Source organism: Eschscholzia californica, unplaced genomic scaffold (assembly GCF_041429995.1).
Source record: "Eschscholzia californica isolate CP2 unplaced genomic scaffold, dmEscCali1.0.p SCAF_4, whole genome shotgun sequence".
Lineage (NCBI taxonomy): Eukaryota > Viridiplantae > Streptophyta > Magnoliopsida > Ranunculales > Papaveraceae > Eschscholzia > Eschscholzia californica.
Window position 1 is genome coordinate 42,749,728 of NW_028238461.1, and position 70,815 is coordinate 42,820,542.

General features: G+C 35.2%; 5 protein-coding genes and 1 long non-coding RNA gene across 12 annotated transcripts in view; 4 read left to right on the forward strand and 2 right to left on the reverse strand.

Annotated features, from left to right (window-relative positions):
* Positions 1-6,636, forward strand: part of LOC147544858 (S-adenosyl-L-methionine-dependent methyltransferases superfamily protein) — a 9,191-nt gene extending 2,555 nt beyond the window's left edge. Inside the window, exons 6-16 of the mRNA XM_086635230.1 lie at positions 120-203; positions 308-355; positions 523-587; positions 2,200-2,248; positions 2,967-3,225; positions 3,641-3,762; positions 3,980-4,060; positions 4,138-4,212; positions 5,255-5,454; positions 5,554-5,704; positions 6,265-6,636. Of these exons, the coding sequence (XP_086491356.1) occupies positions 120-203; positions 308-355; positions 523-587; positions 2,200-2,248; positions 2,967-3,225; positions 3,641-3,762; positions 3,980-4,060; positions 4,138-4,212; positions 5,255-5,454; positions 5,554-5,704; positions 6,265-6,462 (1,332 nt within the window). The 3' untranslated portion in view covers positions 6,463-6,636. The remainder of the gene's footprint in view (positions 1-119; positions 204-307; positions 356-522; positions 588-2,199; positions 2,249-2,966; positions 3,226-3,640; positions 3,763-3,979; positions 4,061-4,137; positions 4,213-5,254; positions 5,455-5,553; positions 5,705-6,264) is intronic.
* A 5,128-nt stretch (positions 6,637-11,764) lies between these two features.
* Positions 11,765-16,512, forward strand: LOC147544859 (PP2A regulatory subunit TAP46-like). The gene is made up of 9 exons (XM_086636161.1): positions 11,765-12,204; positions 12,294-12,416; positions 12,671-12,757; positions 12,876-12,980; positions 13,241-13,402; positions 14,061-14,096; positions 14,208-14,279; positions 15,291-15,571; positions 16,043-16,512. The coding sequence occupies exons 1-9, from the start codon at positions 12,109-12,111 to the stop codon at positions 16,302-16,304; spliced, it is 1,224 nt and encodes a 407-aa protein (XP_086492287.1). The 5' UTR covers positions 11,765-12,108; the 3' UTR covers positions 16,305-16,512.
* Positions 16,513-19,967: 3,455 nt separating this feature from the next.
* Positions 19,968-25,234, reverse strand: LOC147544860 (auxin response factor 9-like). Its single transcript, XM_086635231.1, has 14 exons — positions 24,291-25,234; positions 24,011-24,117; positions 23,823-23,918; positions 23,666-23,722; positions 23,407-23,559; positions 23,246-23,330; positions 22,584-22,674; positions 22,327-22,491; positions 22,111-22,224; positions 21,939-22,011; positions 21,685-21,841; positions 20,967-21,592; positions 20,487-20,674; positions 19,968-20,391 (listed from the first exon to the last, which is right to left on the reverse strand). The coding sequence occupies exons 1-14, from the start codon at positions 24,367-24,369 to the stop codon at positions 20,247-20,249; spliced, it is 2,136 nt and encodes a 711-aa protein (XP_086491357.1). The 5' UTR covers positions 24,370-25,234; the 3' UTR covers positions 19,968-20,246.
* Positions 25,235-40,020: 14,786 nt separating this feature from the next.
* On the forward strand, positions 40,021-40,736 carry LOC147544861 (uncharacterized). The gene is made up of 4 exons (XR_015239779.1): positions 40,021-40,091; positions 40,265-40,345; positions 40,506-40,586; positions 40,705-40,736. It is a non-coding gene; the product is annotated as an uncharacterized LOC147544861 (long non-coding RNA).
* A 7,338-nt stretch (positions 40,737-48,074) lies between these two features.
* Positions 48,075-56,131, forward strand: DUO3 (Homeodomain-like superfamily protein). Of its 6 annotated transcripts, none has more exons than XM_086632575.1 (10): positions 48,075-48,962; positions 49,016-49,134; positions 49,241-50,796; positions 50,913-51,276; positions 51,703-51,787; positions 52,791-52,847; positions 53,219-53,278; positions 53,370-53,591; positions 53,728-54,981; positions 55,501-56,131. In XM_086632575.1, exons 3-10 carry the CDS (start codon positions 49,269-49,271, stop codon positions 55,927-55,929), a joined length of 3,999 nt encoding a protein of 1,332 aa, XP_086488701.1. In that variant the 5' UTR covers positions 48,075-48,962; positions 49,016-49,134; positions 49,241-49,268; the 3' UTR covers positions 55,930-56,131. The 6 variants fall into 6 exon arrangements, with proteins under 6 accessions (XP_086488701.1, XP_086488702.1, XP_086488699.1 ...); XM_086632573.1 differs by having other exon boundaries at positions 48,381-48,962; positions 49,221-50,796; XM_086632577.1 differs by having other exon boundaries at positions 48,526-48,962; positions 49,266-50,796.
* A 205-nt stretch (positions 56,132-56,336) lies between these two features.
* Positions 56,337-60,106, reverse strand: LOC147544863 (protein IQ-DOMAIN 21-like). 2 transcript variants are annotated; one of them, XM_086632578.1, is made up of 5 exons: positions 59,752-60,106; positions 59,539-59,625; positions 58,252-58,560; positions 57,653-57,988; positions 56,337-57,131 (listed from the first exon to the last, which is right to left on the reverse strand). In XM_086632578.1, exons 2-5 carry the CDS (start codon positions 59,614-59,616, stop codon positions 56,487-56,489), a joined length of 1,368 nt encoding a protein of 455 aa, XP_086488704.1. In that variant the 5' UTR covers positions 59,617-59,625; positions 59,752-60,106; the 3' UTR covers positions 56,337-56,486. The 2 variants fall into 2 exon arrangements, with proteins under 2 accessions (XP_086488704.1, XP_086488705.1); XM_086632579.1 differs by lacking the exon at positions 59,752-60,106 and having other exon boundaries at positions 59,539-59,650.
* Between the last annotated feature and the right edge of the window lie 10,709 nt (positions 60,107-70,815).

Here is a 70,815-nt window from a genome sequence, read left to right on the forward strand (position 1 = left end):
GAAATATCCAAGAAGGTTCTCTTGTACTATATCTACTAATTGCTATACATCTTATGCGTACTTAAAATTGGCTACGTTCTGTTAATTTATTTGAGATGTGCGATGCATTAAATTTTCAGATCAGAACTCATGAGTGGCTCTTCTCTTCAGAAGAAGGACAATGGTTGGTACTTGAAAGCTCAAAAGCAGCACGTTTAATCATGGTATCTCCCATCTAATTACATCTATAAGAGTATAAGATATTTTGGACAAAACATGTTGAACTTTTGTTTGATTAATTTAAGTAAATTTGTGTTTTTGAATTAAGGTTTTCCTAGATGCCAGACACACACATGCTAGTATGGATGATATCCAGGTAATGTTACTATAGCCTTATAGATGTAAATGGGGGTACTGTTTGTCAATTAGGATTAGATATATAGGCAGATATATAGGCAATGGGTCGTCAATCTATGTTCTCGAAGTACATCTCATTGGTTTTCATAATAGATTCCTATTCATTCTGTACGATTTCTCTTTCAGAAGGATCTCTCTCCGCTGGTCAAATGCTTGGCACCTGAAGATCATGACAATGGAACTCAAATCCCGTAAGTTACTCTTTATTCTTCTTACTGTATACCAGAGAGAGACGTTCTTTAAGAATTTTTTGTCGTGGAAGCTGTTAATGTCGATTTAATACATTGTCTTATACAATGGTATTTTATGGAAGATGGAAGACCAGCTTAGTTTCAAAGGAAGATAAACCTTAATTTTATCTGTACATTTGTCTGATTAGTGGTTGTAATTTTGCTTGGTGCTGGAAGGGGTAGAGAGTCCTCAAATCGAGAGTGGAAGTGTAAGGCATCATTACTCATGATGGATTGTACCTGGCAGGTCAAGTCTTTGAAGCAACTATTCTAAGACTTCCCCTATTTCACGAGGAAGAATTTGCTCTTCTCTGCGTGATGAAGATAAAATTGGAGACAGGTCACGGGAATCCCCCAATAAAGCACCTATTTCCGTGGCAAAATTGGGTTTTGACTTTTGATAGTATTCAATAAAAGAAGCTATATTGCTAGGACGTATGAAAGGAGATGATCCACAAAGAAGGCTAAGTTCTTACAGGCTTTTAACTCAAACGGGGAAAGGAGGATAAAATTAGAATTTGGAAGGATATGTGGTGCAAGAAAGGTTCTCTTTGACAGAGAGGCTTCTTACTTGCTTCAGGGCTTCTGTTTGAACCTGGTTGCATAGTCACTTTGCAGAAAGACTGGTAAAGGGTTGGAACAAGACCACGGTGTAATGAGGGAGAGATGTGCATAGGATAAGTGATGTGGCATCAAAATGCCACATTTCTATCTCTCAACTTAGATGAGTTAGTCTGATTTTGTGTCTATTTTTATAACTTATGCATGTTTTCATGATAGATGGCATACATGAAGCTAGGCATGAGTTTTGGAATAAAACGGGGCAAAACATCACCTTTTCCTCTCACGTGAACATAAAGGGTAAGAACCAGTAGTAAAACAAGATCAAGAACACGACCTTAAGGAATCAAATGAGAGCAAAAGGAGAGAATATCAGCCTATTGGCAAAATCGGAAGAAAAGAACACCCAGAGCATTTTCACGCCACATTACTAAGTTACTTCTTTGTATCGTTTTAATAGCAGAAGCATTATGTGTATAGACCTGACAAAATATGTGCACATACACACTCCTGTGGGTGGTGTAGGGCCCTTGGGTGCTAAGGTCATTGAGAATCTTGTGATAGTTTAACACAAACCTCAACTATTCTACAAAATCCAACAGTCTTTGTTAGGTTGTAAAATCATGTACAGACCATGAGGTCTGTAGATGTGGAATATTTGTTTTTAAGTTAATAGCCTTATGAGTTATGACATCAAAAGAAGAAGATATAACAGTGTTATAGACATAGATGAAACTAGAAGAACTAGTGCTGTACCTGATCGTTGTTCATTGAAGCTGTAATAAATGATCAGAAGATCTTACGACTTCTCTGCTCTATAAAACCCTTTTAGATTCTTCTGTGTTCTTTTGAAGCAGTGGTCATTGGTTGATATTATAATGGTAACTTATCTGAGGCTGTTCATCTTACTTTACGAAACAAGCTACCATCCAGTAATATGATGTGAATCACTTTCTTATATTTATCAGTTTGCAAAACAACATTTTTATCTCAATTTCGTATACATTTGCAGGTTTATGATGGCTGGTGATGGTGTTAAGCAACGTCATATTGTACACCAGGTTATATGCTCCCTTTTCTAAGTAAAATTGAGTTGTTCTGCTGAGAAAATAGAAGCCGGAAGTAAACAATATTAGCCTCTGATTTCCTTGATTTTATAGAAAGCAGATCTTTTGTAACATATATACAAGGCTAAGTGTACTTCATCTAATGTTTTATACTTGGGACTTCTCCAAGTGATAGTTCTATTTCCTCCTATATCGTGTATTAGATCCACAGAATCAGGTAGTGTTATTTTTTTGCGTAATTAATTTCAAGTTTAAATGAACTGAGTCGAAGTATTCCTTGCAATAAAATAGATTTATACTCAGTTTGACCACATTTGTTTTGGTTTATGGGATCTTAACTAAGTAACCAACATGAATGGGCGCCTCATATTCATTATTCGAAAATTATTACTGGAGGAAATGTTTTGGTCAAGTATCAAAAAATATATTCTCACTTCCCAGCTTGCTAAGATGACATACTTTTTGCAGTTCAATATCTTCATGCAAACACAGGCTTATCCTTGCACTTTTACATAGAAATCTATTATCTTCCGATAATAGATTGCAGTGAAATTTCTACATATAAATCCATACCTCATCGTCTATAGTGAGAATTTGGGAAATGTGGAGTTCTAACATCATGCCTATTTTGGGTACTTTAACAAGTGTTTCTCATACTTACTGGTGTTCTTAATGATGGTTTGACTCATGATTTAACTATAGTGTATTGTAGGTTACATCTACGATGACTGGACCCATAATTGTGGAGGATGTGGTCTACGAAAATGATGATGGCGATGTCAGTGGCCTCATTCCTTCCAAAGATTTGACATTCCGTCGTCTTACTTTCGAAAGAAGCTCGGGTCTAGTGCAGTCAGAAGCTTTGGTAGCTACAGATGGATGTTCAAAAGACACTGAAGCGGAGACGGAGATGAGAAAAGCCAAATCCTCATCCAAATCGAAGAAAAAAGGAAGTCAGAAAAGAATTACTGGTGATTACTTACCTCTCTTCTCTACACTATTAAAAGAGTTCATTTAAATTGCTGAACTAGTGTTCAAGGTCAGCATTTTCTTTTCTTTTGTTTCTTTTCTCTTTCCATGTTACATTAAGATCAGATCAGATTGGTTATTTAACAAATCAACAAAATTGCTGGAGCTCTATTTACTCAATTTACTCCATCAAATTAAGATTTTTTTCAACTCAGAAGTCTCAAAACCAAATTCCTTACATAGTTTACTTTCTCCATGGGTTGAAATGTAATTTGACATGTAAAATTGGATAAAACTGCTCTCTCCGACTCTTCATATTTTGTCTGCCACTATGGTGACTTTGGTTTCTGAAAAATCATTATATATCAGCAAATTCTGAACTTTTAATTTGTGCATCTTTTCTTTCTCATGCTTTAGATTCCAGAAACATTCTTAATGTTGACCACAGTTACCTGGTCAGTTCTTATCACATTGGCATCATATCTGGATTTATGTTGGTTGCTTCCAAGCTGGAAAGCATGGCATCATCGGGAAGAACAGTAAGAATATTCTTGTTAGCAGTTTCTTTTATTGATGATTATTTGCCGATAAGTAGCTTATGTGTGTGTATGTCTATACATATATATATATCCCACTTGTGCATTTCTTTTCTAGGATTAGGTCAGTTGGCAGATTTGCACATGCCTTATTTTGCTTTTATCCTTTAAGCTTCTAAAGACGATATTCTAATCAATTCCAGCACTTCATATTTTGCAGATCAAGGCAGTTGTAATCGGTCTGGGAGCAGGGCTTCTTCCTATGTCTCTCCGTGGGTGCATGCCTTGTTTGGATATCGAGGTATCTTAATGAGATCGTGTAGTTCATACTTAATAGAATGGGGGGAAATTATTAAGCTTGTGATCTCATTTCTGCAGGTGGTGGAATTAGATCCTGTGGTTTTGAATCTAGCAAGAGATTATTTTAGCTTCACTGAGGATACACAGTTGAAGGTGATTTTCTCTTTGCCTTGTCATTTATATCTGTTTTAGCTAAGAAAACCAATTTGGGGTAAGAGTGATCCAAAATGCTCATTCTACCTAATTATAGGTTGTCAGCCTGTCAGGGGCGAAAAGCGCAACGGACCTCGTGGGCCTCCGGAATATAATTATATATAAGTTATTGTAGAACTTAGTTATTTAAATCATTGTACACCGCAAATTAGTCAACTAAATCACAATTACAACAAAGTTCATTAGAAAATAAGTTCAATTGGTGTCTTAGGAAGGAAAAAGAACGGAGGCACAGGCAGCATAAATGTATCCTTTTAGAGTTGTAGCTTGCCGCCTTGCCGTTGAGAATATTTGTTGTAATCAATCATACCTATCCTCTTCCCCAGATGTATCTTATAAACTCAAATATATATGGTTGTTCGCTGACTTATATCTGGGAGGCTTAACGTAGCAAGCTCATCGACCCACTTGGTGAAGTTGTTCTCAGAGCCTTCATACTAAACACCTCTGATTTTTCTTAGGGTGATCAATAAATGAGTCTAATTTGTATCATACTTAGATTCTGTCCAAGTACTAGTGAGTACAAGGTAGGTATGCAATGTTTATGGATTTGTAGATAAAACCTTTTTTCTCTTTAAAACTTGTCGAATTTACCTTTGTGAGAAGTCCTGTAATGTTCATATTTGAATATTCATGTTCATGGTATACTCGTAAACACATACAAGTTACCTCTCATGTAATCCTGTAGTAAAATCTTGCTTCCAGTCACAATTGTTTTTTTTTTTTTTCTAATTAATTTTCATGCTCAACTTGATGAAGTGTTGATATTTCTTTTCACAGTTAATAGTAAACTAGGCAGCTAGCAGGACATTCATCATTTCCATGCAAAAATAGTTTTAGAACAAAGCATGATGTGGTCCTTATTTTAACATCTTTGATGTGGGAGTTCATAGCAACAAAGATTCTCGAAACCATCCGATGATTTTACGTCTATTTCGCATTTTGTTACAATCATCATCTTTTGATTTCTCTGATGACATAGGTCCATATAGCTGACGGGATCAAGTTTGTTAGGGACATCGCGAATGATACATCATCTTCTAATTCAAGTATTGAGCTTGAAACGAAGCAATCTCTTTCTAAATTGTCTTCAAATGGAAATGCCAACAGTTCTTCTGCAGGAAGCAAGAAAAACACGAAAATTGACATACTTATAATTGATGCAGACTCCTCCGACTCAAGGTAAATGAATTTTGATAACGACTTCATTATCCAACTTCAAACAATTGGGAGTTACAGGTTAACTCTGTGTGCTGATGGATTCATTTTTCTTCTCTGCAGCTCGGGAATGACTTGCCCCCCTGCGAACTTTTTGGAGGAGTCGTTTCTGTTGTCAGTGAAAGAATCTCTCTCTGAAGGAGGTCTCTTTGTTATCAATCTGGTCTCAAGATCCCAGACCATTAGAGAGATGGTTGTCTCAAGAATGAAAACGGTAAGAACGAAACAACTTTTATAGTCTTAACTAACAGTAAATTGAAGGTAGATTTGGTACAACTTTAATAGTCAGGGATTCATATGGCTTCATGCTGAGTTTTACCGTAGCTAGTTATGATTAAAACAAGTTTTCGGTAGCTAGGATATAATCCACCATCTGGAGTGCATGCTCACCATCTTTAATATCTGAAAACATGATATGAATCACATAGATATGAACAAACGCCGCTTTTCTCTAACTAGTTGAGAACAGGATCAAGCTTGACTGAAGCTTAAAACCTCTCTATCTATCTACACACGCCCAGATATATATATATATATATATATATATATATATATGATTCCCAAGTCAATGTGGTGCCTTTGTCTGTTTTTGCCTTTCTTCTTCTTCAACGTTCGCAGCTATACGATAAATAGGTTATTGCAACCATATAAAACTTCCTCGTCTTCTCTTCTGGTTACAGACTTGTATTGGCAGACTTCTTTACTGTTATTACTTGTTATCATACACGACGTGTAATTGGAACACCGGCATGCTAATAAATTTTGAATTTGCAGGTCTTTAGCAGCCTCTATTACTTAAAGCTCGACGAAGATGTCAACGAGGTTATTTTTGCAGTACCCGTCGACGAATGCTTGAAGGAGGATAGGTTTACTGAAGCTGCTGTTCAACTTCAGAAGCTGCTGAAGTTTACAAACACGGAGAGAGGCCAAAGCATTTTAGATACGACTAAGAGGATTAAGCGTGTCAAGTAAATTATTCAGCTCAAACAAAATGTGCTCGTCACCTGTAACACTTCATGAATTTTGTTTTCGTTCTTGTTAGGAATTTTATAGGTCAACTTATTATATCTATGTATTTACACTCGCAAAAGTGTTATCTGTGCAAACATCCGAAAACAACTATTTTTCTTTAGAAAGTTTATTAAATTATTTCTTCCAGCCGATAAGATAATACACATTGATGAGACACCAACACATTTTTTTTTCGAAAAGAAAAGGTTAATTAAAAAGTGAGATCATGCTTAGTATTGTTATATGGGTAAAGTACGAAATTTATCATTTGAACTTTTGGGTCCTAAGGTCAAAGAGGGAGATAATCGACCATACATTTACCCATAGACTAATATGGATCTAAGTCCAAAATAAACTTCGAAATGAGAATGTTTAAAAGTGCACTTTGTAGTGAGTCTAGAGACTAACTACTTTCTTCTTCCGCATTTGGCCTTTATATAACCTCATTCGGCTTTGTATAGGTGGCCAATACGTGGACAACTGTTTTTTTTATATTGACAACTATTTTCGGGTTCGGTGCGAGTCAATTATGCTTGACTTAGTTGACTTTGATTTAATAAGGGGACAACTCCATAAAGTCTTAAATACTAACAGTTACTAACTTGTGGACCATTAACAAAATAATAGTTCAAAATTGAAAACCTAAGTTGTCTTCTTCTTCATCATCTTCTTCTTCTTCCTTCTTCTTCGTCTTTTTCTTATTCTTGTACAGTTACTAAGTAAACTATAGTTTCTACCACTTCTTTTTGTTTTTTATTAAACCCTAGTTGAATAAAGAAGATAAAACTCATCAATCTCCACTTCCCTTATTTTTTAGTAAACTATAGTTTCTACCACTTTTTGTGTTTTAGTGAATTATAGTTTCTACTACTTCCCTGTGTTTTTATCAAACCCTAGATTGGTTTTAATCAAACCCTACATTGATGAGGTAAAACTCTAACTTTTTTTAATTTTATTTTGTATTTTCGTTTGGGTAGTATGAAAGAATACAAAATGATTTCAAGGCAAAAAATCGAAGTGAAGAAGAAATCCCCAGAATTTCGTGCGAAATCCACGAAAATATGCTAGATTTTCGTGGCAAGTTTCCTTCTGTGTTACCAAATTTTCGTAGGAAATCTACGAAATTGGCAAGTTAGATTTTTTTTTTACAAAAACTCAGAAATTAAGATCTCTCGTGTTTTGTCGATTTTCCACGAAGCACGAGCACCTCTACTTGTTTGTAAATAACTCTAGGGTTTTGAAATTTTTGATTTCTAGGTTTTAAAAGTTTAACGGGTTTTAGGGTTTTTAGATCTGATCTTTCTGGTTAGAAATATCCTTCAATAATTCCGTTCCCTTTGTTTGATGTCATAATCTTCTCCAAAAAAATTCTCTCTCTAGAATATTGGGTTGATGATGAAGATGAAGTAGTAAAAGAAGACCAAACTTACTTAGGGTTTATGGGAAAAGTGGGAGGTGAATAGTACATCTAATTCTAAGAGGACTTGAGTGAAAATAGTAGAGAGTTGTCCCTTTAGAAACTGGTGTCCATATAAAAAAATTAATTATTTTGGTTGTCCACATAAGATAGTTGTCTATATAAGAAAAACGGTTGTCCATGTATTGACCACCTTTATATAACCTAGCGTTAGGTTTGGGTTTAATTTAGAAAATCAAAACTATTTTGCTCCATTTGAGCCCCTTTCTTTCTCTCCAGTCTGAAACCGAAACTATTGTTGATTCATGCATGTTCCATCCAATTTGAAACCATTCAAACCGAAGTTCAGAGGAAGTTTCCTCTTAGGTTGTGTTTGTTATCAGGGAAATAATTCCATAGAAATAAAAGAGTTCCATCCAATTACGAACTCTGTTATTTGGTTGACAACTAATTTCTACGATTATAATATTCAATTAAGAATTTTTATTCACTCTTTATGTAGTCAAAATGAAATTTTTTACATTGATGTTGCCAAAATTACATTTTCATCCTTATGCTTTCAAAATTACAGTTTTACCCTTATGTTTTCGAAATGACAACGTGTGGATAAAAATGATATTTTACTAATACAAAAGGGTAAAAATGTGGACATGCCATTTTTACAAGATAAAGGTAAGAATGTCATTCAGCCACATAAGGTTAAAAATGTCATTTTGATATTATCAAAGGTAAAAATGTCACTTTGACAACATAAGGGTAAAATGTGAATTTGATATTCTAAAAGGGTAAAAATGTAATTTTGGCTATATATATAGAGCCAAAATGTCATTTTAACAACTTTCATGTCATTTGGTAAGAAGGACAAAAATGTCATTTGCTCAGTGTATAAGTAAAAGATTTTTTTGCTAAATTTTATGTGTAAAAATGTCATTTTGAACATATATGGAGATAAATATTAGGTTTTAAGTATCCGAATATATTAAAATATTGTTATTTTGATTTTTGACTTTCCATGGAATCTAATTCCGAGGGGAGAGCAAGGAATTAAAAGTGGATTATTTCATGGAAATAGATTCCGTAGGGAATTAAAGTCATGGAATTATACTTCGTATCAAACGGTGGAAATGCCTATTTCCATAGAAATTCTTTTATATCAAACACACCTATGGTGCTTAAGGGTCCACGATTTAAGTATAGGGTTGTTAGTTGTAGGTTTTAGTGTATCTTAGTGATTTTATGATGAAACTGAAAAACACTGCTATAGAGTTCGAAATATTTTGTCGACATCTATTTGGTGTTTCCAGCATTTAGTCTTTAACCACTTTAACAATAATTTTGATTTTGTATCCCTTTTGTATATGTGGATGTACTTAAAAGTATTCACCTAAAAGGAGGTTTTGGCTTAGGATCTAGGAATTGTTTATACTATTTTAGTTATCGACTATATTGGTGATTTTCTGTATATACTAAAAAATACTGCTAAAGTTTGAAAAATCATCGAACATCTTTTTAGTGTTTCTAGCATTTTGGTCAAACTAGTCATGATTCAGGTTAAATAACTACGTAGCATCCTACAAGAACTTGATCAAGAAGTTACCTGTAGGATGGAGAGATAAAAAAAAAACAAGGGCATAGGTCTTGAATACTAAATCCTAAAGCTTCGAATTGAAGAAGACTACCCATAGTTGAGCGGACTAGTGAGCCAAGCCAAATGTCGGAATGTAAATGGTTAGACAAGGCAGAAGGCAAGTTTTAATGGAAAATGCGACAACTGTGGCAAGATAAACTACCTAGTAAAAAATTGCCACTCGAAAAATGGCAACCAGAGAGAGCCGAAGGACAAGGCTCGCTAGCTAAAGACACAAAGACCCATATGATCTGGTATGTTGGGGGTTCAAGACGTGTCTGAAAGGTTTCAGAATAGTGGGTCTACACCAGTTCTACGGACCTGTTACATTATGGCTTCTGTTCGGCATATAAAAGAAATGGAGAATTGAATGTAACTGAAAGGGAATCGATAACAAGTGGGTGTGGGTCGTCCTACGCTAAGAGCTCGAAAAAGCGAAATCTATAAAAGTTTAAGAAAGGATGTGCCTATCCTTAACAAAACTCAAATCAACCATTCGACAGATACTAATAGGTTATGGTAGCCTAAGTCAGTTCAATCAAGAAACCGTTAGTACCCCCAAAGTTACTCGGATGTGATGGAGACACCGAACTATCACAAGGATAAGACGAGTTCACCACATCAGTTGCGACGCGAATGTATGTTCTCCCTCGTGCAAAAAGGTAAAAGACAGTGAAGTGTTTGAAAAAAAATTCATTTGTCTAAGATTAATAACATTCTTGGAAACGTTCTTGAATCGAGTACAAAATCGACAAAGAATGCGAAATACTGCAATTAGCATTATTTCGAGAAAATATAACAAATTGAACATGGCAGAAGTATCATTGTGATATATTCAGATGGTTAAATCTTAACAAAAGAAAAATCTTTGTATAATTCTCAGTTTGGTCATTAAATTTGTCGAACATGCACTAAGGTCCTTGTATCTGTAGAAATGTCCTCAGATCTATTGAAAATTCTCAGGTAGCCAATTTCCGACCGGAGACAAACCTAGATCTGGTGAACCAGACCTCCGGCGAAGGAGTTTTCCTTCGCCGAAGTGTTTAGAGAGAGAATTTTTTTTTTATGTTTGAAGGTCGCCGGTCGGAAATTGACCGGCCGGCGACCTACTCCAGTAAAGACGATGAGGTGGCAAGAAGATGAGGTGGCAGAGAGAGGTGATGAGATGGAGGAGAGAGAGGTGATGACTAGTTAACGGAGTTATAACGGTAACTGAAAAAGGAGGGCATCTGGGTATTTTTGATAAAGTAGGGGGCTAGGCAGGAAGCTGGTCATAAAATTGGGGGCTATTTAAGAAATAACCCTTTTTGTTTTCTCGTTTTCTTTTCCCAAGTAACGTGCTCGTCCCATTGGTCCAACTAGTTGCAACAGCAAACAACCGTTTGCAATGAGCAGTAATATCAAAAAACATCACAAACATATTAAAAAAATTAAATTAAATTAAATATGGTCACCACCCTTTTGTGCAACGGTTGGACACCCCTTTTAAGTCCATGGGATTGAGTCTCGGTGGAAGCAGTTGTCATCAAGATTTATCCTATGTAATTTAAGCTATAAATAATGTAGTAATTTGTCGTGCTTGAGGCCTCTTTATTTCTCGGTTTAAATTAGGCGGTTATCGTGCTTATTACATCTTCATGATGCATCAATGCCTTGTAACGACTAACGTATATCGTAGTCGAATTTTAAAAAAATTAAATTAAATATGTAAGATATCAATGAAGATATTAAAAAAAAAAAGACATCAAACAAGATGAAAATGGACTAAAGAAAACATCATCATAACTCAGAGTGTACATGATTTTCTGTAATAAACAACAATTTGTAGAAAACAATCAATAGTTTGTATCGAGCAAAATACAATTTGCAACGAATAAAAAACATGACAAATATATTTAAAAATATTAAATTAAATTAAATATGTATAAAAATATATCAAAACGGATAGAATAACATCACCAAACAAGAACAAAAGAGAGAAGACATCATCATACCTTAGAACATATCAAAATTTTGTAGAAAGACAACAGTTTGTACAAGTAGAAAACAAACAACAAATTGTAACAAACAAACAACAAAAAAGACAGTTTATTGGAAAATGTTGGCACCCTGGTAGACGAACAAAACTTATTTTAGGGGAAACCACCATTTTTTCTAATACACATTTGTAGAATATAAAAACTAAATAGAAGTGTTAAACGACTCCATTTTTGTGAGTCGACCACTGCCCCAAAGATGGGCAGACCCAATTGTCCATGTCGTTTCTCTCTCCTCACGACCTGATCAATTGGGTCCGTGATCCGCTCCCAAAATGTGGGCCATTTAGCATTTTAGGAAAAATAAAACCCATTTTATGTCGGGTCGGGTCGGGTCGTGTCGGTCGGGTCGGGTAGTTTACTTTCCAGGGAGTTGAACTCCATTCTATTTCTCCCCAGAACTCCAAGTTTGAACTATTTGATTCGATTTTGTCATTCATAAACTCCAGTTATTTTGAATGTACATTTACATTCTCTGGTTATTCTAGGGTTTCTGCTTGTGGGTTTTTACTACTATTTGTTTATCAATGGGGGAATTGAAGATGGATGATATGACGCTTCCCGCCTTGTTTGAACAGGCGAGGAAGATTCATTCCATGGATTCTGAATCTGATCTCGATAAGGTAATTCAATTCTGAATCTGGGTTATTAGTATTATGAACAAAAATAGGTGAATTTATTGGATTTAATTTAATTTGGGGATTTTTCACAGGAAATATTGAACAAGGGTTGTGAAGCTTTGGAGAAATGTGAAGATATGATAAGTAAATTAGGATTATTCTCTGCTAATGAAACCAAAGAAGATATCAGCACTGCTAATCTCAAATATTTGCTTGTAAGGATTTCATGTCTTTGAAAGTTTCCATTTTGTTCCCTTTAGGTTTATTGATATGTTTAGTTAACATAAATTACAGTTATTGACACATAAAAAACACACTGTTAACCGAAACGGCGAAAAGTTTATCGATAACTCGAAGCTCACGCTTTTATGAACCTTATAGTTTGTTACTTTGGATCATCCATACTTGGGTAGGAGGTATTCAAGCTGATTTATATACAAAACTCATACTTGTTTTTTTTTTCATGAAGGTACCATTTTATCATGTGGAATTGACTGAGAAACTTTCGCATACTGATAGACTAGAAATCATTAAAATTTCTCAAGAAAGATTGAAGGTGAGTCTTGTTTCTCGTTTACTGTTTCGGTTAGATATTTACTAGATGTCATGTCATGTATTTCTTGTACATTTTCACTAAAGTATTGTTATGTTTACTATTATTGCATATGTTCTAGAAATTTATTACATTCTGTGAGGCAATGGAGCTTGTTCCCGAAGAAGAATTAGAAATTTCAGCACACGAAGTGTCAGATACACCTGCTGCTAGAAGGGCTAAAAAGGTTGGTTGTAGTTTAAAATGACATAAAATTACTCTTTCATTTACCTAGGACGGGTTACAGGTATTTTATTAAAAGAGCTCGCGAATAATTATTTAGAGGTTTAACAAGTGGGGCTTTGGAGATGTTGGTGACAAAATCAATTTGCGTCACCATAAGGTCCATAACTAGCTTTGACAGGCATAAGACATGTGGAAGCTAGAGGATCTTTGGTGTTTTCTCTTTTTATCTTAGAGTGCTTGATTCTGATGTCATTGATTCAGATCGCTCGTTTCAGACGTCAGAGAGCTGCAGAAACAAAGTTGCAAGAACTTAAAGAACAGAAGGAAAGGAGGAAGAGATCTCTTAAAGCATCAGGATTATCTTCTCCTGTAGAGATTGGAGAGGAAGATTCACTGGATGATGATGGAGAGGAAGAACGTGAGGTGAGATGCTACTCTTCAGTATTTGGGTTATATGCAACTGCAGTGTAAATTGTGAAAGACATAGAATGATTTATCCCTTCCCATGTCCTTATAAAGTACTTAGAAATTTCATTATTCAGTAGGATGGACCGGTATATGCATGTACTAAATGGTACAATTGCAAATGGTTTTAGAAACAATCCCTAATCAAATTGTTGCAACAGTAATGGACACGGGCAATCGGGCATACCCTTCTGACATCTTAGGCTTGCTTGTTATTCTCAAAGGAGAGAGACTTGGGGATAAGCGGAACTACAGCAGATACATGCTCTCCAATGAAGAATGATATTTGGTTAATTATATTTACATCTTATTCTGTGAGAAAGAAACCTAACTTACTTTGGGGTGATATGTGTACAAAACGGTAGTTTCAACTAGATATTAGCAATTTGTATACGAATAACAACTAACAAACGATAACCCCTTTTGCTGATTTATGTTCTATATCTTATTTTTACTCATACTCCGCAGTGGTGTCTTGATCTCGCAGTAGCTCCTTTGGAAGTAAATGAGAAACAAACTATTACTTAAAATGCATCTGCTTGATATTGATCTTACTTTACTTTTACTGTTTGAGGGAACTACTTGTGACTTTTTAAATTCGTGTAACTTTCTGCAGGCATGGCTTACCACCATCTCTTTGGCTATCTGTAAGGTTCGTTATCCAACGATAGTACTATATAGTGAAGTATCTTTGTAATACGGAAGTATTTCTCTAATAATCTCTCTGAATTTCATACCTAAACTTGGATTGAATCAAAAACAGGCTTTGGATCTTTTGGAAATGCTCAAGAAAGAGGAAGAAATGCTTTCCGCTGTGAAGGAAAAGAAGTTAAAGGTATTAGTTTGTTTGACATGATGTTACTAGACATCATAATATTATATGTTCCATAACTATCTCAAGATAAGTACACAAATTCTAGTTCCGGATTAGTTTTTTCTGGAAAATAGTTCTCACCTCTTTTTTCGACTTTGAGTTCGCTAGAATAAAATACTAATGTTATCAATTGTTAATTATAACGAGATAGCGTTGTTACTTATTAGTTTGGCGGAATCCATATACTGATTTATCTTGTGCAAGATTACTATTTCCTGATTGCATCTTTAATTGGTTACTTAATACGGTTGTGGCGAATCTTGTATAAATTGGTGTCAGTTTGAAGGCAGTAACAACTTGATAAAGTACGAAATTGAGTTGCTTACTGACAACGGTAATGGGTAGACAGTTGACTAATCAAATGGTTAAATACTATGTGATAAGTAGCTAGTCCAGAACTTTTGAAACAGTCAAATGCTAGAGGTCCGTTGTTAAGACCTCGTGTTAAAGAACTCGTCAAACATGGTTTTTAAGTATAGCGTATACCTACGATTTTCTTATCATTTACTGTGTTTCAAGCACCTCTTTTGTAATCACTAGGGTATAGCCCGTGCCTGTAGGGCATGGAAATTTCTATATTTATGTTATACAAAATTATCAAATATTTTGGTCTTACACATATATTGAAGTAATAAAAATATATTTAAGATAATAACCGAGATTATATTGAGTTGTTTGAAGGGAGAAAAGAGGAAAGAGAGAAAAAGAGTTAGAGAGTTTTTAGGGAGTGGGTAGTTATTTTGACGGTTAAATATCTATCATTTCAAAGTCTCTTTAAAATGAAGGGCCATGATTTACAAAAGAAATTGGACGACCGAGATTTATAAACCAAAGTTATGACATGGCACCAAAACCTATGTCATTTGTTATATAGATTTCGGCCTTAAAAAATTAGTCAGTTGAAAAATGACTATTTGCTTAATTGTCTATGGTGTACCTCATAAATTAATTATTGATCGTGTTACATTTCAGGAGGGAAACGAGGAACTTACTCGTGAGATTCTTGATGAGCGCGCCAAAACAGTTGAAGATTGGCATAGAAACGCTGCAGTTCGAGCACGATTTACAAAACCAGCGCAGCCAATCACGTGTGCTACTTTTGCACAAGATGTTGTTGAAGGAAGAGCAAATGTTTCCCAGGCTCACGATCATAAACATCAGCCGCTTATATTTGGACCGCAGAGTCTCATTGGTGGACGAATAACCAGTGAGAGAGAAAGAATGGCAGCACAAGTCTTCCAGCCTGGTCATCGGTACGAGTACCAACCTAAGCATTCTTCTTACATAATTATATACACAGTAACACACAATACAACGTTTTTTTCTATCCAACAGTTCCATACGTAAAATACAAGAAAGTGAGGTAAAGAAAGAATGGATAAAAAGAGAAGAGAGAAACTCACCCGAATTTTCCGAACTTTTTATTAACGAGCCCAACTATAGAGCTACCATCTTTAACATACAAGGTGGTTTTTGTTTGGGATCTTGATGCCTATTCATGTCATTTGAAAACAAGTAAATACAAAATCATGTATGAAAAACATCAGTAGCATTTGGGTTAAATCTTTAGAAGAAGTGATTTTCAGCTATAATCCTGAAATTAGCTCAAATATGGCAGAAAAAATTACTTAATATTAAACATCTAATCTTTGGGTTGAATCCTGCTATCTTAGTATCCAGACTTTTTATGTTTTGGTCAACTTATTTCATGAACAAAATAACAGGTTACCAACCATGAGCATAGAAGAAGCTGGGCTAACGGAAATGGATATGATGAATAAGTGGCAAGAGATGAATTTGAAGCTAGTTGAGGAAGCTAGTTCATCGTGGCACACAGAGAGGCGAAAGCCGGGACCCAGTAATGAGGATGACGAAGAAGATGATGCTGATGATGAAGCTTCTCAACAGAAAGCAAGAGCATGGGATGATTGGAAAGACGAAAATCCTCGCGGTGCAGGAAATAAGAAGCTTACTCCTTGTGGGTAAAGTTACATCTTCGAGGTACCTCAAAACCCCATTACTTATTCTCTTTCTCATTAATTGGATCTGCAAATTGTGAAATCTAATTTATGCTTTTTCGATTTGTATTAATATGTTATTGCATGATAAGAACATAGCGAAAGGAAATTCGTGTATGCATTAGACAGTGTTAGAGTATCTAATATGAATTGATGGAGAGTATTTCTTTTTATAACATGAAGTAGGCATGTCAATGTGTGTTTAAATGTGGCGTCTTAGCGCATCACCTTTCAGAAAGGTCTACTTTTATATCTTTCGCGCGGCTTTACCATTCGTGATGATAAAAAAATGTGGTTTCTTACCAACGGGTCTGTACTCTACTACTGTACTGGCTTTGTACATATATAGATTTGTCTTCTTACAAGCACTCTACTACTGTACTGGCTTTGTACATATATAGATTTGTCTTCTTACAAGCACTTGGATCCGCTCGCTTTGGATGCTTATATATTGTGCAATCGAACAGTTAGAATGCACCTAAGAAAGATTTATGTTTTCGTACCTCTGACTACAAAATAGACCCACCAAATTGTCTTTTGTCCCACTCACTAGTTAAAGTTACACACAAATAGAAAGGGATGAGGCTTTGGAGCATCCAAAATAGTCTTCTGTTAATAAAGACAATCAAAATTAAATATCCCGACTATCAGTTCAAAATTTCATTTGATTGTATTTTGCGCCTTAATCTTCATCTTCGCCTCAATCACCACGGCTTCTGGCCACCACTTACCGCCACATTGTCACTTTCTGTCCCTCTTTCTCTTCCTCTTCCTCTCTAAATAAACCAACAAATGAGACCTCTTGGGGATGAAGGGGTACGCACCTTCGTCTTCATCGTTGCAGACTACTACTAAGACGAAGGAAAATCCCCTTCCTCTTCTGCTTTAGACCCTTGGTAGAGGGCTCTATAACCTTTCGTCGAGGGTTTCACGGCCGACTAGCCACCAAAATCTCGTGGTCTGTTGAGCACGAAACCCTTGATCGAGGGCCTGAAACTTTCAAGGAGGGTTTCGTGACCAACTAGCCACGAAAATCTTGTGGTCAGCTGAGCACGAAACACTTAATTGAGGCCTGAAACTTTCACTGGAAATCTTGCTCGGAGTCCCTCTCGTCCCAGACAAAAGGGGGTTCCAGCGGTGGTGGTGATTGGATGTGATGGATAGTGGTCAGATATGAACAATTGAGAAATAAAAACGAAACAAATGGATTTTTAGATTCAAAACAAGATTTGTCTAACTCAAATCTAATTAATCAAAACCTTTACTCTCTAGTCTCTAGAGACTATTTTGAATGTCCCAAAAATGGCTGTCAATAGAAAGTGGCTTGAATGTGACAGGTCCTGATCTCTCCTATTATGATCGGAGATTGGGAGTAGTGAAAGACTTGGAAATGAGGAAGTAAAGAGGGGAATCTTATATATTTCAATGGTCCAATTTATGTAGTTGTATGGTCCCCCATGTTTTCAGTTCCATCTGAAGACTTGGGTTCAGAAAATTTAAAGAAATGGTTTCATCCCATTCATAACCCCCAATTGTCAGTCGGGTACAGACATTTCTATCAGATATGTAATATCAGCTTTCGAAGATAAGCCTGGGAGATGTAACTTTACCTATTGAAGAGAGTTTATAAATAAGTTTTGGAGGCGTGATCTCAATCATTTGCGATAAGTTTGAAAGGTGTAACCTTGGTCATCGTAAAACATTTGCAGATGAGTTTGAGAGGTATAATTTGAACCTTTGGACAAAGTTTCACTCTCCCTCTCTTTCTTTACACTTTCAAGCGAAACCCCATAAAGTTTCACTTGGTAACTGAACTAGAAAGTAGAAACCCAAAGAGCTAGAGAAAAGAGAAACACGAGAGTTGGAGCAAAATCAATAATTGGGGTTGGACTCCCAAATTCGAGTACTTGGGAGCCCCAGCCTCCAGCTAGGTCGTCGCAAGAGAGAGAGTTGGGCTCCTCGAGAGGAGGTTGGGAGCCTCCCTCTTAACTAGTTGGTCGACGTTCCCAACGACACCCCTTTTGTTTATTTTTTTAAGACAAAGTTGATGCTACTTTGCTTTATAAAACATGGAGTAATATTTTTCTTTCTAATATTATTATTATTTTGGTTATTCTCCAAACTTTTTTAATTTAACTTAATGGGTTCCTAAGACAGTAAGACAGTCTTATAATGAAAAAGCCAAGCAAGTTGTAGAAACAAACGATTGACAAACAGATTCATAATTCAACGCATTTTTTATTCAAATTCAAACACATACAACTAACAAAGAAATAACAAGCCAGATGAACCGTAAAAACAAATTCATAAGATTGTTAAAGATATAGATCAAGTTTTAGGAAAAAAAGAAAGAAAAGAACAATTACACCCATCTATGTTGCGAGGTTCGATTTTCCACAGAGTTAGTACAAGATATATCTCTTTAATTTTGTATGAATCTGATAATTTGACCAAGACGAGCAAACAGTTTTTCAGCTATAATTCCTTTGTGGTTTCACTAGAATATTTCCATCGGATTACTCTATTTCGAAAATTGAACCAAATTTGAAATTCAAATTTTCAATTTGTAATCAATAATTGCATAGCTAAAATGTAAAATTAATATTCTACACCGTACAAAAAATAGGAGCCCCACAATAGGCACAATTTATAAGTTGTATTGACACTTACATATGAGAAGCTGAACGCATGTCGACCAAAAGAAATTCAAACCCACTATAATCTTTCTTTCACTTATGTCACTTTCAAACGAGTACTAAGAAATTCATCTTCGTAATCTTATATGACCAGATCTCTTCGAAAACTACTTTTTTTTTTTTTGTTGAAATCTTCGAAAACTACTTGTGCTCCCTAGTCTGACAACTTTGTTATATACTTTTTTCTTGTTTTTTTTTTTTTTGTTGAACTATATACTTTTTTCTTGTTGCCCAGGAAAGCAGACAAATTACCTTTTTTATTTTAATTTTCTTTCACGCGCACCCATTATTTAATTAATTTCAGACTTTAGGGTTACCAAAGCAAATTGAGACCACAGACGACTGGACCTACACTAACTAAAGCTGCCTAGGTTTTCTTTACAACCACAAAGTTATTTTGCTCCATAACTACCACCCACAAGTCCACAACCAAGAAACAAATACTATTTAATTTTCATACCCCCACTAACCCAACTACATCTTAAACTCCCCCTTCAAACAAATCAAATCGTAACCTAGGTCCCATACCATTCTATAGAGTTTCTTGTTCTTCCGGCTCAATGGTCGTCGGGTTTCTATACACCTAAGTCGTTCAAATGGCTGACTTAAACCAAAAACAAGTTGTAAAAAACAAATATCGAAGTACGTTGTTAAATTCATATAAACTAGCTACGTATTAGTCGAGAGCATTAGCTGAATGAGAAAATCTGCAAGATCCAACACATACTAATTTACAGAAGAGGCTAAAATCAATTTGCATGACCTTATACTATATAAGACATTGCATGTCAACGAAAATTAGACTTGCATAAAAGAGTCGACCTAAATTTGGTATCGTTTGTAAATTACCATGGCGTATCGTTTGTAAATTACCATGGCAAAGAAGTTACAATCGAATAGACTAATGATAATGAGAATTAACACTTGCACATAGATAAAGTTCAATAGTTAAGCAGATTACTCAACACTATTAAGTCCAAAAACCACACAATATTTACATAAGTTTTTTTTTCCATAAGAAAGAACAGAATCTCCGAACCGGAACCAATAATATGGACATTTCCAAATACAACCCGAACTATTCTTCTTTTCCAACACAATCTACCTAATATATTAAGCTCTATAAAAACTGAGCTGACCCAAACTTTACCAGATATTTTTTTTCATGGTTAGACCTCAAAATCAGAAGTGGAAAGGATTTTAATCCACTTTTTTCATGTTTGTTCAGTTTTAAGATCTGAATCTAGACTTACAGTATTTCTTTCAGAATCCAGAAGAGGAAGCTTGTTTCCTAGATTCATCTTCTTCATATCTTGGCTTGAATAGATGAAGATCTTCTTGACTATCTTGCAGAAATCTCTGCAACAAACAATATACCCAAGGTGGAAGAAATTAAGATCAAACTACAAAGACAGCAAAGAAAAAAAAAGTGTACAATGTAGAGAGATATTTACGGCCACGGATCATCTCCAACTCGCATCATATCCCCATCATCGTCGGTGAAGGCAACTTCCCATTTATTTCGTGGGCATAGCTCTCCTTTAATTTCAAACATCTCTTCTAATTCGTTTATCAGATCATCATATCCCTCTAAGTTAGTTAAGTCCACAGCACGACCAACCGCAATTCCTTGCATGTGTACCTTTCAAACATACAAATGTTGGGTTATTCTTCGGGTTTAACATATGAAACGTACTTTAAAAACCAGTCTAATGGTAATTTACAGAACATTCTTTTTAATGTGTGGATAATCATACGTCATATCAGATATACTCGAATACTTGTTGCATAATTCTTATAAATTTGGGTGGTACATGTATCAGTGCCCGTGTTAGATAGATAAAAGATTTTGATTCTGATCCCCTCAACTGACTAGAATAAGTAGCAATCATGTTTTTATTGTGTAAAGAAAACATCTCATATGCTTGTCATACCTTAGTTCGACTTCTTGTAATAGTTGTAGAAGTAGCAAAGTAGCTTTTACTCTGTATCTCCTTCGGTGAGCTCTGTACTAGATCCTGCTTTATTTCTTTCAAACTCTTTGACACGATTGAGAGTTGTTCGGAATCCCCTCCAGATACAGTAACCGGGGGAGCGCCATCAGAGGTGGCAGTGGAGACACCGATAGGATTTGGGGTAACATTTTCAGAAGAAATCTGGGTATTTGAATGACTCGTCAACTCTATCCCAAACAATCGACAACCACTAGGCGTTTCAGGTTTCTTCACCTTTTCCACCATTTCTTGCATAAGTACATTGTTGGGCTTTGATAAGTGATCTGGCGTTGAGTAACCGGAATTAACTGGCCATGTAGAAATACCATCTTTTCCTGTATCTTGAAACAAATTCAAGGAAGCGTTCACAATTGAGGAAGAAGGCCATAGCCCTTTTGGAATGTAACTGTTGGTGTTGTTGACACTTCCCTTCATGTCGACCTGATTAGGATGCCAGAGAACTTGGCTCTCACTCTGAAAATCTGGACCACTCAAAGTAGTTGTATCATGTGACTGGGTGGATCCAGGATACCAAAACTGTGAACCCATGGAACTGATAGTAATATCTAATTGAAAGAAAGGGACAAAAAAAGCACAATTAATGATGAAACATGTGGCTCACAAATAAATAAAACTAAGATCCCTACTACAGTATTACCATGCGCTGGGAGATCATTAGACGTCCGTGGCCTTTTGTGCTTTACTACTGCTGGCTGAATCAAGCCTGAAGGAGGTGCAGTAGGAACAAACTGCTCAATTTCCCATGGAGAAACTCGATCTGGTCTTTGAATTGGAGCTGTTTCATCCCATTGAACCTGAACAGAAAATACCCAGAAAAGCAAGTCAGGCTACATAAGACAGAGAGAGACAGAGAGAGAGAGAGAGAGTTAAAATGCTATGAAAGATATCAACCTTCAATGATCTCCATCTAGACTCCTCCCACTGGGAGGAAATGTCACCAACCCCAACTATTGTGCCCGTAAACCTGATCAGATGACAAAATATAACGTTCAAAATATTGTCCATCTAGAAGGACAAGTCACCAAGAATACATGGTTTTAACAAGTCTAACAACACTACGAACCTTCTTTCAGGAGATTCTTCCCCTTCAAATCTCATCTTGAACCTCATCCCCACAGAAAATGCATTCTTAACAGCCTCCAAATACTTGTTCAAGCTGACTATGAATTGACTCGTCCTGACAAAACATGCGACTTCAAATGAATACAAGGAACCTGATCGATTACTTCCATATCGACCATCTTGTTACACTAATTCATGGAGAAAGAACATTACAAACCTCGGTTTATAGTAAACAATGAATCTAGTTTTGGTTGTTACAGCATGAGCTGCTGTAGCAAGAACTCCGAGATGCATGCTCTGACTAGATATTACAGATGCTGGCATGCTGCTTTGTTGACGAGCAAGACGCCTAACTCCTACACGCAGTTCTCCACTCTCTCCCCTGCATAACAATCTCTTGTAAATTACAAGTTCACAAGCATAATTTAAGTGAAATTTGAAAAGAACAACCTATAGAGCTCAGAGATTCCAAACCTTAAGAAGACGAAGGCATCTCCTGCTACCAATCTCTTGGATGTAACAAATGTACTCCAACCCGTCGTAAGTAAATGTCTCCGAGGCTGACCTGCAAAATTTTATTGGAAAACTAATGAACTTTTCTGCCATAAAAACAAAATGAAGGTGAATAGAGGGCATCTAATTCACATATAAATGGTCTTATGGTCAGCTCACTACAACAAGTACCAAACCCATCATACATCCAAGCACTTACACAGTACAATTAGATTTGGTTTTATAAAAGAACTCCAATAGGTATAGTTCGATTTAGCAGGAGCCTGAAGCTATTAGAAAAGTAATGTTCCTTATTGTCAGATCTGATTTCAGTATGTCAAGGTTAATTCTCTTTCTGGAATCTGGATCCATCGGATATCAAGGCCTAGAAGAGCATAATCCGTAACAACACTAATTGTTTGGACCCGAACAAGCATCAGGTCAATCCTTCGATTTATCATCTCTTACACGAACAAAATTTCAAAAACCTAAACGACATGGGTATTTCTAGGTCGATTATCAAGGCTCAGAATCAGCACAAGTGGTTACAGTAATAATTTCTCTGCTCCCAACAACCAGTTCCAATAACGATATTAGATTATAGTTTCTAGACGAAAAAAAATCAGATCGGAAGGAACGGTCACCTCTGAATATATGCTTAAATCGCCACTCATATCCATGAAGATCTTTAGCAGCCAACTCTTGCGTTGGGGTTGCTTGGCTCATGTCCTGAAAGGAGAAAAACACATAAAAACCAGACGAAAACTGCGATCAATTTGAAGGAGAGCTGGGGAAATGAAATTACCAAAGCGGGTAGGCATTCATTCGCATGTTTACGAAGAACAGAGAATCCACCATGAGTGCTCGTATCAGAAGCAGTTAAAATTTTGCAAAATGAGTGAACAATGGGTTTTGGAGTTTCAGGTTGAGATGCATCTGGACTAAGTGGCTCACTTTGCTATAGAATTAAAACAAGAAGCAAAGTTTTAGAAAAAAAAAAGGTCAAAATTTGTTATTACTGTCTTGAGTGTGAAAATTTTTAATGAGTAGAGGGAATCCCTTACATCATCTAGAGGCATTAAAGTAATTTGTGCATAAACCTCATCAGTTTCTTGCTCAGCCTTCACAAAACAAAACAAAACAAAACAAACAAAAATTAACCTCCTCTATTAAGAAAGAAAGAAAGAAATCAAAGAAACTGAAATTAATGAGAAATCATACCAGTAAGTGAGTGTTGATAACTCGACAAAGTATCTTCGAAGGAAGATTAAACAAAGGAATTTTCTGATCTAATTCCTGGTTCATTGAAGCTTCTAACTACAAAATCAAAAGAACAATTTCAGTTAAAAAATTGAACTGATCTATCTATAAGGAAGATGATCAAACAAGAAAAATGACTGAAAATTTACTTGCTCCATATGACCCTGAGGAAAGTAATAGACTCTTTCCTCTATCTGAGGAATATCTACCAGAGGACCAGCACAAGCTTTCCATAGCTCAGTATACAGATCTTCACCTACAAAATCCATCAACGACCTTGAATCATTTTCTAGCTAAGATGTTACTATATTACTTGAGCTGTTGAGCCCTAGAGTTTAATTAGGTATTATCATGAAATGACTTATGTTGATCTCTTTGAAACCCTACTAAAAGAACAGAATAGAGTGAAATCAAGAGTAGTCTGTTTACCTGAATCAATCTTTGTATCAGAGAAATTCTGATGAGAAATTGATGAACCTCTGAAATTATGATTATCTAAACAAGCCATTAACAAAAGCTTCAAAATCACTCTAATCAAACTTCAAATATCATTCTTATACTCATACGTTTTCCCTAATTCACCTCATTTTATACATTAAAACCAAACTTAAATCATCAAAAAAAACTGAAACAGTTTTTTTCTGATTTAATAAAGCTTCCAACTCTTTCCACCTTCTATCTCAAACTTTATCAAAAACTCTCTCTCCGTTACGATCCCGATCAAAGACAAAAATAAAACAATAACTTCTTGTCTTCTCTTCTACGGTTACAAATCCACTTATCTACTTATCTTTCTGCTTCAATACCACCATTCAACCTCTTAAAACCACTTTATCTTCCAACTTCTCTCTAAAAACTCAACTTTCTCTCTCTAAAAACTCAACTTTCTTTCTATCTCCCCACCAGAAAACCAGGAACAACGCCGTTACCAAATCCCCAAAACCGCTTTCTATGGTCACATATAATACGCCCTTACTTTCTCTCTCTCTCTAAAACTTTTTTTTTTCTCTTTCTTTAACGTTAACTCAACCAACGTTAAACGTCTTAACCATAGTTAATCTTGCTTTCGGTCTTCAATACTTGAGAGAATGATAAGATATTGAATTTAAACCGTACGATTTACCTAGATAACTGTATTATCGAGATTCGTAATTGTTTAATTGGAAACGGTAACGTTATCCTGTTACGTTTTAAAACACCGTTACTGTTCCCGTTACTGCCGTCTCTTTCACTGTCCACTTTGTAGCAGGCAGTCGTGTTGGCCCGAGTAAACCCGGCAGAAATTTTCGGGGTTTTTATTCATATTTTAAGATAAATATTTGACCATTGATTTAGTGACTATTACAGTTTTGCCACTTAAGTTAAGTGGGACCAAATTTGTACAATTGTATGTCTGGTTTACAAATGTGAAAACATCAAGTGTGAGAATCTTTACACGATCTTGGCATGATTTATTTTGACGGTTTTAATTTTGACACGTCAGCTCAATTGATCTTTTTTGCCTTCAGGTACGTCAGTTGAAGTCGTCTGGTTAGGTTTAATGACACATTAATGAGCATGGCACATGCCATAATTGTGATATAGGGACCAAATTTCTACATGTACAAATAAAACCCAGTGTCACCAACTACTAGCCGAGTTTGTAAGTGCATGTATTTCGCAATGCGGAAGTCTTAGGATCGATTTCACGGAAGTGCAAAGCCAGAAATATTTAACTTGGATATAAATAAAATAATTTTTGTGGCATTTAGGCTATTTAATTCGTCAAACTTTAGGCTATTTAATTTCATCGGTCTTTACGTCAGTAATTTTTCAACAGTTTTTTTTTTTTTTTTTTTTTGTTGAAATTTTTCAACAGTTATCGTAGTTATCACATCGTATCGATGTATCAATACTTTTGTAATGATTGTAATCAATATTCAAAAAAGATAAAAACATGTCTTAGATGTACCAACTTCGTGTTGAAAATCAAATAATGGGTTTTGTATCAAGAGGTATACTCAAAACCTAAATATAAACATACTAGGAGACATAAGTAAATCTATAGCTAGCTTTATCTGATACGTATAATTTTTTATACTGGTTTTTTGATGCGTATCCATTTTTTTTTAAAGAAAAAAGATTAATAAACTAAAAAGTCATTACCATATTTGTGTCTAATTTCTTTTTTTGTTAAAGACTATATTTGTGTCTAATAGATGTAGGAACAACCTCCCAATTACTATATATTGTATTTATTGGTTCTTGTCTATTTAGCTACAGAGTCAGCGTAATGTAGCGAAATCATTGTCTTTGCGATAAATATGCGAGAAGGTTGTAGCTTGGAATTGAGGAAGCAATAACTTGATCCATGAGACGTGAGCCTTGGATTGTCAGTGTAATTGATATTTTGAGTTGTCGAGATGTTCGATAATGGCATGATTATCACTTTCAATATGAAGGAATTTGATCTTGTGATTTACTACATGTTAGAATAGTTATAGTTATATAGCCCCACATAATGCAATTGTTAAAACTTCTCTCTTGTAAAACTCTTTATAAAGAGATCTTATATAATAGTTAGGGATATCAAGTCAATTTAATACAATTCTCTTTTTTCATGGTATCAAAGCTTAGTTTTTTTTTTTCTTGGGAGTAGTTAGTCAATCATAGTCTTCCGCTTAGCCGACGGCGGTAGTCACATTAATGGCTACTGTCCGCCGAAATTTAGCTTTTGTTTCAAGTTTAGCTATTTTTTTTTCAATAAGAGTAGATTTTTTATATTATTCAAATCTAGTCATTATTCAATACTTTTCTCAATGGTATTTGATAATGATGAAGATTAACAAGAAGAAGAAAGATCAAAACAAAAGTAATTTGTAGAATAAATCAAGAGATAAACTCTAAAATGATCTCAAGCATTTCAAATAACTCAATACTCCACGACCCAATATTCTCTCGAAACAACCTTCAATGTCTAACTAAATTCAAACATGAAACTTATGTGCATCAATGGTCAATTAAATGAAGCTCTGTTTGAGATGTCAAATCAAAGAAATTTTTTGAAAGCTATTAAAGAGGGGGGGGGGGGGGAGTTCATGACTTCATGATTAAATCTAGTTACTTGCCTCATGTTTTATCTTGCAACAAGACTTATAACTTTACCAATAAAATTGATTTACTAAATGATGCACAACAATTGTTTGATAGAATGCGTCAAAGAAATGCTGATTCAAAGAGGGTTTGTTTTTTTATGTTTTAAACATGTTCATGGGCTTCGTGCATGGCAAGCAAGTTCGATCTCTTACTTGATTTTCCATTAGAGTTATGAAATAAGGAAACTTGATAATGGTGTATGTGATTTGCCCATATTTCTTATATTCAAGTTGAGAACTCTCAAACCTTTGTTCCGTTAGGTAGTTACTTTGTTCCGTTAGATTTTCTATAAGATCAAATGGAGAGGAGATAAGAGAAAGAGTATAAAGAAGAATAGAACTGGGAAAAATCAAGAACAATGATTGCTAGTGTTTATGTTTAACAAAGAATAAAATTTGTTACATTGGTGATGTTAGAGTATGCATCATGTGTGAGGGCTTTTAAAACCAAGGGAGGAAGAACTCCAAACAAAACCGGACCAATGGTTAGTAATTGTTAAAACCTGACAATGGTGTAAGCTTTTCTTCAAATAAAGAAAAGAAACAACAACAACAACAACAAAATACAAGATACAAATATACGAGCAACCTCACAATGATATCTCCATATGAATAACAAGTCAAACTCTACAAATTTAACAAACTCATGAATTTTTCATTAGGAAAAGTCATTCGTTTGAGGGGGAATGTTAGAATAGTTATAGTTATATAATCCCACATAGTGCAATTGTTAAAACTTCTCTCTTGTAAAACTCTTTATAAAGATCTTATATAATAGTTAGAGATATCAAGTCAATTCAATACAATTCTCTTTTTTTTCACTACCCATTTGACGTCTGCTAGAATTGCCTTAATTTCACCTTCCCCAGTTGTCAAAGTTTTAACAATTGAAGTGATCAAGTATGAACAAATATGAATTCGGATTTGTCACTTGATATTAGTATCTATAATTTTCATGATTTGCAAAAATTATTTGATTTTTCCGAGAAAAAAAAATTAATATAGAATTTCTAATATGCATATATGGATTTTGAATATTCGAGCTTTCAATTGTATTATGTTTACATCCGAAAAAAGATAATTATTTCAAATTCAAATATTATCAGAAGAGATGGAGGGATCCTGGTCCTCTTGGCAGTTGTTGTCAGAGTGTATGTTGTTTAAAATTACTTTGTTGTCTCCGTTTACATTATATATATATTTACCTTCTTGGATGTAAAATTTTGAAATCATTTATATGAGTTGAAAAGTTAAGATCATGCGAAACATTTATTGGCCAAAATATTGCTCAAAAACAACAATTGTATTAATATATATATATATATAGATAAGCGAAATTTACTCCATAGAAAAATTTGACTACTCAATATTATTTCAAAATACTGACTCCACCCGCTACCAGTACACATATATACACATACAAAGAACTAGTTTAATAGAAAGACTCGGTTGAATATAAGATGAGCATGTGTAAGTCTATTATGTCGCATTCACATAATACAACGCAATTCATCTGATGTGACATTTATAAGATACGATGTGGTGAATCTTAGTATAATAATCACCTCATACGTATAATATGGTAATATTCTTTGCTTGATAGTATTATGCCTTGTTCCAAGTCTGTAGGTAAACATAACTCCATGTACAATAATAATTGTTCATCTTTCATTTTGACTCGATCAAAAGTGGCAAGGAACAGAAGAAGTCAAGAGAAGCAATTTTCACCCATGACTATTACTCGATAGCAACCGTCCGATCAGTAGATCTAATAGGGAGTAATATTTTGTGGAACCCTCTCTCTCTTTTTCTGAATAATCATGTTGACTTTGACTTCAATAAGGTTTATTACACGTAAAAAAAATATTGTTTTCATTTCTCTGAAGATATTCCCGGAATATTTTTTTCATAATAAATTGATTTTCTTTGTTTTTTAATCCAAATATGTTTTTGTTAGAATAATTGGGCACAACTAAGTAATGGTATGTTAGTAATTTAAAGTTGTCCGTACAGATAGGGGCACAAAGTTTAGGTTTCAAGAATAATTTAGACAAATTAATTAATTAATATAGATTTGTGGCAATAGTTGGATCCAATCAAAACCTCAATTAAAAACAAAAAATTGTTTATAATTTTTTTTTGAGGCCATGGGTTGAAAATCTGAAAGTTATGAAAAATTCAGTCCAAGATCCGCCCATAAAGATCTATAGGTGTTTAATCCTCTATCTAAGATGCCCAAAATACCCTCAGTCAACAGATTTGATACATCTGGTAGTTTGTATAATGCATCTGGTAGTTTGTATAATCCATCTGGTAGTTTGTATATTGCATCCAGCAGTTTGTACAATACATTTTTAAATGTGTAATCCAATTTAGTCTATCGTTTTAGGTTCTTAGCATCTGAAAAATTAGGTTACAAACTATGCATAAATGACATTGTATGAATCTTAGATGTAATGCATTTCTAATTCAATGTTGGTACATTGTATCTGGTAGTTTGTACAATTCATTTTTAAGTATATAATTGTATCTAATATATTGAACAAACTATGTGAATAATGTACAATAATTCTGAAAAATGCATGGAGAATCATAAATAATGCTTGAAAAATATGATAAGTAATGTAAGGTTCAACTTATGCAATGTTACAGTAATGGTTAAATTATAAATTATAAAATATAAATGAAGTATACATTGTATGTAATACATGCGATAATAATGGTTTTTTTTTTATGAAATCGATAATAATGGTTAAATATAAAAGAATCTTGAAGAAACTACATTGTATTATCATTCCTTAGACATTTTGAAAAATGTACATATTGTGAATCATTAGACAATTAGAACATACATTCTACAAAATGTACAAACTATCTGAATAACATACCATAATTCTGAAAAATGTCTGCAGAATTATATATATATAGAGGGGTAAAGTTGGAAGAAGTAAATTTTTTTTCATAGAGATGGGGTTTAGTGCATTAAGATCTGTTTTTGGACTAGATGTGGGTTTATAATTTATTTTGGGCTTTTGATTCATTTTGGGAGATGAGTGGACTATTAGTACTATTAAGGCCTTGTTTTTGGACTTCTGACTCATTTTCTCATTATTTTGTCAATTAAGTATACATTTTAATTTTAATATGTTAAATTGGTAAATGGATATCCAAAAAAAAATTCAGGATAATTTCGAAAGGAAAGTTTTAACAGCGCCTCCCAAAAGTGTTGTTGCCAGGCACTTGAAAGACAAATTTTAGGTGATGTTTGTGAGTGCAGGCGATGCCTCCAACACTTGTATACGGGAGAGTCTATGAAACTTCATTTTTTCAAATAGTCTTCAACATTTAACCAATGAATTCTTCTTGTATGCATTTAGGTTTTATTTACCGATTAATATTTCATAGGTCTTTATATTTGTTTCTTGCATGTCACAATGTTCATATATAAATACAAACGTTTTTCTTTTATAATCTCATCAAGAAAACAACTGTAGGATGTAGTCTCGTGCAATCCAAATTAGTCTGAGTTAACTTATAAAGAATGTTCAAAGTTAATAAACATATAAAGGCTTTAGTGTTAATCATGACTCAGAGCTTCAAGATATCTTGAACATTTTTTAATAACGCGTCAAATATTTTGGCATCTAAAATGGTGAATATGTGGAACTACTAGGGTATTGCCCGTGCCTGTAGGGCACGGAAATTTCTATATTTATGTTATACAAAATTATCAAATATTTTGGTCTTATACAAATATTGAAGTAATTAAAATATATTTAAAATAATAATCGAGATTATATTGAGTTGTTTTTTTGTTAAGATTATATTGAGTTGTTTGAAGGGAGAAAAGAGGAAAGAGAGAAAAAGAGTTAGATAGTTTTTAGGGAGTGAGTAGTTATTTTGACGTTTAAATATTTATATTTTGAAAGACTCTTTAAAATGAAGGGTCATGATTTACAAAAGAATATTGGACGACCGAGATTTATAAACCAAAGTTATGACATGGTACCAAAAACCTAGCTAATTTGTTATATAGGTTAGGGTATAGCCCCTGCCCGTAGGGCAAGAAAATTTCTATATTATGTTATACAAAATTATCGAATATTTTGGTCTTATACACATATTGAAGTAATAAAAATATATTAAAAATAATAACAGAGATTATATTTAGTTGTTTGAAGGGAGAAAAGAGGAAAGAGAGAAAAATAGTTAGAGAGTTTATAGGGAGTGGGTTGGTATTCTCACTTTTCCACCTTTATCCTTTAAAACCCCGTTAAAAGAAAGGGTCGTGATTTACAAAAAAGAATTGGACGACCGAGATTTATAAACCAAAGTTATTACATGGCGCCAAAACCTATGTCATTTGTTGTATAGATATTTTTTTGTTGCAAATGTGAAACTTATATATAAAGCTATTGTGAACCTTCCTTACTTTATGTGTTAAATATTTTTTTCTTTAGTTTTATTCATTTTGCACCATGATCAACTATTTTTTCTACATTCTTTGTTGAAAATGTCTTTCTAAATCTATATAATAAAACAGAAGGAAAAACGATGAATAGGACAAACATCATTTTTTTAATAAGGGATATTAGTCCTTCTTAAAATTTAAAATATAGTCATTCTTAGAAAGAAAATTACCTATTTGAAGAAAAAAATAACCGTGTCATTAGGAAAAAAATAACTAATTAAAGAAAAAATGAAACAAAAGATATTTCAATAGTTAAAAAATCTCTCTCAATAAGGAGTAACTAATTTAAGAATAGGAAACAAAAGAAAATAATATAAAAAAAAAAAATTAAAGTATCGAGTATAGAAACATTAAATATGAAAACTCGGGTGAAGTTAGGGTTAGAATTCCGTCACATTTATGTCTGTGCCCTGTGGCACGGGACATACCCTAGTTTATAAATATTTGATAAGCAGTGGTCGAGCAATAAAACAAAAATATTTGTATAATAAAAAATTCAATGGTCAATCACTCAACTTATTGATTTGTTTATGAAAGAATAGTTGGTAAATTAATTTGTGTTAATATAGATGAGTTAGGAACCTTTATGATCATAAATGATTGACTTAATAATACAATTTGCATAAAAAATGGATGGAAACCTCTTTTGTCCCTTTTAAGATAACAATTTAAAAGAAAAGTTATGTTCTTTTCCGGTTCTTTTGTATTTATAACCCTAAAGCTTGGAATAACTCGTGCAATAAAATTCACTTTATTTTGGTCTAAGAGGATAGATTTATTCGCATTTTTTGAATCCTTTCATATTAAGCAACCTAAACTAATGAGGTTCATATGGGAAAAGAAATGGATTTATAATCTAAAAGATAAATGATCATATAGTTTTCTGAGCTTTAGGCATCGACTGTGCCTAGAAAGAGAACGCCTAGAATTCTTGTAGAATTCCTTCTTTACTTTCTATGTATAGGATTGTTTTGTTATTAGTTTTTCATAATTTTGTGAGATTGGTTAGTGTTAATGTCACTAATGTAAAAAAATCAAGGAGGTTAATTTTACTGATATGGATAAAGAGAGAAACCCTAAACGATAAGTATACTTAAAGAATGTCATGTGGCCAAATTTTGTGAAGGAAGTCTTTAGATCGCTATGTCTTTAGATCGTTACGAATCGATTTGAACTACTGAATTTATTTTTTGATTTCTCTGTAGGCATGAACTTCAATTAAGTGACTCGTTTACAATTTGCAGATGATACCATAAATTTTCTTAAAGTCAAACTTATTAAAGTTCGAGAAACTCTTCAAGTGGTGGATTTTTTTTTTCTGTTAAAATTGTCAAAATCAATGTTGCTTAGTAATAGCATCAAATACAGAAAAATACTAGATAACCCAACAATTTCAACTTACTTAGTGGACAAGTACACGTGGACAACATAATAAATGGTCCAGATTTTTTGTAAGTTCTTATTTTTTTTTTCAAGTGTGATCTATGTGTATTTGTCTAAGTGGGTTGAAATTGTTGGATTATCTAGCGTTTTCGCTAAATAGGAGACTACTCAAGCAACTAATATTATCCAATGCTTTACTTATTTCTTTTCTCTCTTACCTAGGTGTGACTTTTGGTGGAGAATGCAAGGTATGCTTCATTTTGGACACCTATTCTTAAGAAATTGCTTAGAAACTAGCTCCATGGAAGAAGAATGTTTCATCTAAAAGCAGCAGACTCATCTTGATTAGGCGTGTCCTCGCTTCCATGCTTTTTTTTTTTGTTAAGGATTGCTTCCATGCAACCATTTGGTCTTAGACTATCCATAAACAAGGAAAACTTAGTCCAACCTTTGTGGAAATTTCTTTCAAAAATTTGAACTCTTGTGTTTCGGTTGAGATGATAATTGATGTCGAGAAAGTTAAAACAGAGTTCAGTGTTCTGAAATCATTCTTGAGTGATTGCCCTCCATTACTATTTTGTGCAGGGGCGGCCCTGACTTTTCGGTGGTCCGAAGCGAGGTCTGAAAATGTGGCCCTTTCTATCAAATTGTAAAACGTATAAATGTATTTACATGAAAACCGTAAGTACCGCAAAATATTTTCATCATATTTATATAACAAAATAATTTTTTGATAATTACAGTCACTGAAATTTTGTTGTTCTTAAATTTTTCGATGCAAAGTCACTAATAATCGTCGAATAATCAAGACTGTCAGCCATATCCTTCTCAATAGATAATATAGCTAACCCGGTTAACCTTTCTTGTGACATAGTAGATCGAATATAAGACTTAATCAACTTCAACTTAGAAAAACTTCTTTCTGGAAAGGCAACAATAACTGGTATGGTTAACATAATTCTATAAGAAACTCATGTGTTCGGTTAATAACCTTTCATATATTCAAAAAAATCTAGCACTTCAGTTGGTCTTTTGATCTCATTTGGTAAAAGACGCTTCAACACTTTCAGTTCAGAAAATAAGTCTATTCCGTCTATGTCATATGACTCATTAAGCTTGAAAAAGGTTTCAAGGCGAACACATGAACCTCTCAAATCACCATCATCTTGGGAGTTTAACTTTTTTAACTCAAACAGAAAACGAAATATTTCTTTGTATTTCTAGTTTGCTCGAATCTGCTCTTAAATAAATAAAGAGTCTGATTTGATATGTATATGTAATAATTAACTCTAAATGCTTCTTAGGTGAGATTGATGGATCTTCACACGCATTCTCGTGAAACTGTTTTTTTCTTCGAATAATACGTTTTTTTCGAAATGTTGTTTCAGATCCCATTTTAATGACAATCTCTTTAGCTTCAACCATGCCTTCTTCAAATCTCACTTCTCTATAATCTTCAAGATAACGAATGAGTTCATTCAATTTCTTTAATGCAACATCAATATCTATATCTTCAGTTTGAAGTGTTTTGCTAACAGAGTTTACCACAAACAATATATTATGCCAAATAACCATGCTCAAAAGGAATTCAAAATTTTCAAAGTCTTGTTTTAATATATTTTTGGCATCATAAATTGTTTTTGAATCATCACTTGTCTCCACCAATTCTTCTAAAGCTTCTCGTAATTGTGGAGCTTGAAACCTAATGTCTTGGTGGCCCTTTTTACTTAACATTTTTTAAATGGGTTAAGCTTCTTCTAATCATCAGTTGTCTCCAGTTTTTGAATCGACACTTTCTACTCTGCTTTCCCATAAATCAAACAAACTTTGAGCCCACCATTCATTTAAAGATCAACAATTTTGGTGGCGCTTTTTACTTAACGTTTTTTAAATGGGCCCTTATAATCTTTTTTAGAGAGTTGGACTTCTTATATATTTCTTACAGAAATTAATGTCTTGGTGGCCCCTAAAAGTCGGTGGCCCGAAGCGACGCTTTGTTCGCTTTGGCTCAAAACCACCCCTGATCTTGTGAGCTCTTTGGTTGGAAAACAACAATATGTTCTTAAATGAGATATACAGATCTCCCGAGTAACTAATAGTTTTCATTAAAGACGTACTTTTCATTGGATGGGAAACATACTTCTCCTTTTTCGGATTCCCTCTTTAATTTGTAAACTTTAATTTTATGTAATTGTCTTTCTTTCTTTTGGGATAGTTTCTTTGTCGATCTTGTGATAACTCCTTGCCATCATTTCAACAATGAAATCACCACTACATAAAAAAAAACTATGGTTTCTCCATGTAATTTGTTGCAAAACAACATTATATTGTAATTTGACTTGCGTGAATTTACATCACGACAGACTTTACTTTAAAACTTAATTTCTAATCAAGATGTAATCTAGGTGATTTGGGTAATTGTCCCAACTTAGAGGTTGTCAATACGCCTGGTCCTATTGATAAATGACATTACCAAGAGGAAAGACAAATGAATCACAATCTGGTGTTTCCTTGTAAAGCTAAACTACATACATTTATCTATCTTTCCTATATTTATCTTTTTACATCGCTAGAGTATTTTGGAAAGAAAATTTGTTTTGGTTTTATTAGATTGTGGTCTCGACGTCTGTCATTTCATAACTAAATTGAACATAAAATAAAATGTATACGTACACCACATTATAAGTATTTTCCTCGATAGTGAGTGTGCATAGTCCGATTTCTTTGATTACACTAGCTGTTGTAACAATAATGTTTGTAGATAGTTAGAATATCTCACCTAAAAATTCATGTATTAACAAATTATGGTGCGTTTGGTTGCAGGATTCATGAATCCACGGATTCATGAGTCCTTGGGATTCATGAATCCAAATGGTTTCTTTTGGTTTGTTTGGTAACCAATAAGAATTCTAGGATTCTTGATTCCTTCATTTAAAATCTTTTGGTTTGTTTGTCAATAATATTTGGATTCTTAAAAATAGATTCTAATTAAAATAATATCTTTCAAATTCATGAATAATATCCCAAAAACAAAATCTCATCCAAATATTGTTTCTAGGTAACTGAAATTTCATTAACCTATTTTTTCCGGTAACTGAAATTTCATGAAACCTATTTTTTTCACGAAAATTTCAAAAATAGTTATTTCTTTCTACAAATAATTATTTTAAATTTTTTTTTTCAAAATCATTATTTTTCAAAAAACATTATTTTTTTCAAAAAATAGTTATTCCTTCCACACAATATTATTCTTCGAAAATAACGATTTTTGAAAAAATAATGATTTTTGAAAAACTAATGATTTTTGAAAAGTAATGATTTTTGAAAAAAATAAAGATTTTTGAAAAAAATAAAGATTTTTGAAAAAAATTAAGATTTTTGAAAAAAATAATGATTTTTAAGAAAAAATAATGATTTGAAAAAAATAATGATTTTTAAAAAACTAATGATTTTTATAAAAATAATTATTTTTGAAAAAATAAAAAAAATGATTTTTAAAAAAATAATGATTTTTGGAAAAAGTAATGATTTTTGAAAAAAATAATTATTTTGTAGAAGGGAAATAAATTTTCGTTGATTTTAAGTTTGAAATTTAGGTTTATTAATAAAAAATCCTAGTAAAAAATTAAGATTTTTGAAAAAAATAATGATTTTTAAGAAAAAATAATGATTTTTAAAAAACTAATGATTTTTATAAAAATATAAAAAAAATGATTTTTTTTTAAAAAAAGATGATTTTTGAAAAAAACAATGATTTTTAAAAAAATAATGATTTTTGGAAAAAGTAATGGTTTTTGAAAAAAATAATTATTTTGTAGAAGGGAAATAAATTTTCGTTGATTTTAAGTTTGAAATTTAGGTTTATTAATCAAAAATCCTAGCAAATCCTAGGGGTAGGGTGAGATTTTGTTCCAATACAAATTTTGGAATTAGGAATCCTTTAGGATTCAAGAGTCCTAGGATTCTTGGTAGCCAAACAGACCAAGGATTAATGATTCCTACCAAATCCCACTTTTGATAGGAATCCTGCAACCAAACACACCATTAGTGTTGAGATGTTTTATCATAATCATCCTGAATGTTTATTTATTGAATAACATGGTAATGTAGAATCTTAATCAAGCATAAATGTTTGGTAAAGACTCATACGCTCCAATATTGTTATAAAATTTAATCTTAGTTTAATTTATGTTGGAAAGGTTAGACGAATTCTTAAAGTTACAATTTTTGGACTGCCTCTTAACATAAATCAGATAGTCATAGAAGGCGGCAACCAAAAATCATACATCATTTTGAAAGAAAAAAATCTAGCATCTGTTGGTTATCTCAAGTCACCCTGGTGAAAATAGAAAGGAAAACATTTACTCGTTTAGAATTTTCTTACTGTAATAGAAAGCATAATAAGATAGCTCATAACCTAGCTAATAGAACCACTAATCCTATTATATGTAAAGAGACTTAGTACTATCTCTTCTATTCTTGTTTTTCTTTAATGGGATTTTTTCCACAACAAAACAAAAAAAAAAAAAATTGGGACTACCACTATCATAACCAACTATTTGTTACGCTGATCGACTAAAGCATGTTCCGAAAATAAAAATTATTCACTAAAAACTAATCTTGCAAGTATTACGCTCAAAACTCATGTAAATTTAGAAACTTGTGTTCCATTGCTTTATCTTTTGGATTTTTGAGGGAGAGGACCAAAATTAGCCTGGTAAATTAGCTTCCGCCCCAGCCCATTTCCAAATTGCGGGAGAGGTCCAAAATGTCAGATTAGCCTGAGAATTCCTGTTTCTATGGTTTATTCCTTCCCTTTTTGCCCCTGCCTGCTTCTCCCTTACCTGCCTTAATGGCCGATTGACATGGCAATTAATGAGCCGAATTTGTCTAATCAGGAGCATTAAATGAGGAGAAAATATCTCCAATTTTATTTCCTTCCCTCTCTAATCTGATTTCCTTCCCTTATCTCCCCGCCCAAATCTCTCCTTTATTTTCTTCTTTCTCTCTCTATCCTCTGTTCTCTCTCCTGTAATGGCGCCATTTTCACCAAAATTTTCATCCAAATTTTTGGGTTGAAAATTTCGGTCCCGCTCAAAATCTATCAACTGTTTCTAGCTCTATTTATAGACAGAAGCTCATCATCTTTTGAAAGACCAACTGTTACTGTTCTTCCACATCAGGTTAGTGATTTTAATGTTCATCATCTTCCTGGCTTGAAGGGAACTCTAGTATTTTGCCTCACTCATCTTCTGCCATGAATACTCCTTAAACCCAAACAAAAACAAAAATAAAAACAAAAACAAAAACAAAAGCATTTAAACTCATCTTCTAGCCTTGAATGGTATCATTTAATGTTATCATTTTAATGTTCTTAAATCTCATCTTTTAGCCTTCAATGTTATCATTTAATGTTTCTTTTGGTCCACTGCTCTTTAAAGACAAACAGTTAGACACTACATTTCATTCATATTTGTTTGGTTGACTGTCCCTTTCATGTTTCTGCCCTGAATACTCCTTAAACAAAAACAAAAACATTTAAACTCATCTACTTGCATTGAATGAAATAATTTCAAGATGATGGATGTACTATAAACAGAGGTCACCAAAATGATGAATATTAGGATCCTTTGAACAACTCCTTCGAAACTAATGATTTACTGTAACACTAGTTCATTGCCCACCAATCAAGTACTTCAAGACACCACCCTTAATGAATCTGTATATTTACTAGTCAGTATACAGTTTCCTTTTTGTTTTATAGTTGGTTGTACATTTTGTAGTTTCTACTTAGTTATATAGTGTTTGTTCTTGGTCAGTTTTCTGTACATGTTTCTATACAGTGGCCAAGTTTACCGTACATTGTTCAGTTCCCGTTTTGCAATATGTCTATACTTTCGTTTAGTTAACTTTTGCAGGTTGGATTGCATATCTCTAATCTTAACACGTCAACTTTGAATCGGTATATTTTCATTCCTTATATGTTCGTTTTTATTGTTCAACTATATTGTACAATTTTTCGTTCCTTATCCGTTATCCCGTTCCCTCTTCTTTGGATAGTTTACAGAACATTCTAAAGTTCCCGACCTTCTCTTATGCAGAATGAACAGAGAAGAAATGTCGTCCCAGTAAAATGAAGAGTCCATTCGTGAACCAGAACGTCAATTCTTCAGTCTCCACCCATCAAGTATCTCAAGATCACCACCCTTAATGAATCGGTATATTTTCATTCCTTATACTTTCGTTTTTATTGTTCAACTATACTGTACATTTTTACGTTTCTTATCCGTTAGCCCGTTCCCTCGTATTTGGATAGTTTACAAAACATTCTAAAATTTACGACCTTCTCTTATGCAGAATGAACAGAGAAGAAATGTCGTCCCAGTCAAATGAAGAGTCCATTCGTGAACCAGAACGTCAATTCTTCAGTCTCCACCCATCAAGTATCTCAAGATCACCACCCTTAATGAATCGGTATATTTTCATTCCTTATACTTTCGTTTTTATTGTTCAACTATACTGTACATTTTTACGTTCCTTATCCGTTAGTTCGTTCCCTCGTGTTTGGATAGTTTACGAAACATTCTAAAGTTCCCGACCTTCTCTTATGCAGAATGAACAGAGAAGAAATGTCGTCCCAGTCAAATGAAGAGTCCATTCGTGAACCAGAACGTCAATTCTTCAGTCTCCACCCATCAAGTATCTCAAGATCACCATCCTTAATGAATCGGTATATTTTCATTCCTTATACTTTCGTTTTTATTGTTCAACTATACTGTACATTTTTACGTTTCTTATCCGTTAGCCCGTTCCCTCGTATTTGGATAGTTTACAAATCATTCTAAAATTCACGACCTTCTCTTATGCAGAATGAACAGAGAAGAAATGTCGTCCCAGTCAAATGAAGAGTCCATTCGTGAACCAGAACGTCAATTCTTCAGTCTCCACCCATCAAGTATCTCAAGATCACCACCCTTAATGAATCGGTATATTTTCATTCCTTATACTTTCGTTTTTATTGTTCAACTATACTGTACATTTTTACGTTCCTTATCCGTTAGTTCGTTCCCTCGTGTTTGGATAGTTTACAAAACATTCTAAAGTTCCCGACCTTCTCTTATGCAGAATGAACAGAGAAGAAATGATGTCCCAGTCAAATGAAGATTACATTCGTGAAGCAGATCGTGAATTCTGCAGTCCCTACCCATCAAGTACTTCAAGATCACCACCCTTAATGAATAGGTATATTTATTAGTCAGTATGTAATTCCCGTTGTGCTTTATAGTTGGTTGTACATGTTGTAGTTCCTACGTAGTTATACAAGGTGTGTTGTACTTGGTCAGTTTTCTGTACATGTGTCCTTCACCTCTGTACATGTTCCTTCACCTCTTCACCTTATTCCTGTAATTATTCAGGTTTGAACTTGAATTCTTCCCTTCGAATGCTTCAAATTTGTCAAGATCATCACCCTCAATGAGTACAGAAGCAATGAATCGGTACATTTTCATTCCTTATATTTTCAATTTTATTGGTCAAGTATACTGTACAAAATTAAGTTCCTGATCCGTTCGCTTGTTCCCTTGTCGTTTGATAGTTGACGGTAGATTATTCAGTTCCCTATTCCTATATATCTATATATTTCTTTAACTTACGCAGGTTGGAATGTGGTTTTGTCATGCCTAATTCGTCAATTGTGCCTCGATCATACACTTCAATGATTCCACAAGAGTTGAATCGGTACAGTACTTTGTGTGTTATACCTTTTTTTGACTGGGAGTTGTAAAATGTCTTGTTCACAATTAAATGTAAGGTTAGTTTTTCCGTTCCTGGTTTTAAACTTTGTGTATTTTTGTAGGTCGCCCAGTGATTTCTTCTTACCCCCGCCTTCTAACCATGGTGATGGTTGCACTGCTCTTGTCAGAAGAGAACCTCTCCGGTCTGAGAGTTGGCCTGAAGTATTCACCCATGAGGGTCAAGAATTTCCTGGCGGTGTGATTGCATTTCGCCAGGCTCTCAGTCGATACTCAATCAAGTACGGTTACAATTATGTGTTTGTGAAGAATGACCGCGATCGTGTCACCTGTGTTTGCAAAAGTACAAAATGCAAGTGGAAAATACACGCAGTTGCTCCTCTTAAGTCGAGATCTATGTTTATCCTGAAAGCCTATAACCCCGTTCACACCTGTGAAGATTTCATCACTGGTGTACGCAAACCTCGACTATCGACTGAAGCTGTTAGTTTATTGATTGCAGAAGACATTAGAGAGAACCCTACCAAGAGCACCAAGGATATTGTTAGTTCCTTCAAAAAAGATTATGGTATTAAACTGAGTTACTACTACTCATATCATGCTCGAAATGCGGCAATTTGTATAGGATTTGGTGATGAAGCTGATTCCTATGGTCCCAAACGGGATTTGGTGATGAAACTGAGTTACTACTACTACTCATATCATGCTCGAAACGGGATTTGCCATTTCCAGCTTGTTGTCATTGAAGGCTCTCAATAGGTATTTGAAAGGAGTCTCATCCAACAACTCCTTTTGTCTGTCACTCAACTTAAAATAAGTTGTCTTCATTTGGTCCCAAATTTTACGAAGGGACCACTTGTATGCCTTTGACAGTTTGCTATTAAGTTTGTCGGGTCGGTTTTTCAACTCTTTCCCGCTCTGTTCACTTCCCTCTCCTTGAGCTTTTGTTGGCTTCTTTTGTTTTCGTTGAGGACCCTCTGGTTGTTGGGTGGCTTTCCTCTTTCCTTTGGTATTCTTCACTATTTGTTGTTCAGCTTCCTGCGGGAACAAAGGAGTTTACAGTAAATTAAAAACTGACAGTAAACTATAAAACTTACAGTGCATTACGTAATGTACAGTGTTCAGGATGGTAAGCCATAAGTGTATTGGAACAAATTAATTGACAGTAAACTATAAATGTCGGTTTTGGAACATATCAATATACAGTAAACTATAAAACTGACAGTGCATTATGTAATGTATAGTGTACAGTATCATATGTTTTGTGAGTGTTGGAAGATATCAATTGTCAGTAAACTATATCATTTTACAGTAAATTAAAAAACTTTCAGTGCATTATGTAATGTATAGTGTACAGTATGCTATGCTTTGCTTGTTTTGAAACATATCAATTTACAGTAAACTATAAAACTGACAGTGCATTATGTAATGTCTAGTGTACAGTAAGGTATGCTTTGTCTGTTTTGGAACAAATAAACTTAGAGTAAACTATAAAACTGACAGTAAACTATCTATTAACAGTAAACTATAAAACGGACGTTATAAAACTGACAGTGATCTTGACCAAAGCTTTGTGCATGGGAACTAAAAAGTTTCTAGACATCTGGATCATGTACATGAAACTAAAAAAAGGTAGGATGGTAACAGTAAAATACTTCAAAGCTTTGTGAAAAAGTAAAACGAAATTGTGCATGGAAACTAAAAAGTTTCTAGATCACTGGATCGTGTACATGAAATTAAAAAGAGTGTGGACTTTTGTACCTTCGTCTTCCCCCTCGGGCTACTCCTAGTTGGTTGCTTTTCTTTCATCTTATTTTGTTTCACGGATCTAGACCTCGTCGTTGCTGGCTCTGTAGCGATTTTCTTTGGTGATGTTGTTTTTGTGCTTTTCTTCGCCATCTGCAAACAGTAATCCAAGTTAAATTTGTAACAGATTTCGAAGGAATATTTAGGGTTTTTCTTTCAATTTAGGGTTTTTCTTTAGATTTAGGGTTTTTCCCTCAAAAATCCTTTTTCTTTTTGTTAAAGAAAACTTACCTTTTATGAAGAACAACTTCAGAGTTTTTCTTTCACTGATCTTGCACTAAAGGAATGAAGAACAGCTTGAGAGTTTGAACTGGTTTTTAGAGAGAGAGAGTGAGCGGTTTTCTTTTGGGTAATGGTGGACGAATAATCAGGAGTAATGGAGTAATGGAGAGAGAGAGAGTGAGCGGTTTCCAAAACTGAAAGGCGTGGGCTCGAGGTAATGGGGAAGTGACGTTGGCGTGGAGGAGTCATTCGAAACCTGACTTGACGTCAGACTTTGGCCAAAAAGTTCGTCAATTTCGCGCTTTTTTTTGAATGGCAAATCCGTAATATCAATGAAATCGAAGGTTTTTAGTTTTCCACTTTCAAGGGGCTGACACTTTGGACCTGATCCATAATTCCGGACTGCCTTGGGCCCGGTCCTCATTCTTCCCATGATTTTGGGCCGTTTGCCCAAGGCCTCTTATCTTTTTTACTTTACTTAAACCTAAAAATGTGTTCAATTCTTAAAAAACCCTTCAATTGCTTTGGATTGTTAAACATTATTACCATTTTCCTAAATTTGTAAGTTTAAAGTTTCAATAAAAGTGAGTAAAAAGGTGGTAAAGAAAGAGAAAGAAAAGAAAATTTCTCCCATCTAGACAATGTACATATAATTGGTAGAAGTATTATTTTGAATTCACAACCCATGTGGAAACCAATTTGGTTATTTCCTTATGTTGTTCTTTACTACATACACAATATTGTTTAGAAAATGATATTTTGTATATTATTCGTCAAAATCGTAGTTTCAGTGTAGTCATTGTTAAATCTAAATTTATTCCATGAAGATATTTAAACCTACTGTATATTCTTTAAAATGACTACATCTTTCAGTGTAGGGTGCAACCTACCCTAGCATTTATCAAATATTAATTTTGTATCTCCAATTCCAACTCCACCTATATTTAAGGGTATTCTTCCTTACTTTTGCCCACCTTGGTGGCTTGGTGTTAGCAATCAAATATGAGATCTATGGTGGAGGGTGAGTTGCCCTGTGACATAATATTTACTATAAAATATTGAAACCCTAGCATCTAGGTTTTAGTTTATTTGATGTTGGTACATTAGAAACATTAAAGAATGGATGCATTTGGGGGAATGGAATCTCATGTTAAAACATGTGAAGACAATCATGGGCTAGTGAAACCTTCTTTTAAGCTTTGGGGGGTGACTTTGCTCCATTCCTTTCTCATCTTTCTTCAATTGCTTCCATGTAAGCAAAATGTCTTCTTATGTTAGTTTATATTATTTCAACCTTGTTAGAACCCATTAGGTCATAAAGATATGTTACATCAGCCCATATATACTGACTCTCTTTTTCAACCATTAGGGTTCATTTCTGTCCATTTTCATAATCTAATTAAGAAATGCATAGTCACTTTCGACGTTCCTAATATTTTGAAATTATCACTTGGTTTATTCCAATCGGTTAACAGAGGAATGAACGAGAGAGCAAATCATTCTATAATTTTAGGTCTTATTAGTGTGAGCTTTCCTCTCTAGCTAACTCTACCTCTTTTTCCTTAATCTATTCATTTTGATACCACAATTCACATGAATAAATAAAAATATTATAATTCTTGAACAATACGAGGTAATTGATTGTAACAATATTCATTAAGAAGATTTCAACCTCATACTGTATTTAGCTAACTGATTTGAAATGATTTCTTATTCTTAATTATGAGTGACAAATAATTGCTTGACGGCTAGTGATACTTAAAAGCGCGGATTGCTCTAGTACATAGTACTAAGACGTGGATTAATACTATATTCCCTATGCAGTTGTTAGTACACAAAGAAGGTATACATTTTCGATGCACTAATTATAATGTAACCTGAGTACCTGACTACAAGGAAAAACAAATAGTTAAGGGTTTTAAGTCAAAGATCATAGCACTATTGAGTTAGTTAAATTCTAGAAAAAAAACTCAAAGGGGGTTCGGTTAACAACTTACTTTTAGATTGATTTTCTGTCATCTCCGAAATATATCAACTTAACAACCAAGTTGTAAATCAAACATAGTCATGGGATCAATGTGTTTTTTTAGCTCGACTTATTGATAATTGAATAATAAACCAAAAGCATTCCACGAAAAATATGGAAAACTTTATTAAGAGAATAATCACTTGGGTTAACTTAATTTATTACCTAAGTCATATGGTGAGAAGATGATTGGTCAAATTATCCACTAATCAAAAAACCATCAAGCACATTTTCATTTTCTAATTGGTCATATAAATATGATTTGATGAAATTTTAGTGCAGGAAAGTAGGTTTATAAAGCAGATGATTAGCCAATAGGATAAGCACACGAGTGAATTATATTAGTTTAAGATAACATTATTGGTAATCAGAAACAATTAAGAATACAAAACTATTTTAAAACTAAACCAATTATAGTTTAGGGTTAATTCCGTTTTGGCCCCCGATTTGTGACCAACTGGCCGTTTTGGCCCCCAATTGTGTCCGGCAGTTCGTTTTGGCCCCAAAAAATTCCTAAATGGCCCCAAATTTTTTCAACCTCCCAATTCTACCCCCATGGCATTTCTGTAATTATTTTTTTTTTCCTTTTCTTTGTCCACCTCATCTAACAATTGACACATCACTCTGTCCACCTCACCCTTCTTCTCCGGCGAAAGGTTGCCGGCCGGAATAAAAAATTCCGGCCGGCCACCTTTACCAAAATAATTTTTTTTTTTTTTTTTATTTCTCTCTCTTCTTCATCTCCTTCTTTCTCTCTCTTCTTCATCTCTTTCTTTCTCTCTTCTTCTTTCTTTACCTCTCTCTCTCTCTAACCCCTCTCTTTCTCTTTCTCCAACCCCTCTCTCTATCTTTAAAACTCCGGCGAAGGGGCGGAGCCCCTTCGCCGGAGAACCAGACCTTCAAGGTCTGGTGAGAAACCAGATTCGGTCTGGTTTCAAACCAGACCGAGATCTGGTTTCTACAACCAGATCCCGGTCTGGTTTGAAACCAGATCGGAATCTGGTTTCAACTAACCAGATTTCGTTCTGGTTAGTTGAAACCAGATTCCGATCTGGTTTCAAACCAGACCGGGATCTGGTTATAGAAACCAGATCTCGGTCTGGTTTGAAACCAGACCGGATCTGGTTTCGCACCAGACCTTGAAGGTCTGGTTTCGCACCAGACCTTCAAGGTCTGGTTTCCAACCAGACCTTCAAGGTCTGGTTCTCCGGCGAAGGGGCTCCGCCCCTTCGCCGGAGTTTTAAAGATAGAGAGAGAGAGGGGTTAGAGAAAGAGAAAGAGAGGGGTTAGAGAGAGAGAGAGGTAAAGAAAGAAGAAGAGAGAAAGAAAGAGATGAAGAAGAGAGAGAAAGAAGGAGATGAAGAAGAGAGAGAAATAAAAAAAAAAAAAAAAAATTATTTTGGTAAAGGTGGCCGGCCGGAATTTTTTATTCCGGCCGGCAACCTTTCGCCGGAGAAGAAGGGTGAGGTGGACAGAGTGATGTGTCAATTGTTAGATGAGGTGGACAAAGAAAAGGAAAAAAAAAATAATTACAGAAATGCCATGGGGGTAGAATTGGGAGGTTGAAAAAATTTGGGGCCATTTAGGAATTTTTTGGGGCCAAAACGAACTGCCGGACACAATTGGGGGCCAAAACGGCCAGTTGGTCACAAATCGGGGGCCAAAACGGAATTAACCCTATAGTTTATTATAGGTTATGCTGGTACCCGACTTCCACTATTTATGTTTTGACATTTATAAACTGTACGACTTCGAAATATATCAATGCGTGAGCGTCTAACCACTTAGTGGTGGATCCCTCGCTGGATACCTAATGTACAACTTTAATTTACAACACTCCCACTGTATACTGCCTCACAGACAATAATTCGTTGACGTAGGATTCTGCAAGTCAAGCATATCTATCTTCGGTGCTTCCACCATAATTTGTTTGCGTTGGAACTTTTTTGCATAGGTACGGCTAGAAACCCGTCAATAGAAGTGAAGGCATCAACCACTTAAATAGTAGATCCACTATGACCAAGATAATATACACTACACGTATAACTAGCACCACATTATAACACATATCGTGTTAGTTAATTAAGTATCATGAGTTTGTTTTCTTTTATTCTATTCGCTTTAGCACTTCCAAACTACACGGTTTTGAAATACGTCAATGAGTGAGGGGGATCCAACTCTATAAAGGTGGATTAACTCGACCTCACAAGTCACAATCCATGTAGAATTGACATACTGTGTAAGTTTTTTGTTCGAGGTATCAATTTATTTTTTAAATTATCTAACTATTATTGTTTTAAGATTTGATTACTTAAAAACAAACAAACGCCTAAATGAAATATGGAAGGAGAAAAACTTAATAAGAAGAAGATTATCTTAATACAAATGAAATAAAAAATAAGAAATAAAAAGTAATCAAATTGGAACTTCTCTTTGCCTATTTTACAAAGGAATGTACCTAACTCAAAACATTATTATTAAATCGTGCTCCGAATAAATACGCGTGCTCCGAATAAATACGCTAGTATTTGCACCAACAGACGAAGTGATCAAATTGCCGACCTCTTTGTGATGGTTCTGGTGTGAGACTCATTACTCCTTGACAGTCCTAAATTGAAAATAATGTGATGACATACAAAAAATCGTATAGACAAAAAAAATTGCAAAGAGTTCTTAACACGAAAAAATGTTTGTTGTGGGAAGTACATATACCTGGTGATCCCAAATGGTGTAAAAATGGACATTATGGATGGTGCACCCATACCTACATGTATGCTTGACTCCAACAGGTACACACCACTGTGATGCACCAGAAATTGATAGGTTCACTGGATAACATTTTCTAGCTGGTTATGTGTTCGTAGACACGTTAGCTCGACACATGTAGGTCACAGCAAAACCTTTTTTTCTATGTAATCCCCAAAACCACAGTCCATCATTCAAGTTAAGGGCGCATTTCCAATTTCGTATATACGGACACCACAATACGCCCAAGATAGAATTATGTTCATAGCATTAATAATTTTTAAGCTCGTTATGTGTTCATTGACACGATGGGAAACAAGATTGATTGCTCGACAAAATTGACAGTCCCGGAGCACGGCATAAACCTAAATTGTATGCATATCATCACAAACACTCTTAAAAGATAATGAATTCAGTAGGGAACTCATCTATCATTCAGATTTTGTGGGGGAAATTCCTCCGGTAGATTGAACATATGTCCCTAATTAGCCAAATTTTGTGGGGGTGTGTGTATAGCCAAATGAATTCAAAATGTACAGTCCAATGAGTTCGAAAATTATGATAGTAGAAAGGGAAGTTTTATATACACTCACCATTTTTACTTGCTACACTCACATTTAAGTTGACTTAGTCAATTTGTCTTAACCTAGTCAAAATTCACTCACACACACCACTATCGGTCAAGCTGATAAAAAAATACCAGAAATCTTCCACCGTTCCCAAAACCTATGAATTCCTCCATTTAATTCTTCTATTAACCACACTCACTACTCCATCATTGCATTTCATCGATAGAAAATCCCGATATCAAAAAATTATCTTCCTTTAAAATCAAGAATTAGAGAGAGAAATTGGAGGTTGCCATGAAGATTGATGCTAGAATAGAAAGAATCAAAGGGTTGAAAAGAGCAAGTCAATAGATTAATTGTATTTTGGGAGGAAATGACTTTTAGGGTCTGTTTGGTACGTGCAAAAACATTTGATGTGATTTCATGATGATAAAGAAAACCAAGATTTTCTCACACGAATTTTTTGGGCGTGATTTGAAATGGTAGGAAAATATTTGAAAAAAACTTGGAACCCTTATATATATTTACGTATAAAGAGGCGCCAGTTATAAGAACCAGGGCGCTTTTAGTCGTTCCCAATTCTCTCTCCCCTTCCCAGCTCTCTCTTTCTCGTTCTCAGTTCGCTCTCTCTCTCTTTCTCGTTCTCAGTTCTCTCTCTCTCTCTCTCTCTCTCTCTCTCTCTCTCTCTCTCTCTCTCTAATTCACAGTTCTAACATTTCTTCATCCTCGATTTAGGGTTACAGGGATTAAGTTATAGCACATCGACAATATCATCTCGTTCTCAATTGTATCTCTCGTAATGTCTTGTTTTTAACCCGAATACGTATGTTACTGAATTCGATAGGGTAAAAAGGGGTGAAATTGGAATCAATTAGTAGCAAATCCCATTTTCGTCCGCCTCTCGAGTTGATCGGGATATTTAGTTCGCCGGTGTGCCCATCCCACCGCCACCACCAGAATCTCTATATACACACAGTTTGAAGAACAATTAGCGGTAATCTTCTCTAATTTTGCTCGTCCTTAAACCTCGTCACCATTACATTTTAGGGCACAATTATTTGAAGAAACAATTAGCGGTAGTTTGAAAAATACTGCATTCTACTTGGTTGTTGTCGGACTTGATTGGTCGAATCCAATAGAAATTCTAATTAACAAAGATACACCAGGTAAATTTAACAAATTTAGGAATATGTAGTTTGATATTTAGCTGAATTGAGGTTATTTTGATTCAAATTGTTCCTAATTGAAGTAGTTTTAATACACCTTTTTTAGGGGGTTGGAAATTTCATGTGAGCAGAACATGTCAATACACGGTGACCTGTTAGAAGCTAGTGAAGGGCAGTTGGAACCAGAGGAGGATGAGGAAGACGTAGATTTTAATCCTTTTCTGGGTGAAACCCATTCACCCGAAGCATCTTCCAGCTTGAGTACTGAAAATGAAGGGTTTGACGCTGATACGATAGAAAATATAGGAGCTTCATCATGCAAGTTAAAAAATAGAACACGTGGTTATAACGTTAGAGATTCAGAGAATGATAAGGAGGACGTTGTGATGCAAACCCAAGCATCCACAAGTGGGAAAGAATCTGGAGATGTTATTACAAGTAAAAGGAGGAAATTAGATTCACATTCTCTGAATGAGACACGGGTTATATGTGCTGAAGGTACTAAAGAGAGTGATCTGCAAAAGGCAAACGAAATTAAGTTTGGGAAAGGTAATGTTGACGTTGTTAACGATGAAGAATTGCCATATTTAAGAAAGTCCAGCGAAACCACCACTAGTCTAGGTGATGATGAGGATGCCATATGCAGGCGTACTAGGGCACGCTATTCACTAGCTAGTTTTACCCTTGAAGAATTGGAAACTTTTCTTCAAGAATCTGATGATGATGACGGTCTTCAGAATATAGACGATGAAGAAGAGTACCACAAGTTTCTTGCAGCAGTATTACTAGGTGGAGAAGATGAAGGTCAGACAACACAGGGAGATATTAACGTTGATGACGAAGATGATGAAAACGATGCAGATTTTGAGCTTGAGATTGAAGAGGCGTTGGAGAGTGACCTTGATGTAAGTAAGCAGGATAAGGGAAAAAGTGAGAAATATAGTGATGGTCATCGACCTGAGACCAGACAAAATAGACGCCAAAAAGTATCTGTCCAAGATAAGAAGTTGTTCGGGCAAGGCAATAGGCCATTGCGTCCACTATTGCCCTCTATCTCAAATTCTAAAGAGATTCCTTCCGTTGCTGATTGGCAAAAGTCAATGCATGGTAGCTCTCGTCTTCATCCTTCTTTTCCTTCCCTGTCTTCAGGTCAAGCTAGTCATGCAAATGGTTTTGCTCCACATCAAATGGGACAATTACATTGTCTAATACATGAGCATGTTCAACTTCTTGTTCAGATATATTCTCTTTGTGTTCTTGATCCTTCTCGTCAGCACATTGCTGGTGAAGTTAAGCAAATGATCTCTGAAATTGTGAAAAAACGTGATGAAGTGCTATCTTGGAAAAAGGTTCCATACCCTAGGTTTTTCTTTCATCCTCCATATACACAACCTTCAATTTCGGACGGGCCTCCCAAGTATCGCCTGATGCAGTGTTCTGGTGATTCATCTCTTGCATCCAAACCACCCCATGACTGCCTTTCGATAAATGATATGACATTTTCTCAGAACAATATTGCACGTGTTCACTATATACACACGGATGCTCATAACTCTACTGAGGAATCTCTATGGGTGCCTCTCACAACTGGTCCTATATTTTCCATTCTCGATGTAGCTCCACTTAGTTTAGTTATGAGATTCATGGAGGATGTTGCTGCAGGTAGGTAGCTTAAATGATATACACATCCATTGTTGTTGTTCCAGTCATATATATTTTTGTTCCCAAATTTGACTTTCTTATGATGTTTCTTTTGTTTGGTTGAAATCTCTATGTAGCTACGCAAGAGCAGCGACAGCGTTATGCAGAAACAATGTTTTATAGTCATTCTAAAAAGGAACCTTTGTTTCCGCTCCCTGGTCGTCCTCAATCCTCTGAAGCTAATGGAGAGCTATTAAAGGACGGCGTTTCTCCAGATAGTGGTATAGTGTCATCGGCCTTACCTGGTAACCAGCGACCCAAGAAGTCTTTGGCTGCCACACTTGTTGAAAGTACCAAAAAGCAGTCAGTTGCTCTTGCACCAAAGGAAATTGTCGAGTTGTCACGGAGGTTCTATCCACTATTTAATTCAGCACTATTTCCATATAAACCTCCTATAGCAGCTGTTGTTCATAGGGTGCTTTTCACCGACGCTGAAGATGAGTGAGTTGCTGTTTCCATTTTGTTTAATGACTCCTCTATTCCATTCGTTGAATATACTTCATCTGGATCCTGTAGCTTTTAGTCTCCTCTTTGCTCTGTCATCATTCTTGTGTTGAAAGAAGCATTATGTCCTTTTACTAAAAATCTTACCAACTTAAGAGTATGTTTTCTTGGATATTTATGTCCAAATATACTACAATTCCAGAAAGAAAACAAACTACACGAGTATTACTCTTGTTCAAGGTTGTGAAGCTTCTTTTTGGTTTCATTTGCTACTCAAGATAAATTGTCTTATATTCTTTGCATTGCTCGGGTATGTTCAAATGACTCGTATTTTGAGACAACAGTACCGTTCTGTAGGGTGTAACCTTATTCTTGTGTTACCAAATCTGGATTTTTTTTTTCATTTGATTGCATTTAATTCAGATTACTAGCACTTGGAATGATAGAATACAATACAGACTGGAAGGCAATTCAGCAACGCTTTCTTCCTTGTAAATCCATGCACCAGGTTGTTAAACATTTTTTTTTTTGCTATATTAGTTTTCTTACTTGTATCTATAGTGTCGGACCTTTCAATTGTTTCTCTTCTTTTGTTTCTTCTCTTTTCTTTTTCTTAAAATTACTTGGAATTTTTCGATAAGTACCAACTCATTTATGATTGTTTTTTTCATGCATAAATCATATTTCTAAACATAGCGGCAATCAGCATGCATTAACTATTTTTCTTAAACTTACTTGAAAATTTCTATAGTGTCGGCTACTTGGAGCTTTTCATACTTGTGGTAGAGTTGCCTGTGGACTGTATAAGCTCTTTGTAATTATACAGTATTAGAAACAAATTTACTTCTTAATATGGCTTCTTTAATTCTCTCTTAGCGTTGAGCGCGACGTTTGTCTAGTGCTCTAGTTTAATCATCTGTGCTCAACACATTTTAAATTTCTACATCTATTGATGTTGACCGGAACTGATGAAATCTAAACCTTGCGATGTAACAACAAAAATAAACGTTACAGGAAGTAGATATCATTAGCACTTTTGGTGTCGAGTCCAATTCTGGAATTGGGGAAAATCCAAACCTTATGATGTAACAATAAAAGTAATCGTTACAGGAAGTAGATATCATTAACACCTTTGGTTTCTAGTAAAAGTCAATTACTAAACTTCGGAAAATCTGAACCATATTTCTTTGATTTTGCAAGCTAACCCGTTATGGGTTGAAACTGATAGGCCGGTGATATCTTTCAATTTCGTTGGAGAAGTACTTTGGCTATGATACACCGACTTCTTTTTTCTCTTCGTTTTTCTGTATTTGTGGGGCAAATTGATTGAGGAAAATAATATTGATCATTAGTTTTTGAGAATCGATATACATCTGTTCCTTCTCAAATGTAACGGTTCACTGTATTACTTTTAAGTTTCAAAAAAACATATTGACATCACCCAATCAATGTATGGTGATTGTGCAGTATCAATACTACGTTTTAACCTATTTTAGTTCTTTTCATTGCAGATATTTGTTAGGCAGAAAAACCGCTGCTCTTCTAACGCACCTGAAAATCCCATAAAGGTACGTGCCTTTTGTGCCCGTTTGCCTTTATCTTTGCCGAGGTTGATTCTAGTTTACTAAAAGAGCAAATACTTTCCGTCTTTTAATTATTATACTTGAATAAAACCTTTTTCCACTTGAAAGTATGAGCCAAGCAAAACACCCTTTAGGAGAAAAAGATTTACATGATATATTTTTATAGTTAAGTGGATTAGAAATAGATCAAGCTTCACACATCCAACGAGCTGGAAACTGTTGGATAGTCCAGAAAATCTATGGTTATCTTATATCTTACTAATAAGGTTTATGTTTTATTTCAAATGGAAGATTATAAAAAATTACTTGATCGGTTTGTTATGAACTTATATTATATTCTCGATTACCTCTTGCAGGTTGTTAAAAGAATGAAGACATCTCCTCTGACGGAGGAAGAGAAGGCACGAATTCATGAGGTGATAAATTTGGTTCTCCGACTTTTCTCTGGTCTGACAATTTTGTTGTTTTACCATCTAAGATCTTACTTTATATATCTAATCAATACAGGGGCTCAGGGTCTTAAAGCTTGACTGGATGTCTATTTGGAAATATATTGTCCCATATAGGGATCCATCCTTGCTAGCCAGACAGTGGAGAACTGCTCTAGGGATCCAAAAGTCATATAAATCAGATGAAGTTAAAAAGAAGAAAAGGCGGTTTTATGAATCAGAAAGAAGAAAGTTAAAGGCTAAAACTCTACATAATAAGCAAAGTTCACCAGAAAAAGAGGTCAGTACATGGTTTTGCTAAAACCCAAATAACTTGATGTTGTAATTTGTTAATATTGACTACATTGTTAACACGTAATTGTGGATTAGTAACTAATTGACCATATTTTTATCTCACGGGCTTATGGCTACTGCAGGATTGTCTGGTCGATACTGTAGATGAAGAGAATAAAAGTGAAAATGATAATTTAGAAGATGGAGACGAAGCTTACGTACATGAAGCCTTCTTAGCAGATTGGAGACCTGAAAATGCTAGCCTTGTTTCATCTGATCCTCAATTAAGCCTTGGTAGAGGAGACTCAGAACCAGGTGGTGGGCTACTACAAAACTGGGCGTGTCTAAATCAAGCAGCTAATGCATCTCGGTTGCCGAATTGTGACTCGGGAGAATCATTTGCTGTTCCAAATTACTCCCAGTTCCATCAATATCAAAATCTTTCCCATGGTAAGATTTCCGATTCTGTAAAACATCAAGTCAGTTTGCGGCCATACCGAACTCGCAGAAAGAAACCTACCCAGTTAGTCAAGCTAGCACCTAACTTGCCTCCTCTAAATCTTCCTCCCTCTGTTCGTGTCATCTCCCAATCGGCTAGCAAAAGCTACCAAAATATATCATCTTATCCTACCAAGGTTACTCCTGATGCAAAAACAGGGACCATTAATTCAGTGAACACTCCGAGGAATAGAAATACTAAATCCTCTGATGGTGCTGCATCAGAGGAAAGGAGTTCTGCATCTGATTTGCAGATGCATCCATTGCTTTTTCAGACCTCTGAAGATGGACGCTTGACATACTCTCAAATGAAGAATGCAAGTCCTAGCACTTTCAGTTTCTTGCCAGGGAATCAGCTTACAGCAAATCTCAATCTTCTGTCTCAATCTCAAGATGTGGATTCTTCAGTTAATAAGTTCTACACGTCTTTAAGCTCAACACAGATACCCTCAACTAGATGTACTATTGATTTTCATCCACTTTTACAAAGAGTCGACAACTTAAGTAAAGACTCCCTAAACGTTTTTGGAAGCAACTTTTCTCAACTTAAGAATTCTTCAGATTCTGTTCAGATTCAACCACAAGTAAACGTGGGTGATTCGGGTACTAATCCTGAACCTGCCAATGAACTAGACTTGGAGATCCACTTAAGTTCTACATCTAGAAAGGAGAAGGACTTCGGTAGAGGAAATGTGAAAGAAAATAGTTTAGGTGCTCTTTCAGTTATAGCTAACAATGGTATAGGTGACCAGTCACTTCCGGGAATAGTAATGGAACAAGAAGAGTTGAGTGACTCAGAGGAAGAAATTGAAGAGGATGTAGAGTTTGAACGCGAGGAGATTTCTGATTCGGAAGGGGATGATTCAGACTGTGGACAATCTCTAGAGAAGCAAAATAAGGTACGTGCGAATGCCGAATAGTTCTCTTACCTTTTTAAGTTTTTGAACTCTTGTTCACAAAATCCAGCTCCAAGTTACCTAGAGGTTAGGACCTAGTAGAATAAGTTGTTCTTGTCTGTTCTGATTCTCAAATAGGTTGAGTGGTGCAAGAAGATCTCATTTCCACAATGATTCACAACATGGAAAATCAGACATCGCAGATAGTCGTAGTCCCGCTATGATGCGAAATTTACTTGTCCGTACTTGGCTATTTGCGCGCAGACGTAGGAAACCAAATCTCCACTATAGGTTGACTTCTTTCTGCATAATATGATAATGGTTGATTCAAAAGTAGAAAGATTTAAAGTAAAAAAAGGCGAAGGACCTAATTTCTAAGACAAGAAAATACACTATGTGCACCCGTATCCTCGTTTTGTCCTTTTTTACTCACAGTATCTAATTCTCCGTACTTGTGTGTAATTTGTGACTTTCATGGAACTTTTGTGATACTCTAATCGACATTTTCTGTATGGTTAACAGGACATTCCAGAGATCGATGAAGAGTGCAATGATTGGCAGTATGAGCCAAGTAGCGGCATTGATGGGAATGGTAACAAATGTGCCAATACAGAGAACAATATAGGTTCTTCTATTGCAGTGTTCACAGGTGAACACAATGATACCATCCATTCAAAGCCTAAAGCTGAAAGAATTCAAGCAATCCAAGATCAATCTGGTAAGAGTCTTTCAAGTAGGCCCAGACGATCGTGCAAGAACAAAACGAACACAAATTGCATTCCGAAAAAAACGGTTAGTTTTGACAATGCAGTATTTGCCACCCCAAGAAGATGTGCGGAAAATGTGCAGAGTAATGATTGTGTAGGTAATTCAGGAACTGTTGGTAGAGGCGAATTAGCTCTATTCTCTGGTGAAGACGGCTTCTGCCAGAGTATAAGAGAGGAAGAATGACATGGATCTAGTCTGCTTCAACGCTTAACCATCTGACATTCACATCATTTTGTTGTAGAGATTCTCTCCTCTTCTCTCTCTCTCTCTCTCTCTCACTTGTAAATTTGATTTCATCATAGAGAGAGCAAAAGTTAATGTCTGAATCCTTGTACTCTTCATCTTCAAATTAAATTAAGAGCGAATACAAGGGTCACTTCGGAAATCACTCTCTAATACTTTGAAGTTCATTGACCTAGATGTTTCTGTAATTTTGGAGACAAGCCTTGAACTTCTCTCTATACATGGAGCATGGAGGAAGAGGAACAAGTCTTCATCATCCAAGGGAGAACAAGGGTTTAGTTGATTCTTGATCCAAAAATGTATAAATTATTATCAGACAAACTAGTATATAAGAAATAAAAAATAGATTTTTGTTTGGAAATTTATTGAATTCAGATGGTCTGGAAATTAATAAGAAACCTAATTCAGTTAGTTTCACCAAGAAATACAATTATTATGCACAATGCACTTGCTAGAGTCAAGGTATACGAAATTAAATTGGATTACCGACTGATAATCTATTCAAACACATATTTCCACCCATGATCTCGGTAGGGGGATGTTTGATCGTCTCTGCTTCTCGAATTTGAGCTATAGTCAGTAAGACTCCATGGTTCATGATTTGGGCTCTTTGGTACGTGGTTTGGGCTTCTTCCTCCATTATTTGTTGCCGTTCTTCCACTTAAACCCACTGAGTCACTACCTGATCGCCCGACTGATTTCCTACTAGACATGTTTATATGATGTGTAGAGGAAGAGGATTGTTGCTTGAGTGTGTCTTGGGTATTCCATACCTTTGCCTTTGCAGACTTTGTTGGGGCCATGAAACTAGGGAATACATATTGGTGCTGCTGAAGAGTCTTGTTAAGAACTGAGTCATCTCGGTTTTCGGCTGAGTCAGCTCGGTTAATCTCGACTGAGTCTGAGTAAGTAGGTGTGATCATATTAACATCGATCGTCTTATCTGACCTGTCATCTGTATTGGTGTATGTGGCATAAGATGTGTCAAATGGTGATAGGTGGTCGGTCTGTCGAAGTTGCGATGACATCCATTGTTCAAGCCAATTCCATCCACTTTGTTGTTTCCCTTCATCCTTGCCCAAGCAACTCATGTTGTTTGCATCATCTCGATATGGGTTCAAGTGTTGTTGGTGTCGTTCTTCCTGTTCAAAAAATTGAGAAATAATCAATGCTTAGCCTTGATGGTGATTACCTCTAAAAACCCGGTCGCTCCATTCTAGACAAATAGAGCACCAAATCACCAAGAAAAGACGCTTGAGACGAGAAAGTTTTTATTTAATCTTTGTCTAGTTCCCATTCCCCAAAACACTCACTCTCATGGAGTTCGGTGCTGGTCGACATCCGTCATCTATGAAAATGTCTTCAAATATCATCTTGGCTGAGAGTCTAGTTTAGAAGGAGATGCTTATCGGATTCTTCCTCTTCGTCATAACAGAAACACCAATTAGCTAGACACAAGCCCTAGCTCTAAGACATCCCACAGTGGGCATTGCTTTAAGAAAGGTTCCCAATCGGCTAGGTAGAGTAGTAAAAAAACGTCCGGTTTACGATATATATGATAGTTACTGTAATAACAAAAAGAAAATGGTCCTATAATGTTTTTTCAAGAATAGATGCCAGGATTTTAGGGCATAAACCTATTGCTTCTAGTAAAATTTCTAACCTCTTGGTATGGATAAGCATAAGCAATTGCTCTCTTTGGTTTGACAGGGGATTTATTCCATTGCAAGTCTTTGTTACTACTTGTCAAGCTTTGGTGCCTTCTATCCCCACTCTTCTCCATCCAAACTGGACTCTTTAACTCTTCCATTAGTCGAGTTTGTTGTTTTACTTGTGTTTGGTGAAGTAGTTCGAATCGTTTAGCTTTCACTCTAGCTTGTACTCGTAGCAATGCTTGCATACACCGCATTGTCATTTGGACTTGCTTTCGCACGTTATGTCCTCTCACAAGTGCTTGTAATCTCACTAGTCCTTTAAGTGCTCGCAATGCTCTTCGTGCCTGGAATGAAAATCCACAATAATCACCATGTAAAGACATATTCCACGTACCTGACCAAAACCTAATTTACCTAATTTGGTTAGAGTAAACTAAACATTGAAATCTGTCTCCTTTGACTTCGTAAAGTGGAAAACTAATCTTTTTTTGAGTCAAATTGTTTATTTCTTTATCTGGTGGCCCAAACATTAGCCTTAAGATGTCTGCTGCACCATTAGGCCTAAAGTTGAAGGGTTGTTCGAGGTTCAACGCCATAGTATACTTACAAGGCAGCCTCGATAGTGAGCTTGTATAATTGTAGCAGCAACCCATTCTTCCTTAGCTTGGTGTCCATAGTTGGACAGTCTAACAGCTTCCGCCGCTGCTTGAGCGGCTGCAACCGCAGCTTCTGCTGCTGCTGCCGTTGCTACTGCAAATGCAATTGCACGGTTTCTATCTCCTGTCGACGTCCTTGCTGGAGATTGAATTGAACTTTTGTAATTGGTATTCTCAGTCTCCGGAGAAACTTCCACCTGAAAATTTCTAATTGACAAGATATCTTGCTTTTCACTCTGTAAGGCTTGTCCTACTTCAATCTGATTATTCAAATTATTGGTTAGTAAGATTAATTGATATTAATTAGTAATTACTATCAAAACGTAAAGGATATTTCGGTCATATTGTCAAAACTCGGCTCGGTAAGGGCGTATAACCAACCGCAGAAAACTATTGGTACAACTAAATCACAAGAAATATTTATATATCTATTCAAGCCATGGTCTCTCTTGGATGCACCATGAATGAACAAATAGGTACAATATCCGCAACACATGACAATCTTCACCCACTTGTGGTTGCACCTTGATAAATGTCAGAGCCTCCGCCCTCCGGCCCCCGAAGATAACTTACAGAGAATCGATTCAGCTATGAATCGACCAGGGACTTGACAAAATGTGTAACATAGTAAGCATATAATCGAACCATTAATAAATTATAGCTTGTTTAATATATTTGAATATATTTTGTTTTAGGTTCACCCCCTGGTGAATAGTGATAGTCTTGCTCCTATTGTCCTACCTACACCATATTAAAGTATCCACATTTTGTAAAAAATATTTATTTGGTTCTCTCAATTATTTATCGGCCTTTCTTTTTTTGCTTTCTTAATGTTATCTCATTGTTTTTTAAATATTTTTGTGACCGTGTTTTACTTTCTTTTTTTTCATTTCTCACTGTTTTGTCGCTGTTTGGTTTTTTTTCGCCATATTGATGTTTCGATGGCTTTTTTTAGCCTTTAGACCAAATTATTTTGGCTTAAACTGCAATTTTTTTTTTTTATAATTTAGTCTTAATTCTTACATACGTTTGATGAGATTATTATGATTTAGTCTACTCTAGAAGGTAAATCTGAACTCGTCATTCACCCCATACCACATAAAAAATTACACTGTGACATAGGAAGACTAGAACTATACATTATTGGGCACCCCAAGTTGAAACTAGCCGACGGAGGCCAATTGTTTTAAACGATATTACTTTTTTTTCATGTAATTATACATGTCTAATGAAATTACCTTATAATCGAAATCCTTTGAAGTAGAAGACTTGAAAACTTTCTTTACATTTGTGAACCAACTCCCTTTCTTCCCCATTTTTTCTCTCTGCAATATCAACCAAATTCCAAAGGCAAAAAACACAAATCGACCTCATCGAATCAGCTTTAACATACCACATCATCTAAACTTAAATAATTAGTTCATGAAAGGAAGAAGTTAAAAGAATCAAACCTTAGATATCTACTTATTAGCTAGACTCTGATAGGAAGGAGTCTTCTAAGTTCTTGATGTTTTCTCTATCTCTTCACAGTTTAAGATGACAATTCATAAATTTGTAGAGATGAGAAAGTAGAGTTTTGGAGATGCCCCGCCTTCTTAATTATGGCTTTCACGAGACTTGTTTATTTTTCTTTGATCATGCAACTAACATTTACCTTTGCCAACAAGTAATGTCCACTTGTCTTTACCATTTGGTACACTTAGGTTATTGTCTTATTACTTTTAACAAAAAAAAAAGGTTATTGTCTTATTGTTTGGGTATTTGGGTGGGTGTGGTGCTTGATTCTGTCCTTTTTGGGTAGGGGAGCTCTTGGGCTGGGCTCTCACCCCATGGTCCTAAAATTTATTTTGTATCAAGCAAAGAGTAACCAATCTTGACTCTTTTTTTTTTTTTGTTGAAAGTAAATACATAAACTTAAGCGTCAGTTACAATATCCAAAATAAAAACAAACATAAAGGTACACAAATTACAACAACATAAAACCGATATGAGGAATTGCACAAAAAGCTTCGTTTGGTGGTGCTTCCTTCATTCTGAAGCTTATAAGCCCTCCAACTCTTCAAGAGAATGCTATGACAATTGATCTTGAGAGACTTTTCGATTAATTGAAAGACGAAGGTAGTACTTGTTCTTCTGGTTGGTTTAATGATGAAACTTTTACCTAACTTCCTGTGACATAGAAGATGGATTAAACAAGCACCTACAGTTTCAAGAAGAAACATCGGTGACTGCAAGATGGAATCAAAAATTGATTCCGGGGTATCCCGCCAGTATTCTCCATGTACAGAGACCATATCCGCTTGAGTTCTACCGAGTAGAATCAGGTCAGACACCTGGTAAATGGGATCGCCGTCATAACCCGAGTATAAATACCCTGCTAATCCGACAAACGATCGCAAATGAATTGCGACAAAGGGTGGAAGTGAAAATGTCACAGAACTTAGATAGAAAGTTAAATCAGTATGATAACCAGCTTCAAAGGTAATCAACAAAAAGTGATCTGGAAGGAAAACAACAGAAACTGCACCACAGAGTAGAAGAATAATATTCGACAGATAATGTCGTCCGGGGTCGAATGGAAAGTTGAGGTGTACTCTATATCTTATTCGGCTGATCCAGAGGCCAAAGTGGCCATCTACTGTTCGATTAATGTTCCTAAATTGATAACAGTTAATGATGGATGAAACTAACATGGAAACCCGATCAAAACGATCGCAAGTAGATCGACGATAAGCTAACATAATGTAACGAGGATAAGTTTTAAGAACGAAGTATGCATAAAGGTTCAACATGACCGGTCGACCGACTGAATTGAAATCAGATACTAGGCTATACTTCGAAGTGAAGAACACTAAACTAACATGTAGGAGATGATAGGCAATATTATCAGATTCAAAAGATGAATCTAAATTGAAACTCTAAGTGATGAAATATTCGCCTATTTAGATACAAAGGATAGAAAAAAGGCAATATGAAGCCAGAAGAAGAAGAAGATCGATTTCACCTATATAGATAAAGGGTAGCACTAGATAAAAAGCTAAGAATACAGAGAAAGCAGATTAAATTAAGAGATAAGAGAGAAATAAGCTTCCCTGAACTCCCTGGAAAATGATGAACTAAGCAGATTAATTCAGAGTCTCCATGCTTTTCTCCAAGAGGTTTCTTCTTTCTATGATTTGGTTCCAAGTGAAGCTATTTTACTCAGGATAGATAAGATTTCTGTGAGATGATTTCTCCGTAAGATCTAGTTGAAAGAGGCAGCGATTTTCTTGTTGTGTTATTTGATTAGAAATTGATTTGGATTATAAAAATTAGGGTTTACTTGGGGTGACTTAGTTATGGTAGTTTAGAGAACAATAATGGAGGTAAGGAGTTATTGATTTGGATATAGGGTTATGCTGGAATGTTAAATGAGAAGATGCAATTGCATGTATGATTTGGGTGGTGGAAGAAGGTGGATTTGGTTGATCTAAAAGAGGGTTAGGGTTGGTTTTTGGGGAAAAAGAGGGAAGAAAATCAATTTCCTTGACTTTTTCTCTCTTCAAAAACCCGTAGCTCCGACTCCTGCTCACTAAATAAAATTAATCAACCAATCTTGACTCTAAAATTCCTTTTGGGTGGTTAGTGGAGTCTTTGATAAGAACAAAATTTTGTATGTATAGCCTATGAGTTTGGGTCTGAGGTATTTAAAGGGGGACTACTGATAACTGTTGAGGCTTGGGACGTCACGTCAAATCAGTAAAAAATAGACATGTGTTAAACCCAAAAACGTCACACATGATGGGGTGTATGAGAATAGACTCACATACTCACACAGAAAAAGGGTATTAATCTCTTAACTAGAAATTTAATATCTAAATTTTCTCGATTCATTATTTTATATGGACTCCAAAAGTTATTATATTCAATATTGTATGGATACATCATGCATAAATAAATGAATCGCATAACTTTGATAACTACAATAGTTAAAGACATCTTAGGCCCTAAAAATTATATAAAGACCGTGAAGTTATCATAGGGACATATAAACTCATTCCTACTTTTACTTTATTTATATCCTTTAGCAAGAGTCAATAAATAATAGATTTCACTTTCCCGTAAAACGAACATGTGACCTTCAGATTTTTAAAGTAGATAGACAACGAACTGACCACTGAATCATTGGTGTGTCTCTCCATTCATTTCAATTGATCTTGATCTGAATGCACATCAACTTAACATGTATTAAGTATTCGGATCGGATCGGATCGGATATATGCTCTTTTTCTTCAGGAATATGGTTTAGCCATCAAATTAATTAGTAGGTTAATTTTCGCATCACTCAAAATGAATAAAAGACAAACCAATAGCAGAGAAAATGAACAAAACTAATTAAACAAAAGGATGAAAGAAACAAGAATCAACCTTCCTCCCAACACCACATTACTAAGGCTATGCAGCAAAGGCCTATATGTGGTTCTTTGCAAGAAGAGGGAAGACAAGGCTTTCATTGAGGACAAAAATGAAAGATCTGTGAGGGTGTTTTACTTGCATTCCAAGTTAAAATAAACTTTAGCAACAACAAAAGAAAAAGTTAAAATAAACAACAAAAAGGGTCTGCATGACAAAAGTGTAGAGAGTGTGTGAAGAGAGATACTATACCATGAAAAAGATTGCATTGACAAGGCCCTGTCTCTATGATGGAGAGTTGGTGTCCAGCTCCCAAATTACATCAATCATATATCTATTCTTATCTTCATTTACTTGGCATTAGGGGTGGGAATCGGTCGGTCAGGCCGACCGCGGGCCTTGACTTCATTGGTCGGTCTCGGTCGGGCACTCAAAATCAATGTTCGCCTATTTACTCAGTCGGCCCGGTCCGGTCAAAAGCAACATTTTCATTGACCAAATCCCGCTTGTGACCGAGAGACGGTCGGGACTCACCGGTATCGGTCGGACGGTACAGGTCAAACCACCTAATTTACAATTAAATAATACCTAAATGAGAGGTTAAAATTCTGAGATTTCATTAACTATTCTTATACTTTTAAATACCACTTAGTCACTTACAATTTACAAGTAAGATTACAATACTTTCAACAAAAAAAAAGTAACATTACAATGTTGGGGGTATTTAAATTACAAAAGCACAAAAGTGAAGGCAGAGAGATGAACTTGAAGTGAAGAGTCGAGAGATACGAAAGGGGAAGGCAGAGAGATGAACTTGAAGTGAAGAACGAACTAGGGTTAGTTGTTTACAACTTAGAACAGATGAAGTGATGAATGGAGGCAGAGAGCGAGAGAGATGATTCAGATGAAGGTGCGGCAAATGAAAGGAAGGGAGGTGTTTAGATGGTTTATGTAGAGGAGGGTAGAATGATATGGACTCTAGGGTTTTAATCCAACGGTTGTGCATCATACTCGATTGGCTCCAAATATCAACCGTTAGATTAACCCTAATTTACTACGGGTAGCGGGCGGTCGGTCGGGTAGGTAGTTAGTTCGGTACTTAATGGTCGGGCCTATTGGTATTAACCATCGGTCTTTAATCGAACGGGTTAATCGGTACGGTCAGCCGGTCAAAGGGCTATGACCATTTCGACTGCTAACTACCCGGCTGACGGGCCGGGCTTTTTCCGTCACGGATATCGGGTACCCGCGATACCGAACAGACCCGGGCGGACCCAAGCGGGTACCGGGCTTCGGGGTCGTTATCCCACCCCTACTTGGCATCATGGCATGCCAATAAGATTTGTTGAAACGTGCTTTGTTTTCATGGAATTCAAATTGTATCATCAATGATTTTATAAAAGAATTCAGACAGTAATATCAAGGATTTTCATTGCAAAAAAGAGAGGTACGATTTAGTTTGTTTCAAAAAATACAAAATATATCAGCTAGCTTATAGCGATGCCTTTCACGTTTTTAGACGAACTTCTCTCGTGTAATGGTGATATGATCCACTTGTGCACTCGGACTAACATAACTTAAGATAAAATTAGGGTCGGTATCTTTTAGGTTCAATTTGTTATTAATCAGTAGTTTTGGCCTCCAATTGATCATGACAGTTTGTTTTGTCACCCGCAAATGTTAGGGTTTTCGCTTTAGCCCAAACTTTTTATCACACTTTCCAACTTTGTCATTCTGTTGGTAAAGAATCTCCCTTCGATACTCTATCTGCTACTCTTTCTCTCTCTTATCTCACCCCCCAAACCACCACCGTCATCTATTCTTCATTCACAACTAGCTCATGCTCCAACTTATTATTTTTTTCCTCTTAATTTGTATTTAAATATATATCTTTATCTCGTATATTGTAAATCATTCGTTTGAGAAGCGGAGCCAACTTTCCTTTTCAGATAAGCATGGGAGAGAGAAAACATCAAGATAAAGACAAAAGTTATGGGAAATTTGGTCAAAACTCCCTAAACAGTTTGGACTTTGGTTAAAAAATGATCACTCAATTTTTTTGTCTTCAACTCCGTGGGTATTTTTTTTAAATTTACAACCCCTTGCGATAGCTTTGCAGTGCCTTGCGATAACTTTGCAACGCCTTGCGTCAACTTTACCACTACTTTGCAATAACTTTGAAGCGTCTTGCAACACCTTGCGACACTTTTGCAAAAATTTTGAGTTTTTAACCAAACAAAATACAAATATTTGAATTTTTAACAAAAATAAATATAATTTGTTTTTTTTAACTAATGAAAGTTTAAAATTAGATCTTCGACCTAATATCCTGAATTCATAGACGTTGAGAAGAAGAAGATGAAAATTCAAGGAAAAGATGTGGATGAAATCAAACCATTTTAGTAACCAATTTTTATTAATTTCAAACTAGTTTTTTTGTCTCTCTATTATTTTCAACATCTCTTACCTATATCTTCATCATCAATATTTACTTCATCAAGTTAGTAAACTCTTTTCAAAATCAAACCATTACATTAACACCAATAATCACAAATAAATGGGTACTTAAAAATCCCTAATCTAAAGATAGAAAGTATAGTGAATAAAAAAAGTCAACTAATCGACCAATTAAAATAGGTCAGTGATTTGGGGAAAGAAGCAAAGTTTTCGGGGCAATATGTTTTGGGCGGAAACAAATTTTTTTTGTTTCCTCCAAACATTACCCACTTCTTATGTTGCCTTTGATTTTCTTCTTCCACCATCTTCCTTCTCACCAACATCACCTCCGGCGACCATTATTTCCGGCGACAACAACTCCGGTCATCCATCTCCCTCTTTTTCTCTTCATCCCTCTCTTTTATCATCTATCTCTTCTCTCTCTTTCTTCTTTTTTTTTCCTCAAAATTTCGGCGAAGGGGAGTCCCCTTCGCCGGAACCCTCGTTTAGAAAACCAGACGAGTTGTCTGGTTCTACTAGACGACGTTTGCCTGGATCTGGACTCCAGATCCAGACGAAGGGTTCCGGCGAAGGGACCATTCCTTTCGCCGGAACTTAGAGATCGAGAGGGAGAGGGAGAAGAGAGATGCAGAGAAGGGAGAGAAAAGAAAGAGAGGAGATAGAGAAGAGAGAGAGGAGAGAGAGAAGAGAGAGAGAGAGAGAAGAGAGAGAGAGAGAGAGAGAGAGAGGAGAGAAAGAGATAGAGAGAGGAGAAAGAGGCCGTCGGCCGGCCGCTGGTGGTCGGAGAGAAAGTTGGCCGGAGAAGAGAGAGTTGAGAGATAAGGTGCGTTTGGATCATGTTTATTTGGCTTTCCACCGTCTTCCCCGGATTTTTTTTTTTTGCTTTCCCCAAAGCGGTGACCTTAAATAAGGAATGAAACTAATAATCTATTATATTAAAACAACTCAGTCGGTTATCCAGGGGATAAGTCTGACCGTCCATTTTATTTTAGAGATTTGGTTGGGAATACATCGGACGGATGATATAAAATCTTTTTTATGTAAATAGACTAAAAAAGAAGGGTATCTATGTAAATCAACCAAAATTGGTTAGAATAACTACTACGGATTACATCTTAAAAACTACCAACTTTACAGTAGAAAATCATGGGAGAGATCGAAATAATTAACCCACTCTCCCATATCTTCCTAATTTCTCTCTCAACCGCCTAACTATTTGACTTAAAATTGAAATTCTCCCATTTCCTCTCCAAATTCTTTCTCTCTCTCTCACAACAACAAAGAAATTTTATTAAAAAACAAACAACAAAAAAAATCTCCCAATTTTTTTTTATCAAATCTTTCCTGTTAGTGATTTTTTATATGTTCTTCCTACACATAAAATATGATTTATTGGCGAAGCCAAGAGGGGTGGCGGAAACCTAGTTTCTATAATAACAAAGCTAACATCACTAAGAATCAATGGTTGAACCATTATCTTCCTCACCTTTAGTGGGTAATTAGATGGAAATGATTCCTATACACACTAACAGTTCTCATCATAGCAAACCCTTCTAAAACACACTAACAACCGGTTAAGGAATGATGATGATGGTGATCACATAAAAAGAGATTTCAAAGATGATGAAGAAGATAAAAAGAGATTTCAGAGATGAAGATGAAGATAAAATGAGATTCTGAAGGTGATGATGATAATGATGATGATGATAAGAAGAGTTTCTTAAAATGATGAAGATAAAAAGAGATTTTGAAGATGATGATGGTGATGTGTAAATGAGAAGATGTAAAGATAATGGAGGAGATGAAAAAATTAATTAGGGAGATAAAGAATCAATTGTCAGATTATTCATCAATAAGAATTTATTAATGAATGATATGACTTATTATTTGATAATCTTGAGACTAGAAATATCCAGAGCAACGTCAAAGGGGTAAAATTGATAACTAAAATGATCTTTTTTTAATGTCTGACAGTAATTAATGGAAAATTTTCTACCAGAAATACCATGAAGCAAAAATTAGTAAATAAGACAGAAACCAAACTAAAATAGGATATATATGGAAGGCAACCCAATTTGAAGAAAGAGAATAAAATAAAAAAAATGACTAGAATTAGAATAAAGAAAACAAAAAACAATTTCTGGAGAAATATCCTAAAGACAAAGTTGGTAAGAGCAAGTCCAACCAGAGACTGTCCCAAGCTCTTAAAACCACTTTTCCACCCAAATTTTACAGTCTCAGCTCAGCCCCTGAAATTCAGCTCCAACCTCGGACTTCTTGGGGTCCTTAAATTTGAATTTTTAATTTCTCAATTTACTTAAATAATTCGATTAAACTACATCGATTACAAACTAACAATTGATTAGAAATTTAAAATTACGTAAAGACGACTAAACAACAATAGAAAAATTAAAAATAGCTAAAAGGGGTTTCTTAGGTCTCATGGTTGACCGTTGAACCAAGCTTCTCGCGCTGCTATAAGCATTCATGCACCATGTTCATCGAAAGACCAAACATCAATCCTCAATAAGTCTATCCCGTATTGTCGGTTCTTGTGTTCTTTATCAAATTGTAGAAACTCTTGTTAAATTCGTATAGCTTCTTGCATCGATACTGATCTTTGTTGAGATTATTCTTGTCTATTTTGTCAATATTCCCCCGTCGGAGCATCACTGACTTCTTTGTCTTTAGCGGTAGAATTTATCAAATTTTTTCCGACTCTTGCATTTTTTTTGGCTTGTTTACGGCCAATTGGTCGTTCCTCCGATGGATTGATATTAAAACCTCTTTTCCCAGATGTTGACTCTCCTGGCATGTCTGCCATCCACTTGTTATGTGACATCAAAAATTTGTAAACATGTTGGAATCTAAACATTTTCCTTTGTGATTTTTTTTTGGGTTTCTTGAGCTTACCCCCTCAAAACTAATTGGTAATTGAGTTTACCTCCTTCAGTAATTGGTAATTGAGCTTACCCCTTTCAATTTAGAGTTTTATCTAAACTACTAAGGACATGTGATAATAAAATCATAACTTAAATAACATATAAACAAAATCAATCTTTACTAATCATATTCCTGACAAAATCAAACAATAAAGTAAAGTAGAATCTCTACTAGGAAACATATTAAAAAATAATTACTCTTGGTAGTCACAATTATTTCACGTACGCTCAATTACCCATCATTGAGGGGGGTAAACTCAATTACCAATTAGTGACGAGGGGGGAGGCTCAAAAATCTTTTTTTTTTTGTTTTTTTATAAACTTCAAGTGCTCTTTGTATCTAATCAAAATTGATTTTAAATTCTTATTATGAAATCAAAAGATAGAAATATAGAGATTAAAAGTAAGAAAAATTACCCGGTCATAGTCATTCTCCCCGCTTTTTGGAACTTTATTTACTATCCTCAAAGTAGAGATAAAACTTTGACAATCGAAACTTATCTCACTGAAACGAGATTTACAACTCTTGGCTGTGCGTCGAGAACTTGCAATTGAATTAAATTCATCCGTTATTTTTTGCCCAAATACTTTATATTTCTGACAATTTCCGACAACCACATCAAACGTGATTTTCAAATAAAAATTAGTAAGTATAATATCTTCATCGACTTTATACGCAACTCGTTTAACTTTCTTGGTTGAAGTCGTGTCTTCTTGCTCGCAAGAATCATCTTAAGTTTCATCCACCGTCGAGGGAACGCGTGAAGAATCGTCAAAAGTTTCATCATTTTCTAATTGACTCGAGTGATAACCGGGAGATTGAATGAGATCCATAAAACTTTGGCTAAATAAAGTATTATCATTCAAGGGACCATTGAAGAAGATTGAAGAAATTGAAAGAGATAGAGGTTGTGAAGGGGATAAAGAGATTGAAATGAAGGAGAGAAAGAGAAATTGGAGAGAAAAAATTATTACTCATTAAATAGGGGTTGAACCCAAATCTGGCCGTTGGATTTGCTCCAACAGCCAGATCAGCCCCCCCGTATGACCGTTGGGTACCTCCCCAACGATCATATGGAGATGTTCAGCCGACCCTTAATAAGGGTCGGCCCTGGTTGGACCAGGGGGATGGGCCTTTAATTTGAATTAAGGGCCCCTCCCCCACCGGTTGGACTTGCTCTAAGTGAGCAAAAATTGGGAGACCAAAAAATTCTGACATTTATGAAACAAAATGAACCGCAAAACAACAGTAGCGGACCAAGTGGCCACTTTGGTTAGTAATGGAGGCTCAAACAATAAACCCATAAAATTATCAAACAAGTATAAAGTATAATTTCAATAAAATGGAGTTCTTACTTTCTTTTTTGTACAGAGGATGGGTGACAAATGCTCAGCTGGCTAAGTCATGGGTTTCACAATTACTTACCATAAATGACCTCATTCAACATCAACCACAAGGGTTTAAAATTACGCAAGAATAGAGACAGAAAGCGTAATCGATGGACAACAAGTGAATATTCTTGTACTACCCTTTGGTGATCCTGGACGGAAGAGGTTAGGTTAGTCGTGTTGGAAAATATTGCTAACAAGTTTGAAATGGAAAATCAGGAATATATGATGTTGTTATACACGAAACTTCAAAGCTCGATTATATCGATTCTTTTAGACAGTAATTCGCTCCCTTCTGGTAAAACCACGAGTACACAACGGGTATGGAACTATGCCTTCAGGATACGATGAAGTCTTAACAACTATCTTAGTTCAAAGTATGTACGCTTTGACTAAGATCGAGAACACTCTGAAATGTGAACTGATAATGCCAAGAAACCGACTTCAAATTCACTAAATAACTTGTATAATGAAATACCCAAAAGAACTGCTTCACATGTGGAAGAAAACGAGACAGAGAGAAAGAGACTGGAAATTGGTGGATGCTTGTGTCTCTCAAATGGGTAGGGTGATGATTATTTATAATCATCAAAAAGGTGCCACTTGAATTGATACATTCTTACGGTGGGATGTGCCCATTAATTCAAGTCTACTGGTGGTGAAGAATTACACCCATTCATATTCATAAATCCATTCACTAACACATCCCACCAATTGGAAATTAAATATTTGCAAATATCCAACATTCCCCCACCATTTTCAAAAAAATTGGAAGTATAAAATAATTATCCAACCGAGACAAATAAAAAAAATAAATAAAAATAAATAAAAATAAAAAGAAAAGAAAAACTAACAACTTTGGCATTATCGTAGAAACTTGTACATACATGATAGGTATCTTATGGATTTGAACCTTCACTTAGTGCGGACAACTCAAAGTTTTATCAGAATGCTATGGTGAACGTATCTTGAACCAAGAATCCTTTAGTGATGAAACCGGAGCCATCGCACATACTTGTTTCGGTGAATCAGAGTGTTCATACTCCGCACATTAATGGCCATGTGCAATATCCCTTTCACGAGTCTTCTTTGGAAAACGGTCTTATTTTCTTAGGAGACGGCCTGATCTCCACACTCACTTAGGTAAGTCCACTTGAGGTGTTTCCGCGAGGCACCACTTAAAAATTAGGACTTATTAAGGATATATCATCCATCCTTTGTCTTGCAGAAAACCAATACTAGCTCAGAAATTGGAGAATGTAAATTGCTAGTATTCCATAATCGCGAAAGCTTTAACTTGTTGGTACCCGTTGAACTTTGCCTATCTATTTCAAG

Bases quoted from the DNA above. Each gene is read 5' to 3' on its own strand.
- LOC147544859 (XM_086636161.1), top strand. From the start codon at position 12,109: ATGGGGGAATTGAAGATGGATGATATGACGCTTCCCGCCTTGTTTGAA. The intron at 12,758-12,875 runs GTGAGTCTTGTT...CATATGTTCTAG, and splicing joins TTTCTCAAGAAAGATTGAAG to AAATTTATTACATTCTGTGA. The intron at 14,280-15,290 runs GTATTAGTTTGT...GTTACATTTCAG, and splicing joins TGAAGGAAAAGAAGTTAAAG to GAGGGAAACGAGGAACTTAC.
- LOC147544860 (XM_086635231.1), bottom strand. From the start codon at position 24,369: ATGGCTTGTTTAGATAATCATAATTTCAGAGGTTCATCAATTTCTCAT. The intron at 23,560-23,665 runs GTAAGGGATTCC...TTAATTCTATAG, and splicing joins CTTTAATGCCTCTAGATGAT to CAAAGTGAGCCACTTAGTCC. The intron at 22,675-23,245 runs GTGACCGTTCCT...AAAATTTTGCAG, and splicing joins ATTTAAGCATATATTCAGAG to GTCAGCCTCGGAGACATTTA.
- DUO3 (XM_086632575.1), top strand. From the start codon at position 49,269: ATGTCAATACACGGTGACCTGTTAGAAGCTAGTGAAGGGCAGTTGGAA. The intron at 50,797-50,912 runs GTAGGTAGCTTA...ATCTCTATGTAG, and splicing joins CATGGAGGATGTTGCTGCAG to CTACGCAAGAGCAGCGACAG. The intron at 52,848-53,218 runs GTACGTGCCTTT...TACCTCTTGCAG, and splicing joins CACCTGAAAATCCCATAAAG to GTTGTTAAAAGAATGAAGAC.
- LOC147544863 (XM_086632578.1), bottom strand. From the start codon at position 59,616: ATGGGGAAGAAAGGGAGTTGGTTCACAAATGTAAAGAAAGTTTTCAAG. The intron at 57,989-58,251 runs GTAAGTATACTA...TTTTCATTCCAG, and splicing joins CTCACTATCGAGGCTGCCTT to GCACGAAGAGCATTGCGAGC. The intron at 57,132-57,652 runs GTTAGAAATTTT...TTTTTTGAACAG, and splicing joins ATGCTTATCCATACCAAGAG to GAAGAACGACACCAACAACA.